Genomic DNA, 72,089 nt, shown 5'->3' with positions numbered 1-72,089 from the left:
ATTAGAAGGAGTGGATTGGGACAATTTGTTTTATGGGAAGGATTTAAGAGAGAAATTGCGAACATTTCAAAGTAAATCTTTGAGGGTACAGAATCTGTATGTTCCGATTAGGTTGAAAGGAAATGATATAATTCCGAGAGAGCCATAGTTTTCAAGGGATTCTGGAAACTTGCTTCGGAGAAAGAGAGAGATCTACAATAAATATAGCCAGCATGGAGTAAATGAGGTGCTCGATGTATATAAAAATGTAAAAATAACCTTAAGAAAGAAATTAGAAAAGCGACAAGAAGATACGAATTTGCTTTGTCAAGTAAGGTGAAAATAAATCCAAAGGGTTTCTTCGGTTATATTAAAAGCAAAAGGATAGTGTTGGATAAAATCGATCCCTTCGATAATCAAAGTGGACAGCTATGTGTGGAGCCAAAAGAGATAGTGGAGATTTTGAACAGTTTATTTTCTTTGGTATTCACTAAGGAGAAGGTTATTGAATTCTGGTAAGGTAATGGAAACATGTAGGGATGTTATGGAAACAATGGCGATTAAAGAGGACTGAGTACTGGGATGTACATCCAGAACCAGTACTGCATGGAATATAGAAGTGGATAAATTTCCAGTTCCCGACAGGATTTTCCCTAGGAACATGAGGGGATTTAGTGTGGAAATAGCAGGTGTTGTGACAGAAATATTTCAAGTGTCATTAGAAACGGGGATGATGCCGAAGGATTGTCGTATTGTCCATTTTGCTACATTGTTTACAAAGGGTTCTAAGAGTAAACTTAGCAATTATAGGCCTGTCAGTTTGACATCAGTGCTGGGGACATTAATGAAATTATTCTTAGAGAAGGTATATATAATTATCTGGACAGACTGGGTCTGATTAGGAACAGTCACCATGGATTTGTGCATGGTAAGTCATCTTTGAGAAATCTTATTGAATTTTTTAACGAGGATAAAACTGCGGATGTTCCACACGGAAGGTTACTTAGGAAGGTTCAACCGTTAGTTACAAATATTGAAGTAGTAAAATGGATTCAACAGTGGCTGGATGGAAGGTGCTCGGGAGTAGTGGTAGATTACTGTTTGTCAGGTTGGAAGCCAGTGACTAGTGGTGTGCCTCAGTGATCTGTGCAGGGTCCAATGTTGTTTGTCATATACATTAATGATCTGGAGTGGTAAATGGGATTAGTAAGTATGCAGATGATACCAAGATAGCTGGCGTTCTGGAAAATGAAGGTGGTTTTCACAGCTTGCATAGAGATTTAGGCCAGTTGGAAGAGTGGTCTGAAAGATGGCAGGTGGAGTTTAATGCTGATAAGTGTGAGGTGCTGCACTTTGGTAGGAATAATCCAAATAGCACACACGTGGTAAATGCTAGGGCATTGAAGAATGCAGTAGAACAGAGTCTCTAGGAATAATGGTGAATAGCTCCCTGAAGGTTGAATCTTATGGGGGTAGGATGGTGAAGACAGCATTTGATATGTTGGCCTTTATAAATCAGAGCATTGAGTATAAGAGTTGGGATGTAATGTTAAAAATGTACAAGGGATTAGTAAGGCCGAATTTGAATTATTGTTTACAGTTCTGATCACCGAATTATAGGAAGGATGTCGACAAAATAGAGACGGTACAGAGGAGTTTTGCGAGACAGTTACCTGGGTTTCAGCAGCTAAGTTACAGAGAAAGGTTGAGCAAGTTAGGTCTTTATTCTTTGGAGCGTAGAAGGTTGAAGGGAGCCTTGATAGAGGCCTTTAAAATTATGAGGGGACAGATCGAGTTGACGTAGATAGGCTTTTTCCATAGCGAGTTGGGGAGATTCAAACAAGAGGACATGAGTTGAGAGTTAGGGGGCAAAAGTTTAGTGGTAACATGGGGGGCAATTTCTTTACTCAGAGAGTGGTAGCTGTGTGGAACGAGCTTCCTGTAGAAGTAGTAAAGGCAGGTTCGGTATTGTCATTTAAAGTAAAATTGGATAGGTATATGGACAGAAAAGAATGGAAGTTTATGGGCTGAGTGCGAGTCAGTGGGACTATGTGAGAGTAAGTCTCGGCACGTACTAGAAGGGCCGATATGGCCTGTTTCTGTGCTGTAATTTTCTATTTGGTTAAATGTTTATGGTTAAATCTTTGCGCCAGTTCTCAAACTCATCCCGTTAACCCACTGTGTGCCCATGGCCTTGTATCCGTCTCCAAACAAATCCAGCTATCCTATTCCCGTTCCTCAGATCTATGTCACTCACCGAAATAGTCCCACAGTTGTTCCCTTTCCTTACAGCCCGGCATCTATCTCCAAAATAATCACACTCTACTGCGCTGTCCTCACCGGCATGCGTCAGTACCAAAATCGTCTCCATACTGATCTGTCCACTCTGGCAGTTTCCGAAATATTCCCACTGCCATGACTTCCCAGGCAGACACGTGTCGGCCCTAAAATGTTCCCATTGAACCACCCTAACCCCTACCCACGTTCAGTCTACAAACAAATCACAATACCTCTACCTTTTACGACAAAACTACTTCAGTCCGTAAACTAATCCCATTTTCTACCGTCAGGACTATGTCAATAACCAATCTTCACCCCACAGATTAGTGATAATCTCACCCGTTTTCGCATTTGCTATTCCAGTATGAATGGGTTTGGTAAACAAGTTCGCCGAATACGAAGAGCTGGGAAATTAAATGTACTTGATTAATGCCAAGTATCAAAAACTATGTACGGAGCATCTCTCAGTTGATTACAACAGGAATCCGTGATGGGACGGTGTGGAGGGAGCTTCACTCAGTGTCTGACCCCGGGAGTGTGTAATGGGACAGTGTGAAGGGGACTTACCTCTGTGTCTGAAGCCGGGTATGTGTGATAGGATGATGTGGAGGGAGATTCACTCTGCATCTGAACCCGTGAGTGTGTGATGGAACTGTATGCCGGGTGTTCTCTCTGTGTCTGACTTCGGAAGCGTGTGATGGATCTCTTTGTAGCAAGCTTCACTCTGTATCTGACTCGTGGAGTGTGCGATGTGTCGGTGTGGAGGGAGATTCACTCTGTGTCTGAACCTGGGAGTGTGTGATGATGCCTGTCTTACTGTGGGATCTTCCCGTGCTGTGACACATACCGCTTCATCCTTTGAATTGATTTCCAGCAGCCTTGAATGACGGTTTGAACAGTCTTGTATCGCTTCTTGGAAAGTTGTTCCAAACGTGGATACGTAATAACACCGGTCTTTCTTTCTGACCCAGTCCTCGGAACACTGTTGGTCTGGAAATCAGGAACAAGGGATAGTGAGACACAAGGTGTATCTCCCTTCACACTTCCCCATTTCACACACCCGGGGTGACACACAGAGTGAAAGTCCCTCCACGGGGTCCCATCACGCTCACCTGTATTCAGGCACAGTGGGAATATCCCTGCGCAACGTCCCATCGTAAATATCAAGGTTCAGACACAGTGAAGTTCCGTCTACACCATCCATCACACACTCCCGGGGTCAAGACACAGAGTGAATAGAACATAGAACATGGAATAATACAGCACTGTACAGGCCCTGTGGCCCACAATGTTCTGCCGACAGTTAAAAACTTCCACTCATACACCCTCGAACTTAATTTCCTCCATATAACTGTCTAGTAGTTTCTTAAAATTCACTAGTATATTTGTCTCCACATACAACTCAGGCAGTGCATTCCACGCACGGAACACTCTATCAGTAAAATAAAACTTCCTTTGATAGACCCCTTGAACTGCCCTCCCCTTACCTTAAAGCCCTGTCCTCTTCTGTTGAGCAGTGGTGCCCTGGGGAAGAGGTGCTGGCTATCCACTCCATCTATTCCACTTAATATCTTGTATACCTCCATCATGTCTCCTCACCAGGCATGCGTCACAGCTCCCAGGGTCAGACACACGCATGACTCCAACCCCAAAACCCCACACACATCCCCTTTTCCCGACATAGCTACTCATCACATGCGCACTGTGTCAAACACAGAGACCCATCATACATACACGGGGTGAGACACAGATTTAAGATCCCTGCACCGTCCGATCACACACTAACACGGTCAGAAGCAGATTGAATCTCTCTGTCCACGGACGCATCACACCCTCCAGGCGTCAAACGTGGAGTGAAGCTCCTTGCACACTGTATTTTATAAACGCCCGGGGTCAGACGTGGAGTGAAGCTCCGTGCACACTGACTTTTATAAACGCCCGGGGTCAGACCTGGAGTGCAGGTCCGTGCACACCGCCTTTTATAAACGCCCGGGGTCAGAAGTGGAGCGAAGCTCCATGCACACTGCCTTTTATAAACACACGGGGTAAGACGTGGAGTGAAGCTCCATGCACACTACCTTTTAGAAACACCCGGGGTATGACGTGGAGTGAAGCTCCATGCCCACTGCCTTTTATAAACGCCCGGGGTCAGACGTTGAGTGAAGCTCCATGCACACTGCCTTTTATAAATGCCCGGGGTCAGACGTGGAGTGAAGCTCCATGCACACAGTCGTTTATAAACGCCCGAGGTCAGACGTGGAGTGAAGCTCCGTGCACACTGCCTTTTATAAACGCCCGGGGTCAGACGTGGAGTGATGCTCCATGCCCACTGCCTTTTATAAACGCCCGGGGTCAGACGTTGAGTGAAGCTCCATGCACACAGTCGTTTATAAACGCCCGGGGTCAGACGTGGAGTGAAGCTCCATGCACACTGCCTTTTATAAACGCCCGTGGTCAGACGTGGAGTGAAGCTCCATGCACACTGCCTTTTATAAATGCCCGGGGTCAGACGTGGAGTGAAGCTCCCTTCACACTGCCTTTTATAAACGCCCGGGATCAGACGTGGAGTGAAGCTGCATGCACACTGCCTTTTATAAATGCCCCGGGTAAGACGTGGAGTGAAGCTCCATGCACACTGCCTTGTATAAACGCTCGGGGTCAGACGTGGACTGAAGCTCCATGCACACTGCCTTTTATAAACGCCCGGGGTCAGACGTGGAGTGAAGCACCGTGCACACTGCCTTTTATAAACGCCCGGGGTCAGATGTGGAGTGAAGCTCCGTGCACACTGCCTTTTATAAACGCCCGGGGTCAGACGTGGAGTGAAGCTCCATGCACTCTGCCTTTTATAAACACCCGGGGTCAGAAGTGGAGTGAAGCTCCATGCACACTGCCTTTTATAAACGCCCGGGATTAGACGTGGAGTGAAGCTCCGTGCACACTGTCTTTTATAAACGCCCAGGGTCAGACGTGGAGTGAAGCTCCGTGCACACTGTCTTTTATAAACGCTCGGGTTCAGAAGTGGAGTGAAGCTCCATGCACACTGCCTTTTATAAACGCCCGGGGTCAGACGTGGAGTGAAGCTCCGTGCACACTGCCTTTTCTAAACGTCCGGGGTCAGACGTGGAGTGAAGCTCCCTGCACACTGCCTTTTATAAACGCCCGGGGTCAGACGTGGAGTGAAGCTCCGTGCACACCGCCTATTATAAACACCCTGGGTCAGACGTGGAGAGACGCTCCTTGCACACCGCCTTTAATAAAGGTCCGTGGTCAGACGCGGAGAGAAGCTCCGTGCACACTGCCTTTTATAAAGGCCCGGGGTCAGATACTCCCGGGGTCAGATACAGAGGAAAGCTCCCTCAACACCGCCACTCACACGCTCCCGGGGTCAGACAACAGAATTTAGATCCTCTACAAAGTCCAATAACACACAGCCTGATCAGGCACGATGTGAATCTCTCTCTCCAAGGCCCCATTACACACTCCAGCGTTCAGACACAGGATGAAACTCCCTCTGCGCACACGACGAATATCGGAGTGAATCTCCATCCTTACGTCCCGTCACGCATCTCCTGGCGGGTCACAGTGTGAGGCTCTCTCTGGACCGTTCCATCACACCCACCTGTGTTTTCACACAATGCGAAGCTCCGCCCACACCCTCCAATGGCACACTCACGGGGTCAGACTCCCTCCAAAATATCCAAACACACAATCCGGTGTCACATAGAATAAACCCTCCATCTGCACCGTCCCATCACACACTCCTGGAATCAAACACAAACGCTCTCTCTCCGATCCCATTACACACTCCGAGAGTCAGACACAGAGCGAAGCTCCCTCTGCAACGTCCCATCACTCACTCACCGATTTAGACACATACTGAAGCTGTCTCTCCTCGATCACATAACACACTCCCGTATTCAGACTCAAAATGAATCCCCCTCTGAAACTTCCCATCATTCACTCCCGGATTCCGACACGGAGTGAATCCCCCGCTACACCGTCCCATCACACACTCCCACATTCAGAGTAAAACGTTCTCTCCACGGTGCCATAACACACTTCAGGGGTCCGACATGGGGTGAATCTCTCTGGGCAGTGTCCCATCGCAGAATCCCTCAGTCTGACACAGAGTGAAGTTGGATCCATATTGATTCAGTGATAGAGTGAAGTTTCCTCCACGCATCTCCATCACACACTCACCGGGTCAAGCACAAATTGAATCACTCTCCATACCTTCTCTTCACACACTCCCGATTTTGCACTGAGTGACGCTTCCTCTCCCCATGCCTGCCCTGTGATGAGGAGCGGGTAAAAGAGGGGGATGATGCCTCACCTCTGCTTCTGGTCAACAATTCACAGATCTGGTGACGGAGATCGGACAGATTAGATTTGAGCGCTGAAAGCTTGGATTGAAGGGATGAGTTTAACTGATGGTAGTTTCGGTGGCTGGTTTCCTTAGACTGACGAATCTGTGACACTGAGAGAAATGGTGAAGGATGTTTAGCGTTTGCAGTGACACGTGAGTCAGCGTCACACTACCGAACTGGTCACGGAGATTATAACCATGTAGCAATATCACAATTACAGCACGGAAGCAGGCTATCTGGGCCCTTCTAGTCCGTTCCCAACGCTTACGCTCACCTATTTTCAACGCACTGCACTCAGCCCATAACCCCCCATTCATTTACTGTCCATGTACCTATCCAATCTTACTTTATATGACAATACCGAACCTGCCTCTACCACTTCTGCTGGAAGCTCGTTCCACACAGCCACCACTCTCTGAGTAAAAAAAAATATTTCTCGTGTTGCCCCTAAACCTTTGCCCCGTAAGTCTCAACTCATGTCCTCTTGCTTGAATCTCCCCTACTCTCAATGGGAAAAGCCTATACACGTCAACTCTATCTATCCCCCTCATAATTTCAAATACCTCTATCAACTTCACCCTCAACCTTCTACGCTCCAAAGAATAAAGACCTAACTTGTTCAACCTTTCCCTGTAACTCAGGTGCTGAAAACCAGGAAACATTCTAGTAAATCTTTTCTATACTCTCTCTATTTTGTTGACATCTTTCCTATCATTCGGTGACCAGAACTGTACACAATACTCCAAATTTGGCCTTACCAATGCCTTGTACAATTTTAACATTACATCCCAACTCCTATACTCAATGCTCTTATTTATAAAGGCCAGCATACCAAAAGTTTTCTTTACCAACCTATGCAGATGAGATTCCACCTTCAGGGAGCTATGCACCATTATAATTTTGTTGTGTCAGTGTCACGGTGAAGTGTGTCACAGTGAAGGACATGCTGATTGCACAGAGCGAGGCGTCGGCGGCACATTGTGGGGCGCGTCTGTGTCACACTATGATGTACATCAATGTCCTGATGGAGATTTTGTTGATGTTACAATGGGCGTCTGCGTCAGTATCATGCTGGACATGTCCGATTTCCTGTGAGGGTCGTGTGAGGAAACTGTGAGGAGTTTCTGTGCCCCGGCGAGAGGTGTGCCGGATCACAATGAAGTGTATCTCGATGTCAAGTCGAGGAAAATGCCAGTGTGGGGTGCCTTGTGGTATCACCGTGGGTGGAGTATCTGTGTCTTGTGTGGGGTGTGCTGGTCTCACAGAGCAGGGTATGTCAGTGTCACGGTGAGAGACATGTCATGGCCACGCTGGATGTGAGACGGTCACGCTGAGGTGTGTCTCGGTGTCACAGAGAGTACTATGTTGGTGTCATTGTGAATTTAGGTGTCAGTATCACGTTAAGGGGTTTGCCTGTGTCAGGGTGAGGTGTGGGGCATAGCCTGAGCGAGCGGTGCATCGGTTTTTGTGTAGAGGAGCGATACTGTCTCGGTAAGGGGTGTTACTGCGACTTCTGAGTCTTTGTCACGGTGTGGTGCGGACTGGATCAAGTTGTGGAGCGTGGAAATGTCTCGGTATGCTGTACCTCAGTGCCACGGTGAAGACCGTGTCGGTGTCACTGTGAGGTGTGTTTCGGTGTCGCTTAAGGAATTTATCAGTGACACGTTCAGGGGCATGTCGATATTACAGTGAGGAGTAAGTTGCGGTCAGTGTGACTGTCACGGCGATGGGGTATATCAATGTCCTGGTGAAGGTTTTGTTGATGTTACAATTGGGGACTGGGTCATGTTTGTTTCACGGCGATGTAGTGTCAGCGTCGCGGTCAGGAGTGTATCTGTGTCTCGTTGAAGGTCGTGTCCGTGCTACGGTAACAGCATTGTTGATGTTATGGTGAATGGCGCGTCGGTGTCAGGACGAGTCTTGATTGTGTTACGGTAAAGGCCGTGTTTTTTCACGGTCAGGGGTGTGTCCGTGTTGTGGTGATGGGGTGTTTATCGGTGTTACGGCAAACGGCGCGTCTGTGTCATTGTGGTGTTTTACAATAACAATTTTTCCACTCTCTTTACGTATGGTCTGACTCCACCGGGAGAACGTTCCACTCACCATGGATCGAGAGACCGGCCACAATCACGATGAAGGCGGACGTAACTAGGCAGAGTAGGCAGATCAGACGGTGCGGTCTATTTCCGATCTTTCCTTTCGGCTGCTGTTCATGCGAACCTGTGGAGAGAACACAAGACCATGCGATGATTAGATAGAGCAGCAGAAGGAGGCCATTCGGTTATTCAAGTCTGTCCCGCCATTCAATCATGGGGTGAACCAATTCTTCCGTCATCCCCACTACCCTGCATACTGCAAATACCCTTCGATATCCCGGCTAATCAAGAAACTATAGATCTCTGCCTTAACTGCAGCAAGTGATTTGGCCTCCACAGTCGCTTGTGGCAACAAATTCCACAGCTTTCCCAGTCTCTGACTAACTCGTAATTTAGCTGTATCTCCGTTCTAAATGGACCATCTTCAATCCTGAAGTCGTGACCTCTTGTCCTAGACTCCCCTATCACAGGGAATAACTTACTGTATCTAATCTGTTCAGGCCTTTAAACAATCGGAAAGTTTCTGTGAGATCCCCCCCCCCCCCCCCAGTCTCCTGAACCGGAATACAGCCCAAAAGCTCCAGATGTTCCTCATACAATAACCCTCTCATTCCTGGAACCATTCTGGTGAATCTTCCCTGAACCCTCTCCAATGTCAGCACATCCATAAGGAGCCCCAGACGGCAGAGAATACTCCAAGTGTGGTCTCCGCGTGCCTCAACATCACATCCGTGTTCTTATGTTCTGTACCTGTAGAAATCAATGGTAACATTGCACTCACCTTCTCCACCCCCGACTCAAACTGGAGACTGAGCTTTAGGGTATCCAAGTCCCTTTGCACTTCTGCTTTTTGAGTTTTCTGTCCATCTAAATAATCATCCGCCCGTTCATTTCTCCCACCAATGTGTGTACGCATACATTTTCCCAAAGTTGTATCTCATTTAGGGTAAGATGCACTCGGGTCTTTTATAGAATCATGGATAGATACGCTGCACACAGAAATAGAGTCCTTTAAGAGACTCTGGATAGGTACATGCAACTTTGAAAAATAGAGGGTGAACGGGAAGTCTAGCCATTTCTATTGTAGGGACATGTTCGGCACAACTTTGTGGGCCGAAGGGACTTTGTTGTGCTGTAGGTTTTCCATGTTGGCTGACGGTGTCCTGTAGTGTTCCACAGGGTCTTGTTGTGACCGATTATTCTTCTATTATGTCAAAGACTTGGATGTTTGAATTAATACGCCGGTTTCAGTTTGCATACGACGTGAAGATTGCTGGAGGACAGGGAGCTTTTAAGGAATGACGGAGTCTGTAGGAGGACGGGAGTAACAGGCTGGTGAAGAAGGTGTTCGACATGTTTGCCTTCATCAGTCAGGACACTGAGTCCGGGAGTCGGAAGGTCACATCCCAGTTGTACAAGACGTCGGCGAGGAGGCACTCGGATTTCGGTTCAGTCTTGGTTCCCCCTGCTGTGGGAAAGATGTAACTGAGCTGGAAAGAGTGCAGAGGGAGATTTCCCAGGATGTTGCCCGAGCTCAAGGGACTGAGTTATGAAGTGATGTCGGGCAGTTCAGGACATGATTCCTTGGAGCCTGGGAGTGACCTCACAGAGAGGCTTTGTTCCTTGGAGTGTACGGGTGACCTCTCAGAGGGGCTTTGTTCTTTGGAGTGTACGGGTGACCTTACAGAGGGGCTTTGTTCCTTGGAGTGTACGGGTGACCTCTCAGAGGGGCTTTGTTCCTTGGAGTGTACGGGTGACATTACAGAGGGGCTTTGTTCCTTGGAGTGTACGGGTGACCTCACAGAGGGGCTTTGTTCCTTGGAGTGTACGGGTGACCTCTCAGAGGGGCTTTGTTCCTTGGAGTGTACGGGTGACCTCTCAGAGGGGCTTTGTTCCTTGGAGTGTACGGGTGACCTCACAGAGAGGCTTTGTTCCTTGGAGTGTACGGGTGACCTCTCAGAGGGGCTTTGTTCCTTGGAGTGTACGGGTGACCTCACAGAGGGGCTTTGTTCCATGGAGTGTACGGGTGACCTCTCAGAGGGGCTTTGTTCCTTGGAGTGTACGGGTGACCTTACAGAGGGGCTTTGTTCCTTGGAGTGTACGGGTGACCTCTCAGAGGGGCTTTGTTCCTTGGAGTGTACGGGTGACCTTACAGAGGGGCTTTGTTCCCAGGGGTGTACGGGTGACCTCACAGAGGGGCTTTGTTCCTTGGAGTGTACGGGTGACCTTACAGAGGGGCTTTGTTCCCTGGGGTGTACGGGTGACCTTACAGAGGGGCTTTGTTCCTTGGAGTGTACGGGTGACCTCACAGAGGGACTTTGTTCCTTGGAGTGTACGGGTGACCTCACAGAGGGGCTTTGTTCCTTGGAGTGTACGGGTGACCTCACAGAGGGGCTTTGTTCCTTGGCGTGTACAGGTGACCTCACAGAGGGGCTTTGTTCCTGTGAGTGTACGGGTGACCTCACAGAGGGGCATTGTTCCTTGGAGTGTACGGGTGACCTCACAGAGGGGCTTTGTTCCTTGGAGTGTACGGGTGACCTCACAGAGGGGCTTTGTTCCTGTGAGTGTACGGGTGACCTCACAGAGGGGCTTTGTTCCTTGGAGTGTACGGGTGACCTTACAGAGGGGCTTTGTTCCTTGGAGTGTACGGGTGACCTCACAGAGGGCCTTTGTTCCTTGGAGTGTACGGGTGACCTCACAGAGGGGCTTTGTTCGTTGGAGTGTACAGGTGACCTCACAGAGGGGCTTTGTTCCTTGGAGTGTACGGGTGACCTCACAGAGGGGCTTTGTTCCATGGAGTGTACGGGTGACCTTACAGAGGGGCTTTGTTCGTTGGAGTGTACGGGTGACCTTACAGAGGGGCTTTGTTCGTTGGAGTGCACGGGTGACCTCACAGAGGGGCTTTGTTCCTTGGAGTGTACGGGTGACCTCACAGAGGTGTACAAATCCATGTGGGTCACATCAGCTACACTCACGGACGAGAGCTTACACGGTGAAGGTGAGAGAGGACAGAAATTTAGTTGGGCACCCTAAAGACTAATTTTTGTTCCCAAATGCTTGTCGGTATGTGGGACGAGAAGCTAGGAATGTGGCTGAAGGAGGAAAAATTGCAGTATTTAGAAAAACACACACAGTTCTGCATATAACACGTGACGTGTCCACAGTGACGTCATAATTGAGAACTCTGACCTGTTTGTGCATTGGTTGGCAGCTTGCGGAGTCCTGCGGCAATGGGAGGAGCCTGATCCTCATCGATGACGGGCTCGTCGTTCGGTAAATTCACCTCTGCGTAGGTGCTCAGATCGCCTGGGACGCAGAGCGAGGTAAGATAAGAGAGAAGGTTGTAGAAAGAGGAGTGAGGGCAGCGAGAGGGAGCAGAAAAAGGCGAAAGGTGAGTAGAGAAAGCGTGGGTTAAGTAAAGGGGGGAAAGGATGTGAGGGAACGGGGAACACGGGGGGAGAGGTGATGATAGATGGATAGAGAGGAGGAGAAAGTGGTGAGCGATAGAGGCAATGAGCGGGAATATAGGAGAGGGAGAATTGGAATGAGAATGGTTAGGGGAGACGGAAAGAATGGCAGAGAAAGAGAGAGCGCTGGAAGAGGGTAAGAGTGAGGGGGGGACTGGGACGAGAGAGAGCAAAGAGAGCGGAGGGAGATAGGAGAGTAAGGTTAGTAGAAAAGTGGGATACCGAGAGGGTAAGAAACAGAGGAAGAGAAAGAAAGATTGCGAGAGAGGGGAAAAGAGGAAGGGACAGATAGAGAGAAGAGGTGGCGGAGCGGGAGATACACGGAAAATGGGGAGAAGGGGAGAGAACAGTTTGCGAGGGGAGCGGAGATAGCCGGAGGTGAGTGAATGAGCGTTGAATGAGGGAAAGAGTAAGAAGGAGAGTGCGAGGGTGCGGAAGGGAGAAAGGGGGAGTGTGATAGACGGGCGAGTATGGAGAGTTGGGCAAGTGAGGGAAGGGGAGGGAGGTTGAAATTTGGGAGAAGGGGAATTGGTTGGAAGACGAGAGGGGAAAGGGCATGGGGAGAGAGACGGATGGGGAGAGATATAAGGAATTTCGATAGATGTGCGAAATTAGAGAGAGTAGGCAGAGAGAGGGGCAAGGGTGGTAAAATATGGAGAGGCTGAGAGGGGAATGAAAGATGTGTGAGAGGGAAGGTGGTGGAAGGCAAACTGAGGAAAAAGGGAGTGGAAGAATGGAGGGAAAGCGCGGAATGGAGGAGAGACAGTTGGAGACAGAGATCAGAGGAGAGAGAAAAGTGGTTTGAAAGTTGAGAGAATCGTTCAAATTTTCTACAGGGCTGCCTCCTTTCCGCTTCTTCCACGACTCTCTCATCACCACCCCTCCAATGTTGTTTCCTTTTTATCGACCCTCCCACAGAAGTCCCTCCTCTCCGAGCACTCCCACGGCGTTACATCCGCTCCGTTCTCCCCACTGTGCTCCCTCCTCAATGTCCTATTCCCCTCAGCGACCACTCGCACTGCAACCCCTTTTCACCGAATTCCACGCCACACCCACCACTCCACGCCTCCCAGAGAATCCCCTCCTTAGCGCCCCCTCCCACAACACTGCCTCCTCACCCCATCCAACAGGGTTCTGTCCAGACATCTAGTCACGAAGGCACCATCCACACCAAGCACCGCCTCCCGCTTCCAAAGTGCTGAACGCTCACTGTCCGTCCCAGAGCGCACCGTCCACACCGACCCTCCCACAGAGCTCCCTCATCATGGTCTACATCACGAGTTCCCCCTGACGTATTCTGCAGCAGTGTATCATCGGGGTCAACGGTACTTTGCCCTGAGATCTCCCGAAAGGAATGGACACGTCACCTAAGCACAGTCAATCCAACAAAGATGAAACTGACCTTCATCTCTCCGGACCCGGGGCGCCAAGGTGGACGTGACATTCATTTGCACGTACGATACATCCGGTACAACTGGGGATAGAACATCTGAGGGTGAGAATCTGGAAGAGGCTTCCTCCTCAAAGTCGCACCACGCATTCCAGGGGTCAGACGCAGAGTGAATCTCCCTCCACACCGTCACAACACACATTCCCGTGGTCAGACACAGAGTGAATCTCCCTCCACACCATCACACAACACACTCACGGTTGAGACACAGAGAGAAAATCTCTCCACACAGTTCTATCACACATTTCTTGGACAGAAACACAGTGCAGCTCTCGCCACACTATCCATTCAGAGATATAGAAACCATACCGCCGTCTAGCATTTTGGCGGTGAATTGCAGAGCGACGCAGACATACCAACGCACAGATATAAATGCTCACAACAGCGCAGGCCACTTACAAAGGCTACGCCTTAGGCTACTGCGCAGAGTATAAACTCCCTTCACAGCGACTCGTCATGAGCTCCTGGGGTCAGACACCGAGTAAAACGCCCTCAGCACCGACCGACCACTCCACATCCCCGGGGTCAGCCATGGAGAGTAGCTCCGTCCATGCTATCGTATATCATACTCCCAGGGTCAGAGACAGCCGTAACCTCTCTCCCTCTCTGCGCACCACTCACCTCCCGAAGGAGCTTGTGGGTCCGTTCCTGTGAACCGCATTTTCTCGTAGGTCCCGCTCTCGTCCATCCTGTCGAGTCTCTGAGCTCCTGAAAGGGACGGGACCTTCGGGACAGGAAACCCGGAGTGGGACACCGTGGTCCACTAACAGCCGATGAACAGCCGATAAAGAGAGGGACCGAGATGAGAGAGGAAGTGCGGGGAGGGAGAGGTTGGTTGAGGGAGATGAGATTGGCGGGGGCGGGGTGATGAGAAATAGAGAGAGGAGAGAGATCTGGAGAGTGACTGACCAAACGACACACCCCAGCGCACACTCGACTTCCTTGTCATCTATCTTATCGCCCGGCATTCTCTCTCTCTCTCTCTCTCTCTCTCTCTCTCTCTCTCTCTCTCTTTCTCTCTCTCTCTCTCTCTCTCTCTCTCTCTCTCTCTCTCTCTCTCTTACTCCATCTCACTCTCACTCTCATTCTCCCTCTCCGACCTTTCTCGTCTTATCACTCTCTCCTTTCCTTCTTCTCTTCCTTTCTCTCTCCCATTCCCCTTTTCTCTCCCAATCGCACTTGCTCTCCTTCTACATGTCCCAGTACACTTTCCGCCTCCGACCTCGAGGGTGTGGAAGAGTTTTGCGTTTCTTAGCTCGGCACACGCAGCCGTCTCTCAGCTCTCCTATTGCCCCAATATCCGCCCTCCTCCCAAGTTCGCGCCTTCTGCCTTCTTCATTTCTCGTTCCCTTCCCTCCACAACCTCTTTCGCTTCCCCTTTTCCACCCCACACCTTTCCTCTTTCTCCCTCCCCTACTCGTCCCTCCCCCCCTCACCACCCACTCTCTGTATCCCTCACACCTCACCCGCTCCTTCTCTCCCCTTCACCATTCCTCCCTTCCCCACCACCTCCATACCTCTGGCCGTTCCAGAAGTCCTGACCGGTGAGTCTGCCTCAGAGACTGCGCGTCTGTGTGTGCCTGTGAGACTGAGAACCGTTGTGGTGTGGAGGGAAGAAGAAGGAAGGGGAGGCGAGGAGAGGGCGGGGACGGAGTGTTGACATTGCACATACGACAGGAATCACATGACAGGCCTATCCACACAGAACTGTTGAGAGGCTCGGAACCGCGGGACTGATATCCGGTTGATAAATTGAGTTAAACCAGGCGTCAAAACTTCCCATTCTCCTGAAAAATCCCGTGAAGAGAGAAAGGGAGATTTGTAGAGGAGGGGTCGGGTTGCCACCAGAGATATGGAGGGCTGTTGGTGATGGAACGGTACTCGCAAACAGAGACGCGTCGGGAAGGGTGGGAATGAGGGAGAAGGGTGCAGTGGAGCAAAGAGGTGACTGAGTTGGGTGTAGAGGGGTAGGTGGTTGGGACGGAGACGGCAGAGGAGTCAGGAACTCATGGAAATGGTCAGTGATGAACAGGAGGGCTGGGATGAGTAGACACCTCGTCTTCTGTCGACTCTGTTTCGGGCACAACGTCAGAACATCCTTCAGGTGGATGAACCCTCTCAGGGTGTCAGTCCACTATGATGTCCTCAATAGGGATCTACAGACCTGTGTCAACCATCAGACTGGATTTAAATGGAGAGAAAACTGAAATAACTGGGAGACCTCGGGCAGGGTTCCTTTCAGGTTAACTTTTCGGTTGAATTGGTGACGAGGAAGGCAAATGTGATGATAGCATGCATATGAGGTGAGCCAGATTATATAAATAAGGGTGAAACGTTGAGACTGAGTCAGACACTGGCGAGGCCTCATTCGAGGGACGGATGAGCTTCCATTGTGATGGTTCAAAGCCGGTTCACAGGAATGATGCCGGGTTTGAATGGGTTGACATATGGCGACAATTTCATGATTCTGGTCCTGTACTCACTGTAATTTACAGGAATAAGATGTAAATGAAGGCCGTCCCACTATTCTGAGGCTGTATCCCCTAGTCTTTGAGTCTCCCAGCACACGGCAAGTCCTCTCCACATCCACTCTAGCAAGACCTTTCACCATTCGAGAGGTTTCAATGAGGTCACCCCTCATCCTTCTGAATTTTATTGATCACCCGCCCAGAGCCAATCATACACTCTTAAAATGACAAGAACTTTAATCCCGGAATAATATTCCTGAACCCACTTTAGATCCTCTGCAGTTTCCACACACCTTTGTAAGATAATGTTAAGGATCCAGCCTGAACACTGGGTCGAAGGGGTTGTGCTGATAGACGACAGCCCTTAATTTCTGCCTCCTTTCACCTAGCCATGTGTGTGTTGACCCAGCCCACTTACTTATTGGACTTCCGCCAATTACCCGCTTGTTTCCTCACTGGCACCCACCTGTTCCTGTTTTCACTCATTACCCGGTCCATTTAAACCCTGCCATGACTCGCATTCTCTGCCAGTTCGTCCCGGCTCTGACCTGAGTCGTTCGAGCCTGCCATCGAGACTGCTGCCAACTGATTTTGCCGGACTCTGTGTTTCTGATTTTTGCCTGTGCGCTCTGGGTCATCCGCCGTCGCCGGACTGCCTTTCCCGGGTAAGACTTCCGCCTGCCATTCCAGATTCGTGCCTGGCTCCTGTTTTTGAAAGACTGTTGCCCCTGTGCTCCCTAATAGATCCTGGTATAAGAGCATTTATTGGTCTGCACTTGAGTCCTACCGTAACCCGACCCAAACTGACAGATAAGCGGCCGAAGGCTGGAGACAATACTCCGCACGAAGCCCCACCGGTGCTTTATGATTTCAGAACGTTATCTCTTTGCTTTAGAATTCCCTGGAAATAAATGCTCACGTGACGTTGGACGTCCTGATCACGGATTCAACATGCAAATTAAACTTCAGGGAATCCTGCACAAATTCTCCCAAATCCCTGTCAGTGTCAGCCTCCGTTTGTGTTTTCCATTTTCTCACCAGTTACAGAATTCCCTACGCTTTCATTTCTTCTGCCAACATGCATGGCCTTTTAATTCCCAACACTGTATTCATTTGCCATGTCTTTGAGCATTCTCCTAATTTGTCCAAGTCCTTCTTTAATTCTCTACTTTCTCAAATCCTCTTGTCCCTCCACCCATCCTCATCTAGTTTGCGCACATTGCAGCAAAGCCATCAATTCTATTATCTAAATGATTGACACAGAATGTGAACAGTATCGGTCCCAATACAGACCCCAGTGGAACAGGATGAGTTAATGGAAGTCAATCAAAAAACGTCTCCATTTATACCCGCTCTCTGCCTCTTGTCAATAAACCACTACTTTATCCATGCTGGAATGTTTCCAGTAATCCCATGCGCTCGTAGCTTGTTAATCAGCCTCATGTGCAGCACCTTGTCAAAGGTCTTCCGACAATTAAAATAACAGGACATCAACCGACTCTCCTTTGTCGATCTGCATGTTATTTCATCAAAAATTACAGCAGATTTGTCAGGGAGCATTTTCCCTGAAATAAACTCCGGCCTATTTTATCATGGGTCTCCAAGTACCCTGCGACCTCATCCTTAAAAATGGTCTCTAATACCTTCCCAACCGCTGAGCTCAGACTAACTCGCCTAGAGTTCCCTTAACAATGGTCTCTAATACCTTCCCAACCGCACAGCTCAGACTAACTGGCCTAGAATTTCCTTGCTTCTGCATTTCCCCGTTCTTGAAGAAAGGGGAGTCATTTACAATTTTCATTCTTCCAGAACCATTCCGGAATCTAATGATTATTGAATTATCATTACGAATGCCTCCTCGATCTCTTCTGCCTCCTCTATCAGAGCTCAGGCGTGTAGACCATCAAGTCCAGCTGGCTCATCTACCTTCAGACCTTTCAGTATCGCAAGAGCCTTCTGTCCAGTGATGGTAACCTCACACTTCCGACACCCTGACACCTGTAACTTCCATCCGACTGGTCGTGTCTGCTGCAGTGAACACCAGTGTAAATCCTGATCCAGTTCATCCACCACTTCATTGTCAACAAATACTAACTCTGCGGCATGATTTCCAGCTGTCCTATGTGCAGTTTCGCCTCTCTTTTTCACTTCTTCTATCTGTAGAAACTTTCGGCATCCTCTTTAATATTACTGCCGAGCTTACTTTCATATTCCATCTTTATCTCCTGAGTTACTTTTTAAATTGCCTTCTTTTACTTTTCAATTCTTCTCAATCGTCCAAATTCACACTTGTCTTTGCTCTATGATGAACCCTCAATGTCGCGTTTTGTTGTCTTTGACTTCGCCTGTTAAGCACGATTGTGTCAGCCTTCCTTTAGAACAGATCTTCCTGTTTGGGATGTACATGTCCTGCTCTTTCCGAATTGCTTACAGAAATTCCAGCCATTGCTGTTCTGCCGTCATCCCACCCTCTCCACTCAACTCTGGCCAACATTCCCTCATGCCTCTGGAATTTCCTCTATTTCCCCACTGATACAGCTGATTTGAGCTTCTTCCTCTCAGACTGAAGGATGAACCTTTTCATATTATGATCACTTAACCCTGAGGGTTCTGCTGCCCCCAGCTCTCTGATCAGATATGGTTGACAGACCAACATCCAATCCAGAATACCAGGTGGGTTCAACCACGAGCTGCTCTAAAAAGCCAAATCGCATGCAGTATAGAAATACCCCTCCTGGAATCCATCACCAACCTGGTTTTCCCAATCTACCTGCATATTGTAGTTCCCCCGTGACGATAGCAACATTGCACTTTTGGCGTGTATTGTCCGTGTTCTGTTGTACTTTGCAGGCCAGATCTTCACCACTATTTGTGTGTCCATATACAATTCTGATCAGATGTATTTACCTGAGCATTTCCGTATCCTTAACCCCAATGATTCAACGCCTAGCGACCCTAGGCCACTGCTGAAATGACTCGGCCCGAAACGGCGTCTGTATTAATTTCCGTAGATGCTGCCCGGCCTGCTGAACCCATGACTGTCAACTGTACAGTTTTCCTGGTTCTGGGCTCACCAGCACGCGGCACGAGCAGCAATCCTGAGATCAATACCCCGGACATAAAGGGCAGGATGTATCTTAGCACCTAACTCCCTGTACGTACTCCTCATACGTCCTACCAATGGCACAGATACCCATAAGGAACACGATTTCACTTGCTCTGTACTGGGCCTTGGACCATCTGGACAATAAGAATGCTGACCTCACGCTGCGGTGTATTGGCAACAGCTCAGCGTTCAGCACAGTCATTTCCTCAGTTCTCATCAACAAGCTCCAAATTATGAGCCGTTGCAGCTCCCTCTGCAAAATAATATTTGACTTCCTCATCGTGAAACCACAGTCCGTGCAGATCGGTCATAACATTGCCCATCTACAGGTAGTGTTGAATTAACAGAGAGGCTGCAGGTCTTACACAGATTAGCAAAAAATGGACAAAGTACTGGCAGATGAAATAAAGTGCCTGGAGAAGAAATGAATGTGTGGACTATGTTCTTAAAATAAACACAACAAAATTCGTCTCAAAGGGATTTGGGATTCCTTGTGCAGGATTCCCTCGAGGTTAATTTGCAGGTGGAGTCGGAGATGATGAAGAGAAATACAATATTCGCATTCATTTCCAGATGAACAGAGTATAAGAGTAAAAGTTCATTTTCTGGTCTTTACAAGGCACTGGAGAGGTCACAAATTTGCTGTATTATGAGCAATGTTGGTCCCCATAGAGAATAATGGATTTGATGACATTGGAAGTGTTACGACCAGAAGTCTTTGCGAAGCATAAGGCTGTTCAGCCCATCAGATTTGATTTTCCTTTCCATTCATGGCTCATCCCGGATCCCTTGTCGCAGTATTTTTGATGCCCTAACCAATCAGAAATCTGTCATATTCCGCCTAACTCTACTCACGGGCTTGGCCTCCAGCGTGGTTTGTGGCAGAGCGTTCCGCATAGTCGCTTCTGGAGATGTAGTGGACAGTGAGGAACGTTGTCAAAGCCTAGAGAGGGATTTGGATCAGCTGGAAAAGAGCGCTGAAAAATGGCTGTTGGGGTTTAATGCCGACACGTGTGAGGTATGGCTCTTCGGAAGGTCAGACCAAGGTAGAACTTACAGGGTAAATGGTCGGACACTGAGGAGTGCAGCTGAACCGAGGGATCTGGGAAAACAGATAAATAATTCCCTAAAAGTGGCATCACAGATAGATAGGTTCGTAAATGACATATACGACCCTCTTACATATGACATTAGTGAGGCAGGATTTGTAGAGCTGTGTGCAGTTTCGGTCACCTAATTACAGCAAGGATATTAATAATGTTGGAATTGTGTAGAGAAGGTTTACAAGGATATCGCTGGGACTTCGGAAACTGAGTTGCAGAGGAAGTTTGAATTGGATAAGAATTTATTCCCTGGAGCGTAGAAGAATGAGGGGAGATGGGAAGACGTATATAACATTATGATGGGTAGAGATAGAGTGAATGCAAGTAGGCGTTTTAAACCGAGGCTAGAGGAGAAAAAAAAGAGGGAGGGGGAAAAGTTTAAGGGGAACATGGGGTTGGTTTCTTCACACAGTGGATGCTGCGAGTGTGCAATGAACTTTCAGATGAAGTTGTATGTTTAGGCACACTTAAAACATTTAAGAAAATCTTGGACCGGTATATGGATGAGAGGACTATTGAGAGATATGGTTCAGGTGCTGGTCAGTCGGACTGGGCAGAAAACAATGTTTCGGCACAGACAAGTAGGGCCGGATTGCCTGTTTCTCTGCTGTAATGGTCCTTGGTTCTATCGTTCAATCAACACGTTTTCTTCTCATTTGCAATGCGTACAGGCCCAAAGTTGCCGAACGCTCCACACATATTAACCCCATTCATTTCCAGAATTATCCTCGTTCACCTAGTCTGGACTCTCTCCAATGACAACACATCCTTTATGCGATATGGAGCCCAGATCTGCTGCCAATGCTCCAAGTGCGGCCTTCCTGTTTCGTTAAAAAGCCTCAGCATTAAATCCTTTTTTTTGTTTTCAATTCCCCTTGAAACATATGCCCCCATTGCATTTGCCTTCTTACCCCAGACTCAACCTGTAAATTAATCTTCTGGGATACTTGCACAACGAATCCACTCCGATGCCGATGTAAATCGCATTATTCCATTGCGATACTGATACATGTGACTTATGCTTCTCCCTCACAAACTGCAGAATGAATTTAATCATACCTCCTCAGTAAACAGACTTCTGGCTTTTGACCCTTGTATTTACGAATGCTGAGGATTCGGTTTGAGATATTAGTTCGTATGTCCGACTGTATCTGAAGTGTTATACCTGCTACTGAAGAGGATGACCACTGGGGTGCTATGCGCTGACTCATTAACCGCTTTCCCCTGCCTTGCGGTCACCCAGTCTCCTGTGTCCTCCGCCTTGGGTGTAACTGCCTCTCTATAAGTCTTATCTGTCACCCGGTAAGCCTCAAGAATTATTTCAATATCCCGGATGTTAGCATCTCACAGGATCTATAGAGGGCCCAGAACGTGGACCAGCTGCACTTTGTCTCTCTCCACGATAGATCCACAAAGGGTGCAATCTCATTTGCTCTCCACTGGGCCTTGGACCATTGCACAACAGCAATAGTTACGTCAGTCTGCAGTTTGTTGGCCACAGCTCACCGTTCAGCACAATCATTTCCTCAGTTCTTATAAACAACCTCCAAATCCTGGGCCAGGTTACATAACATAGAACATAGAATATTATAGTCCAGTGCAGTCCCTTCGATCCACAATGTTCAGTCGACCCTTAAGCCATGCCTCCCTTATTACTACTGACCCCTTAAATTTCTCCATATACCTGACCAGTAGTTTCTTAAATTTCACCAGTGTATCTGCCTCCACCACTGACTCCGGCAGTGCATTCCCCGCACTAACCATACTCTGAGGAAAAAGAACATTCCTCTAATATCCCCCTTGAACTTCCCTCCACTTACCTTAAAGTCATGTCCTCTTGTAATGAGCAGTGGTGTCCTGAGGAAGAGGCGCTGGCTGTCCACTCTGTCTATTCCTCTTCATAACTTGTATCAATCTATCATGTATCATCTCATCCTCTTTCTATCCAAAGAGTAAAGTCCTAGCCCCCTTGATCTCTGATCATAATACATACTCTCTAAACCAGGTACCATCCTGGTGAATCTCCTCTCTACCCATTCCAATGCTTCCAAATCCTTCCTATAAGGCTTAATAAGATGGCTTAATCAGTGTTTTATAAGGCTGCATCATTACCTCGCTAACCTTAAACTATACCCTTCGTCTTATGAAAGCTAACAGCCTGTAAACTTTCTTAACTACCCTATCAACCTATGAGGCAACTTTCAGGGATCATGGACATGTACCCCAGATCTTTCCGCTCCGCCCCACTCCCATGTATCCTGCCATTTACTTTGTCTTGGAGTTTGTCTTTCTAAAGTATACCACCTCACACTTCTCCGAGTTTAACGCAATCTGCCACTTCTCAGCCCACGTCCGCATCCAATCAAGGTTTCTCTGCAATCGTAGACAATTCTCTACACTATCCACAACACCACCAACCTTTGAGTCATCTGCAACCTTGTCAATCCACCCTTCTACCCCCACGTTAATAAAAATCACGAGAAGTAGGGGTCCCAGAACCAGCAGGCTGCGGAACATCAACCTCCGACAGCGTGTGGTGTAAAGTTTGAGGCCAAAGATGGAAGATTGTTTTGTGTGATGTGCTGGGCTGTGTTCACGATCTTTTGCAGCTTTTTCCGGTCTTGGACAGGACAACATCCATACCAGGTTGGGATGCACCCTAGAAGAATTCTTTCTCCAGTGCACCTATAAAAAGTTAGTGATAGTTTTAGGGGGCTGGTCAAATTTCTTCAGCTTTCTCAGGAAGTAAAGGCGCTGGTGGGCCTTTTTGGCAGTCGATTCTGCTTGGTTAGAACAAGTCAGTCCATTTGTGATATTCACCCCGAAGAACTTAAAGCTTTTGACCGGTTCCACCCGCGCACTACCGATTTAGATGGCGTTGTGTGGTCCGCTACTCCTTCTGAAATCAACAACCAATTCTTTCGTCTTGCTGACATTGAGGGAGAGGTTATTTTGAACCTAGCTTCCTGTATTCCCTCGTTATACTTCCAACCCATGACAATGGTACCCACGAGGAACAGGGCATCACTTGCTCTGCCCTGGGCCTTGGACCTTCAGGACAATAGAAATGCTTACGTCACGCTGCGGTGTATTGGCAACAGCTCAGCGTTCAGCATAGTCATTTCCTCAGTTCTCATCAACAAGCTCCAAAACCTGGGCCTTTGCATCTCCCTCTGCAAAATAATGTTTGACTTCCGCATAGTGAAACCACAGTCCGTGCAGATCGGTCATAACATTTCCGATCTACAGGTAGTGTTGAAGTAGCAGAGAGGCTGCAGGCCTTATATAGATAGGGAAAATGCGAAATGTACTGGCAGATGGAATACAGTGCCTCGAAGTGTACGGTCATGCAATTTTCCAGAAGAAATAAAAGTGTGAACTATTTTCTTAAAAAAAAAACAAAACTACCACGCAAAAGAATTTGTGAGTCCTGGTGGAGGATTCCCTCGAAGTTAACTTTCTTGGAGTCGGTGGTGAGGAAGACAAATGAAGTGTTTGCATTTATTTCCAGATGACCAGAATATAAGAGAAAGGGTTTATTTTCTATGCTTTACAAGGCACTGGAGAGGTCACATTTGCTGTATTATGAGCAATGTTGGTCCCCTTAGAAAATAATGGATTTGCTGACGTTGGAGATGATACAACCAGATGACATTGCAAATCATAAGGCTATTCAGCCCATCAAATCTGATTTGTCATTCATGGCTAATCACGGATCACACTGAACCGACCTTGTCGCCGTATTTTTGATGCCCTAACCAATCAGAAAACCGTCATATTCCGCCTAACTCAATTCACGGGCTTGGACTCCAGCATGGTTTGTGGCAGAGCGTTCCGCATATTCGCTTTCCTCTGACAACAGGTTCTCCTCTTTGCTTCCATTCTGAAAGGACGCCCCCTAATTTTGAGTAGGTTGCCTCATGTTCTGGGTATCCCCACCACAGGAAACATCCCTTCCACATCCACCGTCCCCAGCCCTTTCAACATTCGGTAGGTTCAACAATATCACAAGATTGTTCAAACAATCTATTAGAGTTTTTCGCGGAGGTTGCCAGGAAAGTAGATGAAGAGAAGGCAGTGGATTCTGTCTACATGGACCTCAGTTAGGCCTTTGACAAGGTCCTGCATGGGGGTTTAGTTAGGAAGATACAAGGGCTAGGTATACATGGTAAGGTAGAAAATTAGATTAGGAATTGGCTTGTTGGAAGAAGCCAGAGTGTGGTAGTGGAGGATTGCTTCCCTGAGTGAAGGCCTGTGACAAGTGGTGGGCCACAGGGATCAGTGCTGTGCCATTATTATTTGTCATCTATATCAATGATATGGAGATAATGCGGTAAACTGGATCAGCAGATTTGCTGATGATACAAATTTTAGAGATGAAGTGGACAGTGAGGAAGGTTTTCTAAGCTTAGAGATGGATGTGGATCAGATGGAAAAAGGGGCTGAAAATGCAAGATGGATATTAATACAGACATGTGTGAGGTATTGCACTTTGGATGGAAAATCGAAGCTAGAACATACAAGGTAAATGGTAGGGTACTGAGGAGTGCAGTAGAACAGAGGGATATGGTAATACAGATACTGAATTTCCAAAAACTGGCGTCAAAGATAGATAGGGTAGTAAAGAGAGCTATTGGTACATTGGCCTTTATAAATCAAAGTATTGAGTATAAGAGTTGGAATGTTATAGGAAGGATATATTAGACAATGGTGAAGGCGAATTTGGAGTTTTGGACACCCAATTAAAGGAAGGATAGTAAAAAGAGTGTAGAGAAGGTTTACAAGGATGTTGCCGGGACTTGAGAAACTGAGTTACAGAGAAAGCTTGAATGGGTTAAGAATTTATTCTCTGGAGCGTAAAAGAATGAGGCGAGAATTGAAGAGCGATATAAAATTATGATGGGTATAGATAGAGTGAATACAAGCAGCCTTTTTTTCACTGAGACGAGGGGATAGAAAAAGCACAAAGGACATAGGTTAAGGATGAAGGAGGAACAGTTTAAAGGAAATTTGGGAAGAGGTGCGGTTTCTTCACACAGTGAATGGTGGGAGTGTGGAATGAGCTGTGGGATGACGTAAATTCAGGCTCACTTATAAAAGTTAAGAAAAACTTGGACAGATACATGGATGAGAGATGTATGGAAAGATAAGATTCAGGTGCAGGTCAGCGGGACTAGGCAGAAAAATGGTTCAGCACAGCCAAGAAAGGCCGGAGGTCCTGTTTAGTGCTGTAATGTTCAATGGTTCTATCGTTCTATCACCACGCATTCTTCTAACTTCCAATGCGTACAGGCCCAAAGTTACCGAACGCTTCTCATAGGTTAACCCATTCATTTCCAGTATTATCCTTGTGAACCTCGCCTGCACTCTCTCCAACGACAACATATCCTTTATGCGATATGGGGAACAGATCTGTTGCCAATACTCCAAGTGCGGCCTTTGTTGTTTCCTTATAAAGCATCAGCATTATATACTTGTTTTTTCATTATTACTATTATTATTATTATTATTATTATTATTATTATTATTTTTATTATTATTATTATTATTGTTGCTGTTATTATTATTATTTTCCCCTTAATATAAATGCCACCATCGCATTTGCCTTCTTAACCCAGACTCAGCCTGCAAATTAAACTTCTGGGACTCTTGCTCCAGGGATCTACTCATCATCCTCTAACTTTTGGGAGACTTGAACAAGTGGTCCAATCTTATGCCTCTACACATCCCATTATTCCATTGAGATACTGATACATGTGACTTATGCTTCTCCCTCACAAATTGCAGAATTAATTTAATTATACCTCTTCAGTATACAGACTTCAGGCTTTTGACCCTCGCACTACCAAATACGAAGGATTCGGTTTGAGATATCCCGGACCCTGGCACGCCGAAGGCATCATGCCATCCGGGAATCTCATTCTGTCACAACAAGCCTCCAGTCTGTTAGCCTATCTAACGAATCCCCTATCACCACAGCGTATTTCTTCTTCCTTCTTCCCTTCTGAGTCAAGTGGCAGACTCACTGCAAAACAGCCGACCAATGGGACCCCTCTATTAGTTTGTTTGCACGACTGTATCTAAAGTGTTCTACATTCTACTAATGATGATGACCACAGGGCTACTCTGCACTGGTTCATTAACTGCTTTCCCCTGTCTCGCTGTCACCCAGTTTCCTGTGTCCTCTTCCTTTGGTGTAACTGCCTGCCTTTGTCACATCTGTCACCCGACAAGGCTCTCGTATTATTTGAATATCTCGGATGTTAGCGTCTCACAGGATCTACACAGGGCCCAGAACGTGGACCAGCTGTACTTTGTCACTCTCCACGATACGTCCACAGCGGGTGCAACCTCATTTGCTCTCCACTGGGCCTTGGACCATTGCACAACAGTAATGGTTACGCCAGGCTGCGGTTTATTGTCCGTAGCTCAGCGTTCAGCACAATCATTTCCTCAGTTCTTAAAAACAAGCTCCAAATTCTGGGCCAGGTATATAACGTAGAACGTAGAATGCACAGTACAAGCCCGTAGGCCCACAATGTTGTGTCGACATTTAATCCCTGCATTCTATATCACCCCCCCCAACTAAAATTCCTCAATATACCTGTCTAGTACTCTATTAAATTCCACTAGTGCAACTGCCTCCACCACTGACTCAGGTAGTGCATTCCACGCACCAACAAGTCTCTGAGTAAAAATAAACGTCCTCTCATCCCCCTTAAACTTCCCTCCCCTTAGCTTAAAGACATGTCCTCTTGTACTGTGCCCTGAGGAAGAGGTGCTGCCTGTCCACTTTATCTATTCCTCTTAATATCTTGTACACCTCTATCATATCTCCTGTCATCCTCCTTCTCTCCAGTGAGTAAGGCCCGAGCTCCCTTAATCTCTGACCATAATCCATACTCTCTAAACCAGGCAGCATCCTGGTAAATCTCCTCTGTACCCTTCCCAATGCTTTCGCATCCTTCCAATAGTGGGGCGACCAGAACTGGACACGGTATTCCAAGTGTGGCTGAACCAGAGTTTGATATGGCCGCATCATTACAACTTGAACCTTAAATTCTATCCTTCGTATAATGAAGCTAACACCCCGTGAACTTTCGTAACTGCCCTATCTACCTGTGAGACAAATTTCTGGGATCTGTGGACATCTACCCCCAGATATATCAGCTTCTCCATGGTACCAAGTATCCTGCCATTTACTTAGTACTCCTCCTTGGAGTTTGTCCTGTCAAAGTGCACACCTGACCCCTCTCAGGTTTGAACTCCATCTGCCACTTCTGAGCCCACTTCTGCAATCTTCGATAATCCTCAACACTACCCAAAACAACACAAACTTTGTGTCTCATGCAAACTTTCCAATCCTTCTACCCACACATCCAAGCCGTTAATAAAAATCGCGAAAAGCAGGGAGCCCAGGACCAACATGCTCCAGAATATCAACCTCACTCATATTGTCCTCACTGTCATCAAGTTCCCTCTCATTGGTAAATGCCGAAGAGAAGTATTCATTAAGGATCTCACACACTTCCACAGCCTGCAGGTACACATTCCCACCTTTATCTGTAATCGGTCCTACCTTCACCCCTATCATCCTTTTGCTCTTCACATCATTGAAAGAGGCCTTGGGGTTTTCCTTTACCCTTCTCGCCAAGGCTTTCTCATGCCCCCTACTTGCTCTCCTCAGCCCCTTCTGAACCTTCTTGCTTGCTACCCTATATTCCTTAATAGCTCCATCTGATCCTTGCTTCCTAAACCCCATGTATGCTGCCCTCTACCACCTGACTAGATGTCCACCTCACTTGTCAACCCTGGTTCCATCACCCTACCAGTCTTTATCTTCCTCATTGGGTCGAATTATCCCCAACATCCTGATCCCTAAATTTCGACCACATGTCCATAGTATATTTCACCCCAATTAACACCTGCAAGTTCTAGTCTTATATCTTCATAATTTCAATTTCCCCAATTAAAAATTCTCCTATTCTCTCTGATTCTATTCTTTTCCATGATAATTCCAAAGGCCAACAGAGGAGGTCACTGTCTCTCAGATGCTCACCCACTGAGAGATCTGTGATCTGACACGGTTCCGTCTATTACTAGATTTAGTATGGCATTCCCCCTATTCGGCCTGTCAACATACTGTGACAGGAAACCGTCCTGGACACACTAAAGACACTTTGCCCCGTCTAACCCAACGGACGGTTAAAGTGTTATCACCCTCTGCAATAGGATGTTTAATTTCTCATCAGGGAACCACAGTGAGTGCAGTCCAATAATAACATTACCAATCAAGAGGCAATTTTGAGGTAGAAGAAAGGCTGCAGAAGGACTTAAACACATTAGGAAAATGGACAAATGTGCAGCAGATAGAGTACAGTATGGGAGAGTGTATGGCCAGACACTGATAGAAAAATATGATAGTTGACCATTTTCTAAATGCAGAAATATTTACGGTACAAAGGGATCTCGTGCAGGATTCCTTTAAGATTTATTTGCAGGTTCAGTCGGAACTGAGGAAGGAAAATATGATGTTACTTTTTTTATTGTGGAGGACTGAAATATATAAGCAAGGATGGAATTTTGTGACTTTATAAGGCACAGGTGCGGCTCAGTTTAAGTGTTGTGAGTATCTTGGGGCTCCTGATGGAGGAAAGGATGTCCATACTTTGGACAGGGTTCGCAACAGGTGCACAATACTTATTCTGTGATTGAAAGCCTTGGTATACGGGAAGCTTTCACGGCTCTGGGCCGGAATACACTGGAAATCAAAGGATAAGATGTGCACAGAGGGCGCCTCTCTATTCTTAGATGTATCCTCTGGTCTTTCACTGCGGGGAAATCATCTCCACATCCACTCGAGCAAAGCCTTTCTCCATTTGAGAGGTTTCGATGAGGTCACAACTTATTGACTTAATCCTGGTGTAGGCCCAGAGTCTTCAAACGATTTTTTATGGAATCAACCTCTTGACTCTCTTTAGAACCCTCTTCAGCTTCAGTACATCCTTTCCTAAATAAAAGGCCCACAACCGTTCACAGTACTCCACGAGAGGCCTCACCAATGCTTTGTAAATTCTCAGTATTACATCATTGCTTTTATGTTCCAGCCCTCTTGAAATGAATTCCGATTTTGCATTTACTTTCTTCAACCCGCAAAATAAAGTTTAAAGGATCCCATTCATCCTTCGATATTTTTCCGAATTTTCTCTCCATTTAAAGAAGAGTCTCTGCGCCCTCGGCTTCCTGAAAACAGCCTGCCCCTCCACCTATCTTCAAATCCTCTGCAAACGTCGCAACTACGCAATCAGCTCCATCATCCAAATGATTGTCATACAAGGTAGAAAGTATTGCTCCCAACACAGGCCCCTGTGGAAAGTGATGAGCCACCGGCAGCCAAACAAAAAGTCTCCGCTCATTCCCACCCTTTGCCTCCTGTCACTGAAACACCGCTTTGTCCATTATACTCTGGACATTAGAATTCATCACCTCTATTCATCCAGTTCGATGGCGTCTACATTTTACGCTGCAACTCAACCAATTTACTGCGATGTTGCCTCCTCAATAGCCTCTCCTCAGTACACATTCACTCTGTTTGTAAGCCAGTTGCGTCATCTTCAGCACTATTTTCAGCCAAAGCAGTTTATTCTGCATTGAAATGTATACAGCCCAGGAAAATATCTGCACTGATCTCTACCAGCTGATTACCAATTTTACGTGAGTTACTATCACCATCCGCCTCCACAACCTCAGCAATAACTGTTCTGGAACTCTGTCGCCTACTTCTCAGTGGCTATCAGAAACCTCTGTGTGGAGATTGTATAATCTGGTTCTATACTTGCTTGCACATGGCACTGGTAGCAATATTGGAGATCCTGCCCTTTAACCTAACACCCTGTGTCTTCTCCTCACTTATCCTACCCATGCCATTGGTAGCCAAATGGAACACGATCAGAGAAGCTCCCCTGCTGGGCCTCGGACCATCTGGACAATTACAATACCTACAGCAACCTGCGGTTTACTGACGACAGCTCAGAGTTCAGCACAGTCATTTCCTCATTTCTAATCAACAAGCTCCAAATCCCGGGCAGTGCATCTCCCTCTGCAACCGAATGTTTTACTTCCTCATCGGGAAACCACAGTCAGTGTAGATCGGCCAAAATATTTCCGATCAACAAACAGTGTTTAAGTAGCAAGCAGGCCACAGAGGGGTTCATACAGATTAGGAAAAACGGGCAAGCTAGTGTCTGATGGGATAACGTGTTTGCAGGTACATGATCATGCAATTTGGTATCAGAAACAAAGGTGTAGACTATTTTCTAAATGTAGAGAAGATTCAGCAGTCTACGGACAAAAGGGTTTGGGCATCCACGTGCAGGATTCCCTCAAAATTAAGTTACAGGAGCAGTAGTTGGTGAGGAAGGAAAATACAGGTCAGCATTCATTTCCAGATGAGGTGAAGAGAAATCAACGATCAAAAACCGACTTAAATACACACTGAAACCTGCTCTCCTTCGGTCTGTGGTAGAGCATTCCACAGATTCACGACTCGCTGGTTAAAGAAATAATTCCTCCCTACCCCTGTTCTGAGAGGGTGCTCCTCAATTCTGAGGCTGTGTAGTTTAGTTCTATACACCAACCCCAAAGGAAGAGACCTTCCCTATCCACCCTGTCTCTTCTTTCAGCATTGGTTAGGTTTCAATCAGACTTAGCCCACTCCCACTCCCGCTCTTCTGCATTCTTCTAAATTCCAGTGAGTGCAGTCCCCAAGCAGCTAAATGTTATTTAGAGTTTACCCCTTCATTTCCTTAATTACCCTTGATAACCTCCTCTGAACTCTCTTCAGTCAGAACCCATCCTTTATTTACAATATGCAATAGATAATAGACAATAGGTGCAGAAGTAGACCATTTGTCCCTTCGAGCCTGCACCGCCATTCTGAGATCATGGCTGATCATCTGCTATCAATACCAGGTTCCTGCCTTGTCCCTTCATCCTTTGATTCCCCTATCCATAAGATACCTATCTAGCTCCTACTTGAAAGCATACAGAGAATTGGCCTTCACGACCTTCCGAGGCAGTGCATTCCAGACCCCCACAACAGCCTGGGAGAAGAAGTTTTTCCTTAACTCTGTCCAAAATGACCTACCCCTTATTCTCAAACCATGCCCTCTGGTACTGGACTCTCCCAGCATCTGGAACATATTTCCTGCCTCGATCTTGTCCAATCCCATAATAATCATGTTTCAATCAGATCCCCTCTCAATCTCCTTAATTCCAGTGTGTACAAGCCCAGTCTCTCTAATCTCTCTGCGTAAGACAGTCCAGACATCCCAGGAATTAACCTCATGAATCTACGCTGCACTTCCTCTACAGCCAGGAGACCAAAAAACCTTAACCCTGGAGACCAAAACTGTACCCAATACTCCAGGTATGGTCTCACCAGGGCTCTGTACAAATGCAGAAGGATACCCTTGCTCTTGTACTCAATTCCCTTTGTAATCAAGGCCAACATTCCATTAGCCATATATTATCCGTAGATATATCTCATATCTGGGATATGGGGCCCAGAACCGTTGCGAATACTCGTTTCTGCCTGGTTAGAGCGTAAAGAAGGCTCAGCATTATTGCCCTGTTTTCCCGTTTCATTCCCTTTCACATAAATGGTAACATTCACTTGCCTTCTTTACAACAGACCCAAACTGCAAATAAACTGTTTGGGAACCTTACACGAGGACTCCTAACTCACTCTGCTCCTCTGATATTTGAAACTTCCTCCCAACTGATAATTGTCCGCCCTGTTGTGCCTTTTTCCAAAATTCATTTTCATACGTTTCGCAACATTACATTCGCTCTGCCATTTTGCCCATTCTTCCAATTTATCTCTAACCTGCTGTAATCGCATTGCTTCCTCAGCTCGACCTACCCCTTCACCGACCTTTTCATCATCCTCACACTTGGCCATGAATTTATCAATTCAATCTCCCAAATCGTTGACAAACATGGTAAAATTAACTGTCGCAATTCAGACCACGGAGGATCCCCAATAGACACCAACGGCCAATCAGAAAAGCAGCCTTTTATTACCACGCTCTTCCTTCTGCCTGTCAGCCATTCCGCGATCCATGCCAGAATCTCTCCTGTAACGCCATAGGATTTTCCCTTGTTCAGTTGCCTAAAGTGTGGCGCCTTGTCAAATGCCCTCTGAAAAACCACGAGAGTGACAACAACTGCCTGTCCTGCGTCCACTCGTTTTGTTACTCCCTCTGAGAACTCTAACAACTTGTCCGGCAAGATTCGCACTCACAGACACTCACAGTGACATCCACTGTCTCTCCTGTGTCCACTCGGTTTGTTACTCCCTCTGAGAACTCTAACAGGCTTGTCCGGCAGGATTCACACTCACAGACACTCACAGTGACATCCACTGTCTCTCCTGTGTCCACTCGGCTTGTTACTCCCTCTGAGAACTCTAACAGGCTTGTCCGGGAAGATCCGCACTCACAGTCGCCATGCTGACGTTCACTTATTTTCTGATTCCTCTTAAAGGACCACAACCTTCTCCTGAGGAACAGAGACTGATTCTTCCGCAGCCAGTTGAGGCTGTTTTTTTTTAAAACTACTTCATCATCCGACTTCACACTCACTATTGCTCACTATTGCTAACTTACATTAAAGTCCGTTGACTTTAATGTAGTCCTTATTATCTCTCGTCAGCCGCGGATGCCATATGAGAACTTCTCTATCTCTGGGGTATATCTATCCTGCGCCTTGTGAACTGTTCCTCGAAACTCTACCCAACTCTGCTATGCCGTGGTCGCCCCCAGTAACCTCCTCCAATCCCCCTGGGCAAGCTCCTCTCTCATGCGTCAGTCATTCCCTTCATTCCATTGTGCGAGAAAAATAAAAAGTTTAAAAGTAATAAGTAAGAGTGGAGTGAAGTGAAGCGAAGAAAATTCAAGTGTATCGAGAGAAAGATAACATGATTTTAAAAGCACAATGAGCGTTAAGTCACTTTGTCTGAATGCCCGTATTTTTCCAAATAAGGTCGGTGAACGTGTGGCACAAAGCAGTACAAAAGGGAATGATATAGTGGCCATTATAGAGACGTGGTTGCAGGGTGGAGAGGATTGGGAATTCAATATCCAAGGATATCAGGCAATATTGAAAGATAAGCAGGAATGTCAAGGAGTTGGATTGGCGTTCGTAATTAAGGACGAGATTAGACCGACACTGAGAGACAATATACGGTAAGACCCAAAGAGCAGAATGCCGAATCCATCTGGTTACACATAGCTCATTCATTCAAACACGGAGAAGGTGCCATGTTCCCGACTGAACATCCAGCTTTCCCCGGAGTGTGGTTCGCTGTCACTTTCCCTTGAAGGTTCAGACTGCTAATTATTGCCCGTCAGCGATCTTCCCCTCCACCGAGAACATGTTCAAGAAGAAATGCCTCGGGAAGACCACTTTCATCACCGAGGAAATGCCGGTGAAATTCCCCGGACTCCCGCCGGGAATTACCCTGTGTTCATCGAAACCATCGGGGAAGGGTACAGGCGTCTTAAAACTCAACCATTTACGAGCAGTTGCTTCCCCTCCGCCATCAGATTGCGAACGCTCCCTGAACACTTAAACACTCCATCGGTATTCAACTGTATGCAGTATTTATTAATTTTCCAAACTTATGTTAATTTTACAACTTTTCACCGTGCTGAGCTCACGTTGAAGTTGTACAAGGCGTCACTGAGGCCGCGTTTGGAGGGCGGTGTTCAGTTCCGGTCGCCCTCATGGAGGAAAGATGTCACTGAGCTGGAAAGAGTGTCTGAGGGAGAATTCCGAGGATCTTGCCGGGACTCGAGCGTCTGAGATATGGAGAGAAGACAAGAAGGATGTGTCTATATTCGTTGGAGCGTGGGTATGAAGCCAGGAGGGGCACAGATAGGGTGAATGTGCACAGTCTTTTTTCCCCTTGGTTGAGAGTGTGTATAGAGAACGGAGAGAGGAGAGGCAGAGACTGGGGTTCGATCGGGAGAGGAGGGGTGGAAAGGGAGTGAGTTAGAGAGATGAAGGGTAAAAAGAGAAAAAACAGTAGAAAGGGGGAGATGTAGAAATGGTTTGAGAGTGGGGCAGATTGAATGGCGAGAAGTGAGGTGCAGTCAGTTGATTGAACTCGGCCCCACGGGCTGTTGACAGAAACCTTGGATCTCTTCAGGAATATCCGTGTCTAAATGTGCCGACTTCTCGCAGATGAATCTGTGTTTCCATTTGCAATTATAACTCCCGTACGAGCCGCAGTTACTGCAGCTGGTCGACCCATAGGATATCTTGTACAGAAGATCAGAGGCCACATTTCTATCAAAGAGGGTTAGACAATTTCAATAGAGAAAAAACAGTCCCAGTAGACAACCGGAGACGTCGCCAAACTAATAGCTCTGATCTGCGCTCTCCCCACAGCCCCCTGTCAGCCTCGGAACTAATCCCATGATACCGCGCTCTCCCCACAGCCCCCGGTCAGCCTTGGAACTAATCCCATGATACCGCACTCTCCCCACAGCCCCCTGTCAGCCTCGGAACTAATCCCATGATACCGCGCTCTCCCCACTGCCCACAGTCAGCCTCGGAACTAATCCCATGATACCGCACTCTCCCCACAGCCCCCTGTCAGCCTCGGAACTAATTCCATGATACCGCGCTCTCCCCACAGCCCACAGTCAGCCTCGGAACTAATCCCATGATACCGCGCTCTCCTCACAGCTCCAGGTCCATGGCCGAACGAATCTCATTATACCGCGCTCTGCTAAAATCCCGAATAATCTCCCAAATTAATCCCACTTCCTCACCCTCTCGGGACAACACTCTGTCAGTCAACAAACTAATCCCGCGGCTCCACTCTCAAAACAACACCGAGCCTTTGTCCAAACTGATCTCACTGACTCCCTCTCTCCCCATAGATCTGAGTCAGAACTCAAACTAATCCCACTGCCCGACTCTATCCACACGACCTCGTTTCATTCTCCAAACTAACCCACTGTCCCAATCCAACACCACAGACCGGCAACAGTCCAAACCTCACCTGTTTGCGCATTTTCCGATCCAGTATGATACAGATTGATAGACAGCATTAGAAACAAAATTCTGTGAAATTAAATCATTTCAGATAATGTTTAGAAACAGACTCTGTCATTGCATATCCATGTGAAAGGACGGAGCAGAGAGGGAAACACCCATTGACTGAGCTCGGGAGTATGGAGGGAGATTCACTCTGTGTTTAACCCCGGGAGTGTGTGATGGGATGGTGTGGAGGGGATACACTCTGCGTCTGACCCCGGGAGTGTGTGATAGGACGGGGTGGAGTCAGCGTCACTCTGTGTCTGAACCCGGGAGTGTGTGATGGGACGGTGTGGAGGGAGATTAACTCTGTGTCTGATCCCGGGAGTGTGTGATGGGACGGTGTGGAGGGAGACTCAGTCTGTGTCTGACCCCGGGAGTGTGTGATGGGACGGTGTGGAGGGAGATTCACTCTCTGTCTGACCCCGGGAGTGTGTGATTGGACGTTGTGGAGGGAGATTCACTCTCTGTCTGACCCCGGGAGTGTGTGATGGGACGGTGTGGAGGTAGATTCACTCTGTGTCTGACCCCGGGAGTGTGTGATGGGACGGTCTGGAGGGACATTCACTCTGTGTCTGACCCCGGGAGTGTGTGATGGGACGGTCCGGAGGGAGATTCACTCTGTGTCCGACCCCGGGAGTGTGTGATGGGACGGTGAGGAGGGAGATTCACTCTGTGTCTGACCCCGGGAGTGTGTGATGGGACGGTGTGGAGGGAAATTCACTCTGTGTCTGACCCCGGGATTGTGTGATGGGACGGTGTGGAGGGAGATTCACTCTGTGTCTGCCACCGGGAGTATGTGATGGGACGGGGTGGACGGAGATTCACTCTGTGTCTGACCCCGGGAGTGTGCGACGGGACATTGTGGAATGATCTTCCCAGGAGTGTGGGCGGGGGGGGGGTGTCGGTGGCCGGAGTAGGATTGTGTGGGGGGAGAATCACTGTTTGTCTCATCCCGGGATCTCCTGATTACTGATATCTCTTCTCAGGGCAAGACATACCTTTTCCTTGTTTGAATTTATTTCGAGGAGCCCTGAATCAAGTTCTGAACAATGTTGCCTCGCTCCATCATAAGTATTTGCGATCTTGGATATGAAATAACACCGGTCTTCATTTTTGATCCAGATTTGCGGACACGTTTGCTCTGCAACTAAGAATAAAGAAACCAGATATCTCCCTCCATAATTCCCGTCGCATCAACTGGGATCAGTAAAAAGTTAGCCTCCCTCCACACCGTCCCATCACACACCCGTGTTCAGTCACAGGGTGAAGCTCCCACGACACCGTCCCATCACACACTCCCGTGTTCAGTCACAGAGTGAAGCTCCCACGACACCGTCCCATCACACACTCCCGTGTTCAGACACAGAGTGATTATTCCTCTACACGGTCCCATCAAACACTCCCGGGGTCAGACACAGAGTGATTATTCCTCTATACGGTACCATCAAACACTCCCGGAGTCAGACACAGAGTGATTATTCCTCTACACGGTCCCATCAAACACTCCCGGGGTCAGACACAGAGTGATTATTCCTCTATACGGTACCATCAAACACTCCCGGGGTCAGACACAGAATGATTATTCCTCTACACGGTCCCATCAAACAATCCCGGGGTCAGACACAGAGTGATTATTCCTCTACACGGTCCCATCAAACACTCCCGGGGTCAGACACAGAGTGATTATTCCTCTACACCTTCCCATCAAACTCTCCCGGGGTCAGACACAGAGTGAATCTCCCTCCTCACAGTCCCATCACACACTCCCGGGGTCAAACTCAGAGTGGATCTCCCTCCACACCGTCTCATCTCTCACTCCCTCCGCACCGTCCCATCTCTCACTCCCTCCGCACCGTCCCATCTCTCACTCCCTCCGCACCGTCCCATCACACACCAACGGGGTCAGACACAGAGTGAATCTCCCTCTACACCGTCCCATCAAAAACTGCCGAGCTCAGACACAATGCGACGCTCCCTCCACACCGTCCCATCACACAACCCCGTGGTCAGACACACAGTGAATCTCCCTCCACACCGTCCATCACACACTGACGGGACCAGGCATAAAGTGAACCTCCCTCCACACCGTCCTATCAGACATACCCTCGGTCAGACACAGAGTGAATCTCCCTCCACACGGACCCATCACACACTCCCGGGGTCAGACACAGAATGAATCTCCCTCCACATCGCCCCATCACACAAACCTTGGGTCAGACACAGAAACAGGCTCCCTTCACACTGTCCATCACACTCTTTACGGGATCAGGCATAGAGTGAACCTCCCTCCACACCGTCCTATCAGACATACCCTGGGTCAGACACAGAGTGAATATCCCGCCACACCGTTTCATCACACACCCCCGGGGTCGATGTGAATCTCCCTCCACATCGTTCTATCACATTCTTGTTTGGATCAGACGCGGAGCGAAGCTCACTCCGCCCAGTCACGCCACTCATTCTAGCAGTCAAACATAGAGCAAAACCCGCTTCTTCCGAGCTATCACAGAATGTCAATCGCAGAGAGAAGGTCCTGATGCATCATCTCTTCACACAGTCAGGGTCAGACTCAAAGTGATGTAATACAGTACCGACCAGCCGAATCTCACAATCCCGGCATCAGACACTAGGCGTCGCTGTTTGCACAACGTCCCCTCACACTTTACAGGGTCAGATACAGAACGATGCTCCCATGGATTCTCCACCTTCCAGTAATTCCCTCCCCTTCCGTACTAGCATCCCAGTTTCACTCTTCCTCCTCCTCCAGCACCCTGTCACCTCCACCATGCTTCCACCTCCTACAACTACCCATGGAGCGTTCCTCTTACCTTCGTTAGAACCACAGACCACAACAGCACCATGCAGGCCCTTCAGCCCTCCATGCTGTGCCGTCCCATATAATTCTTAAAAACATGTACTAAACCCACACTACCCAATAACACTCCATTATTCTTTCAAATATGTGCCTGTCCAAAAGACTTTTAAATGCCCCTAATGTTTTAGCCTCCACCACCATCGCTGGCAAGTCATTCCAGCCGCTCACAAACCCTCTGACTAAAAAGTCATAACCCTGTGGTTTCCAATAAACTTCCCTCCCTTATTGTTTACATATGCCCTCTGTTGTTTGCTATTGGTGCCCTGCAAAACAGGTACTGTCTATCCTTCCTATCTATGCCTCTCATAATTCTGAACACCTCTATCAAGTCCCGTCTCATTCTTCTACGCTCCAAACAGAAAATTCCCAGCTCTGTTAACCTTGCTTCATACGACTTGATCTCCACATCAGGCAACATCCATAGGGGAGGCTTCTTTACCTTTCCTGCCTATCCACTAGCTGCTACCCATAACCCACAGCTTCATTTTTCACTTCACTGGCTTTTCATCTAGCACCTACCATCCTTAACCTTCCCACCCTTCCCCCACGTTCTCTATAGTGCCCCTGCCCTACTCCTCAGTCCTGAGGAAGGGTCACGATCATAAAACATTGACTGTTCCTTTCCACGGAAGCTGCCCGACCAGCTAAGTTCATCAAGCATGCTGTTTGTGTTGCCTTGACCGCATCATGTGCAGAGTACTTTGTGTTTAAGTTCCCTCCATACCATTCTATAACACACTCCCGGGCTCAGACACTAGATGTCGATCATTCCACACGGCCGAATCACATATTCCAGGGTCAAACACAGAGTGAAAATCTCTCCGCACTGTCCCATCACACACTCCCGTGGTCAGACACAGAGTGAATCTCCCTCCACACTCTCCCATCACACACTATCGGGGTCAGACACAGAGTGAATCTCCCTCCACAAAGTCCTATCACTCACTCCCTGGTTCAGACACAGAGGAATTCTCCCTCCACACCGTGCCATCACACACTCCCGGGGTCAGTCACAGAGTGAAACACCCTCTACACCGTCCCATCTCACACACAGCCGGCGTCGCTGTGAAACTCCCTCCACATCGCTCTGTCACATTCTTTTGAGATCAGACAGTGAAGCTCACTCCGCACAGTCACGTCACTCATTCAGGTATTCAAACAGAGAGCAAGACCCGCTTCTTCCGAGCTATCACAGAGATGTCAAACGCAGAGAGAAGGTCCAGATGCATCATCTCTTCACACAGTCAGGGTCAGACGCAAAGTAATGTAATACAGTACCCGACCTGCCGCATTACACAGTCCCGGCATCAGACAGTAGGTGTCGCTGTTTTGCACACCGTCGCTTCTCACTTTCCAGTGTCAGACACAGGACGAAGCTCCCTTGAACTTTCCAGCTTCCAGTAATTCCCTCCCCCTACCTGCCCACATCCCAGTTTTAATCACTGGAATTTAGAAGATAAGGGGGGATCTTATTCAAACATATAAAATTCGAAAGGAATTGGACAGGCTAAATGCTGGAAGGTTGTGTCCGACGTAGGGGAAGTCCGGAACAAGGGGTCACAGTTCTAGTCTAAAGGGGAAGCCTTTTAGGAAAAGGAAACACTTATATGAGGAAAAACGATATGAGAAAAAACTTCTTCAGACAGAGAGTGGTGAATCAGGAAACAGTTGAGGCCGGTTCATTGGCTATATTTATGAGGAAGTTAGATATGACCCTTTTGGCTAAAGGGATCAGTGGGTATGGAGAGAAAGCATGTTCAGGGATCTGAGTTGGATGATCAGCCATGATCATACTGAATGGCGGTGCAGGCTCGAAGGGCCGAATAGCCTACTTCACCTATTTTCTGTGTTTCTTTGTTCCCTCCTCCTCCAGCTCCCTATCAGTTCCCTCATGGTACCGCTTCCATCGACTATCTATCGTGCTTTTCTATTACATTCCTTAGAACCATTGAACACCACAGCACAATGCAGGCACCTCAGCCCTCCATGTTGTGCCAACCAATGTAATCTTTGCAAAATGTACTAAACCCACACTACCCTATAACCTTCCATTCTTCTTTCATACATGTGCTTGTCAAAGAGGCTCTAAAATACCCTGAATTTTTTTAGCCTATTGGCGGTCTGGGAAACAGGTACAGACTCTCCAGCCTATCTATGCCTCTCTTAATCTTGTAGAGCTCTATCAAGTCCCCTCTCAGTCTTCTACGCTCCAAAGAAAAAATTCCCAGCTCTGCTAACCTTGCTTCATATGACTTGATCTCCAAACCCGGCAACATCCATAGGGGAGGTTTCGTTACCTTCCCTGCTACCCATAACTCTCATCTTGATCTTCCCTCTTACCGGTTTCTCATCCAGCACCTACCATACTTATCCTTCCCACCTTTCTCCCATGTTCTCTATAGTGTCCCTGCTCCCACCCCTCAGTCCTGACGAAGGGTCGCAGCCATAAAACGTTGACTGTTCCTTTCCACGGAATCCTCCCGACCTGCTGAGTGCATCAATCGTGATGTGCGTGTTGCTTTGCCCGCAGCATGTGCAGAATATTTTGTGTTTAAGCTCCCTCCACTTCGTCCTATAACACACTCCCGGGCTCGGAAACCAGATGTCGGTCATTGCACATGGTCCCATCACATTCTCCAGGATCAAACAGAGTGAAATTCCCTCCACACTGTCCCGTCGCACTCTCCTTGGTTCAGACACACAGTCAATCTCCCCCCACACCATCCCATCACACACTCCCGGGGTCAGACGCAGAGTGAATATCCCTCCACGCCGTCCCATCACAAACTCCCGGGGTCATACGCAGAGTGAATATCCCTCCGTACCGTCCCATCACACACTCCCGGGGTCAGACACAGAGTGAATCTCCCTCCGCACCGTCCCATCTCACCCACCAGACGTCAGACACACAGTGAATCTCCCTCCACGCCGTCCCATCACACACTCCCGGGGTCAGTCACAGAGTGAATCTCCCTCCGCACCGTCCCATCACACACACCAGGGGTCAGACACACAGTGAATCTCCCCCCACACCGACCCATCACACACTCCCGGGGTCAGACGCAGAGTGAATATCCCTCCGTACCGTCCCATCACAGACTCCCGGGGTCAGACACAGAGTGAATCTCCCTCCGCACCGTCCCATCACACACACCAGGGGTCAGACACAGAGTGAATCTCCCCACACACCGTCCCATCAAACACACCAGAGGTCAGACACAGAGTGAATCTCCCTGCACGCCGTCCCATCACAAACTCCCGGGGTCAGACGCAGAGTGAATCTCCCTCCGCACCGTCCCATCACACACACCAGGGGTCAGACACAGAGTGAATCTCCCTCCACACCGTCCCATCACACTCTCCCGGGGCCAGACACAGAGTGAATCTCCCTCCACACCATCCCATCACACACTCCCGGGGTCAGTGACAGAGTGAGCCTCCCTCCACACCGTCCCATCACACACTCCCGGGGTCAGACACACAGTGAATCTCCCTCCACACCATCCCATCACACACTCCCGGGGTCAGACGCAGAGTGAATATCCCTCCGTACCGTCCCATCACAGACTCCCGGGGTCAGACACAGAGTGAATCTCCCTCCGCACCGTCCCATCACACACACCAGGGGTTAGACACACAGTGAATCTCCCTCCACGCCGTCCCATCCCAAACTCCCGGGGTCAGACGCAGAGTGAATATCCCTCCGTACCGTCCCATCACACACTCCCGGGGTCAGACACAGAGTGAATCTCCCTCCGCACCGTCTCATCACACACACCAGGGGTCAGACACAGAGTGAATCTCCCTCCACACAGTCCCATCACAAACTCCCGCGGTCAGGCATAGAGTGAAACTCCCTGCACACCGTCCCATCACACACTCCCGGGGTCAGACATAGAGTGAAACTCCCTGCACACCGTCTCATCACACACTCCCGGGGTCAGGCATAAAGTGAAACTCCCTGCACACCGTCCCATCACACACTCCCGGGGTCAGACATAGAGTGAAACTCCCTGCACACCGTCCCATCACCCACACCCGGGGTCGATGTGAAACACCCTCCACAACGTCCTGTCACATTCCTTTGGGATCAGACGTGGAGCGAAGCTCACACCGTCAGTGACGTCACTCATTCTAGCAGTCAAACATAGAGCAAAACCCGCTTCTCCCGAGCTATCACAGAGACGTCAATCGCAGAGAGAAGGTCCTGATGCATCATCTCTTCACACAATCAGGGTCAGACTCAAAGTAATGTAATACAGTTCCCGTCCTGCCGAATCACGCATTCCCGGCATCAGACAGTAGGTGTCGCTGGTTGCACACCGTCCCTACACACTTTCCAGGGTCAGACACAGATGGAAGCTGCCTTGAATTCTCCAACTTCCAGTAATTCCCTCCAGCGCCCTTCCTCTTCGCACTTTCACACTTCCTCCTCCTCCAGCTCACTCTCACCTCCCTCATGGTTTTTCCTTCTTCTACTACACATAATGCTTCTCCCTTACATTCCTTCGAACAATAGAAAAGAAGTGCACAATGCAGGCACTTCAGCCCTCCGTGTTTTACCGACCCATATAATCCTTTAAAAAAATTACTAAACCCACACTACTCCATTACCCTCCATTTTTCTTTCAACCCCGTGCCTGTCCAAGAGGCTCGTAAATGTCCCTAAAGTTTTAGCCTCCACCACCATCCTTGGCAAGTCATTCCAGGCGCTCACAACCGTCTGTGTAAAAACCTTACCCCTGATATCTCCCCTAAACTTCCCTACCTGACGTTTTACATATGCCGCCTGCTGTTTGCTATTGGTGCCCTGCAAAACAGGTACTGACTATCCACCCTATCAATGCCTCTCATAATCTTGTAGACCATATCGTCCCCTCTCATTCTTCTACGTTCCAAATAGAAAAGTCCCAGCTCTGCTAACCTTGATTCATACGACTTGATCTTCACATCAGGCAACATCCATAGGGGACGCTTCTTTACCTTTCCTGCCTATCCCCTCGCTGCTTCCCATTACACTCATCTTGATCTCAACCCTCACTTGTTTTTCACCAAGCACCGACCATCGTTAACCTTCCCAAACTTCCCCCATGTTCTCTATAGAGTTCCTGGCCAACCCCTCAGTCCTGGCGAAGAGTCACGGCCATAACACGTTGACTGTTCCTTTCCACGGAAGCTGCCCGACCTGTTAAATTCATCAATCGTGCTGTGTGTGTTGCTTTGACAGCAACATCTGCAGAGTACTTTGTGTTTAAGCTTCTTACACACCGCCCCATCACACACTCCCGGGCTCAGATACTAGATGTATCTGCCTCCACACCGTCCCGTCACAAACTCCCGGGGTCAGACAGAGAGTGAATCTCCCTCCACACCATCCCATCACACACTCCCGGGCTCAGATACTAGATGTATCTGCCTCCACACCGTCCCGTCACAAACTCACGAGATCAGACACAGAGTGAATCTCACTCCACACTATCCCATCACACACTCCCGGGCTCAGATACTAGATGTATCTGCCTCCACACCGTCCCGTCACAAACTCACGAGATCAGACACAGAGTGAATCTCCCTCCACACCATCCCATCACACACTCCCGGGCTCAGATACTAGATGTATCTGCCTCCACACCGTCCCGTCACAAACTCACGAGATCAGACACAGAGTGAATCTCCCTCCACACTATCCCATCACACACTCCCGGGGTCAGGCGCAGAGTGATTGTTCCTCTACACGGTCCCATCAAACACTCCCGGGGTCAGACACACAGCGAAACTCCCTCCACACCGTTCCATAACGCACTCTCCGGGTCAGAGACAGAGTGAATCTTCCTCCACACCGTCCGATCACACACTCCCGGGGTCAGACACAGAGTGAAACTCCCTCCACACCGTTCCTTCACACACTCCCGGTGTCAGACACAGAGTGAATCTCCCTCCACACTGTCCCATCGCATACTCCCGGGGTAAGTGATGCAGTGAAACTCTCCACATCTTCCATTCTCACCCCCTGTTATATGGAGCAGTTGAAACGGAGGATGTCGTCTCACCTGTTCTCCTGATAAGGTATTGGCAAATCTCAGCTTTGTTTTCGGTGATGTTTCTGTACTTCATTTCGAGCTGATTGAACTGATAACGGAGATCGTTGTGCGTTCGATTCAGCTCCGAGAGATCCGAGTTGAGGACGGAAATGTTGTTTTCGAGGATAGTCAGGTTGTTGTTCATGGCGGAAAGACTATTCAGACAGGTTCTCTGAGAGAGATCCAGGAGGGAGTTCTCGGATGTCCTGGATTCAAGGGTTGAGTTCAACTCATGGACATGCTGTTGACATTGGCGCTTGGTCCTGTTCATCTCCTGATGTTGTTCCCAAAGTCTCCGGTAGTTTCGGTCGGCGGTGATCAGAGACTGTCGAGTCTGCGATACTGAGAGGGATAGTAAAGTGTGTGTCAGTGACACGGTATAAGGTGTGTCGGTGTCAGATGAGGGGAGTGTCTGTGTCACAGTGAGAGGTCTCGCTGTGACGAGGTCTGAGGAGTGTCGATCTCACTGTGTGGGGAGTGTCGGTGTCGCACTGAGGTGCGTGTCTATGTCACAGTGAGGGATGTGTGACTGTTATAGTGAGGGGGCTGTCGGTGTCACAATGAGAGATGTGTCGGTGTCACACTGAGCAATGTGTCTGTGTCACAGTGAGGTGTGTGACGACGTCACAGTGATATGTCTGTTTGTGTCACAGTGATTGACCTCTCTGTGACACAATATGGGGAATGATGGTGTCACAGAGAGGAGCCTGTCGATGTCACGATGTGGGGTGTGTTGCTTGCACGCAGAAGGTTGCATCATTGTAACGGAGAAGTTTGTGCCGGTGTCACAGTGAGGAGAGTGTTGGTGTCACGGTGGGCGGAGTGGTGGTGTCACTGTGAGGGGGGTGTCAATGTTGCGGTGTGGGGAGTGTAAGTGTCACGGTGAGAGGGAGTGTCGGTGTAAGGGAGTCACAGTTCGCAGTCTCGGTGTCACTGTTCTCCGTCTCGGTGTCACGTTCAGGGGAGTAGCGGTGTCACATTAAAGGGAGAGTCGGTGTCACGGTGTGGAGAGTGTCCGGATCACTGTGCTCGGAGTGTCATAGTGAGAGGGAGTGTCCATGTCACAGTGAGGGGGACTGTCCATGACATGGTAAGGGGCGTGACGATGTTCCGAAGTGGGGTCTGAAAGGTGTCACGGTGAGAGGGAGTGTCCGGATCACTATGCTGGGAGTGTCATAGTGAGAGGGAGTGCCCATGTAACAGTGAGGGGGACTGTCCATGACATGGTAAGGGGCGTGACGGTGTCCCGAAGTGGGGTCTGAAAGGTGTCACGGTGAGAGGGAGTGTCCGGATCACTGTGCTGGAAGTATCATAGTGAGAGGGAGTGTCCATGTAACAGTGAGGGGGACTGTCCATGACATGGTAAGGGGCGTGACGGTGTCCCGAAGTGGGGTCTGAAAGGTGTCACGGTTGAGGGACGTGACAGTGTCAGCGTTACAATGTGAGGTAAAAGTCACGGTTAGGGGTGTGTTGGTGTATTGGTGTGGACTGGACGGTGGCACGGTGTTGGGAGTGTCAGGAATGCTGGTGTCATGGATAGGGGAGTGTCGATGTCACAGAGAAGGGTGTGCAGATCTCACGGTGAAGGCTGTGGCAGTGTAGCGGTGAGAGATTTGTCGGTGTCACGGCAAGTGTACTGTCGGGCACGGTGTGAGGGTACTGTCATAATAATGGTAAGGGTCTTCTCTATGCTATGTTGAGGGTAACGTCTGTGTCACGGCGAGGGTCTTGCCGCTGTCACAGTGAGGAACGTGTCGGTGTCAGAGTGAGCTTTTTACGCTAACATTCCATTCGACTCTGCTTGTTTGCGGTATGACTACATCCGGAGCCCGTTCCACTCACCATAGATCGAAAACCCGGCCACTATCGCAACGAGGCCGATCGTAACGAGGCAGAGTACGGAGATCTTACGGCCGTATCCATTTCCGATGTTCTGCTTCGGCTCCTGTTTCTGCGCACCTGTAGAGAGCCCATTCAGCGTGTGTGTGAAATCAGCTTTATCCCCCTCTGGGACTCCCTTCCACTCACCATCCGCGGCCTATCCCTCCTCCACGATCACACATCCCTCTCACAATCCCATCTACTTTCAGCCGTCATCGTCGAGAGTCCAAATTCCTTGACTTGACAAAGGCTGACAGGTGGCTGACGGATTCCAGAGATCAGTCAGATCTCCCCTGAGCCTCCTCGGCTCCAGAGGAAGCGATCCAGGTGTCCGACCTCTCGTTGTAACACGTGCCACCGAATCCCGTCAGAGTCCTGTTAAACCTCTCCCGAAGCTCCCCAACGCCCTGACATCCTTCCGATAATGGGGTGACCAGAACTGTATACAATAAGCCTGATTCAGCCTAATCAGTGATTTTTGTTTTTATGAAGTTGCATTATAGCAGCCGAAATTTTAAACTCTGTGCCCCAACTGATATAACCGATAATGGCAAGAGTGATATAAGCCTTCTTCGCCACCCTATCAGAATGGATGAACCAATGCAAAGGACGAGAGGATCCCGCTGCTAAACAACACACTTGAAAGGTTTGGATTTAATAGTGTGTTATCTCTGAATATTTGACCTACCAAGGTGCGACATTTTAAGTTTGTCCGGGACAAACAGCATTTAACATTTCTCCATCACAAATCAGAAACTGATCCATGTCCTCCGGAATTCTTTACAGGTCCTCTAAGCGATCCACAAGACCCATCAGCCTATCATCTAGAAACAGAACAAACCACCCACCCACCTATACTTTCATTCAGATCGTTTATATACATCACAGACAGGGGAGATCCCACCCACGTCCATAGTTACAGGTCACCTCATTGGAGGAGAACAAGGTTACTCGATCTCAGAATGCAGAATAAAGTATCAACGTTACTGAGAAATTGCAGTGCAGGCAGTCTATAAGGTTGAAGAGCCACGAAGAGGAGGATTTGAGGTCAAGAGTACATCTTATCGCATTAGGTGTCCGTTCAGTAGTCTGATTACTGTCGTGTACAAACTGTCCTTGAGCCTCCGGATACATGATTTCCCATTTTCACTCCGATGGGAGGGTGCAGAGGAGAGACTGTTTGGGGTGGGTGGAACCATTTATTTGATGATGCTGACTGTATTCCCGAGGCAGCAGGAAGTGCAGTCAGAGTTCATGGAGGGTGGGCTGGTTTCGGAGCTGGGTTTAGCTCTTTCCACAACGCTCTGCAGTTTCTTGCGGTCATGGGCGGAGCAGTGATTATATTTTTAGTGAGGAACCAGGACGTTTCATGAGAACAGTGTAGTAGACATGGTGAACAGGGAAGACAATATTTTGTTTTTCACTTTGTAGACGACTCTGCAGAATTTTGTGGGTCTCAGTGTCATAAGGTTGGGTGGGCGTTGATGCAGGACACAGACACTAAAGTACTAAGAACAAGACGGGACAGAACTAACGGACGGGACAGGTCGCAGACTAGGCTAGGAAAGCAGGACCAGGACGAGGGACTGTGGGCAAGGAGCCTTGGCGTGGACTCCGAGCCCGTGACTGCACAAGGACCGAGTCTTGACTTGGGTTCGGACCCCAAACCAGGCGTAGACGTGACGAGGCCTGGGTTCTTGGAGCTTGAGATTGGGATTCGTGGAGTTCGGGGCTTGAGATTGGGATTCTTGTTTCTCGAGGCTTGAGGCTGGGGTTCTTGGAGCTCGAGGCTTGAGGCTGGGGTTCTTGGAGCTCGAGGCGTGAGGCTGGGATTCTTGTTTCTCGAGGCTTGAGGCTGGAGTTCTTGGAGCTCGAGGCTTGAGGCTGGGGTTCTTGGAGCTCGAGGCTTGAGGCTGGGGTTCTTGGAGCTCGAGGCTTGAGATTGGGATTCTTGTTTCTCGAGGCTTGAGGCTGGGGTTCTTGGAGATCGAGCATTGGGCTTGGGTTCTTGGGGAGCTTGGCCCTTGAATAACTCGGAGGCTGGAGCTTGGAGGCAGACTAGGAACTGTACCTCAACACAGAGCCGGGACTTATCCTTCGACAAGTCGGGACTCCTCTTTAACAAGACACTAACATGGACAGTACGTAGACATGGAGCCGGGACTTATCATTCGACAAGCCGGGACGCAACTGTCACTCCACACAAAGGTTGGGCAGGACCATCCATCTGGTAATGGCAGAACGGACTGAATTACCGGACGGAGGCAAAGACAATACAAGACAGATTTCCCCGCAAGGCAACAGCAGAACGGCCTGATTTGCCCCACGGAGGCGAGGACAAGACAAAACAGATCATCCCGCAGGGCAACGGCAGAACTGCCTAAATTACCCCACGGGCCGAGGACAGGAAGAGACCGAAGAACGACAGACAGTTCCACCTCTGCATCGGGGATGCTCCGAATCGTAGTTACGGCCAGCAACCTTGGCTGGCTCCGGAAGCAACCGGAACTGTACCGAGCTCGGAGTGGCTGACGGCCACCCAGCTGGCCCGGGAGGCGGCCGAATCCGTCCCACAATGACAGCCCCGACCACTGACAGCAAGGCTCCAAGAAGCGATGGTTCTCCACCCCAGCCTAAAGATGGTCGGTGTCGGTGCTAGCTTTCCGCCGGACATTTGATCCCAGGGAAGCTTGACAAGATGACCAACCCCCAACCACACTCAATCCCAGGGCCACTTATATTCCCAGCTACAGGATGAGGATCAGGTGCTATGATTAAGTTCAACCGAAACAAGGGACAGTCGGAGGACCCGAGTCCGGAGTCTGCAGACCGCACCTTGAACTGGAATGCGGACCTCGGACCGGACCGTGACCTGGAATGCGGACCTCGGACCGGACCGTGAACTGGAATGCGGACCTCGGACCGGACCGTGACCTGGAATGCGGACCTCGGACCGGACCTTGAACTGGAATGCGGACCTCGGACCGGACCGTGACCTGGAATGCGGACCTCGGACCGGACCGTGAACTGGAATGTGGACATCGGACCGAACCGTGAACTGGAATGTGGACCTATGACCGGACCGTGAACTGGAATGTGGACCTCGGGCCGGATCGTGAACTGGAATGCTGACATCGGACCGGACCGTGAACTGGAATGCGGACTTGGGAACGGACCGTGAACTGGAATGTGGACCTCGGACCGGACCTTGAACTGGAATGTGGACCTCGGACCGGACCGTGAAATGGAATGCGGTCATCGGACCGGACCGTGAACTGGAATGCGGACCTTGGACCGGTCCGTGAACTGGAATGTTGACATCGGACCGGACCGTGAACTGGAATGTGGACCTTGGACCGGACCGTGAACTGGAATGTTGACATCGGACCGGACCGTGAACTGGAATGTGGACCTCGGACCGGACCTTGAACTGGAATGTGGACCTCGGACCGGACCGTGAACTGGAATGCGGTCATCGGACCGGACCGTGAACTGGAATGCGGACCTTGGACCGGACCGTGAACTGGAATGTTGACATCGGACCGGACCGTGAACTGGAATGCGGACCTCGGACCGGACCGTGAACTGGAATGCGGATCTCGGACCGGACCGTGAACAGGAATGCGGACCTCGGACCGGACCGTGAACTGGAATGTGGACATCGGACCGGACCGTGAACTGGAATGTGGACCTATGACCGGACCGTGAACTGGAATGTGGACCTCGGGCCGGACCGTGAACTGGAATGCTGACATCGGACCGGACCGTGAACTGGAATGCGGACTTCGGAACGGACCGTGAACTGGAATGTGGACCTCGGACCGGACCTTGAACTGGAATGTGGACCTCGGACCGGACCGTGAACTGGAATGCGGTCATCGGACCGGACCGTGAACTGGAATGCGGACCTCGGGCCGGACCGTGAACTGGAATGCTGACATCGGACCGGACCGTGAACTGGAATGCGGACTTCGGACCGGACCGTGAACTGGAATGCGGACCTCGGACCGGACCGTGAACTGGAATGCGGATCTCGGACCGGACCGTGAACAGGAATGCGGACCTCGGACCGGACCGTGATCTGGAATGTGGACATCGGACCGGACCGTGAACTGGAATGTGGACCTATGACCGGACCGTGAACTGGAATGTGGATCTCGGGCCGGACCGTGAACTGGAATGCTGACATCGGACCGGACCGTGAACTGGAATGCGGACTTCGGAACGGACCGTGAACTGGAATGTGGACCTCGGACCGGACCTTGAACTGGAATGTGGACCTCGGACCGGACCGTGAACTGGAATGCGGTCATCGGACCGGACCGTGAACTGGAATGCGGACCTTGGACCGGACCGTGAACTGGAATGTTGACATCGGACCGGACCATGAACTGGAATGCGGACCTTGGACCGGACCATGAACTGGAATGCTGACCTCGGACCGGACCGTGAACTGGAATGCGGACCTCGGACCGGACCGTGAACTGGAATGTGGAGTTCGGACCGGACCGTGAACTGGAATGCGGACCTCGGACCGGACCGTGAACTGGAATGCCGACATCGGACCGGACCTTGAACTGGAATGTGGACCTCGGACCGGACCGTGAACTGGAATGCGGATTTCGGACCACGACACCCAGGGGAATTTGACTCGCTGATACGTACAAATTGGTCGCTGTAACGGACTCTTGACAAGTCCCTTATCAAGATCCCAGATGGTAGAACACTCTGGGTGATGGAAAACAGGAATGTACAGAGAGACCGAGAAGGAATGGAGTGGTGAGAATGGGCGAGAGAGGGAAAGATAGGGAGAGTAGAGGAGAGAAGGGGGAAGGAGATGGCAGGTGGCGAGAAACTCAGGGAGAATTGTTGGGCGGATTTGACGGTGGGGGACAGAACAGAAATTGATAGTAGATGTACCATACGGTGGCTTGAACAAGGTTATTAACAAGAGCTCCGATGGTAGACTGGTCTGGAGATGGGATGGAAACCAAGGAGATCTGTCTGGCCAATTTGATTGCGGAGGACTGATCAGGTCGAGGTGCTGGATGTAATGTACACAGATTTTAAAATGGCCCAAAACGGCATACCGCTCTGGGAGACAGTGTGCGACGCAGGGAGGAATGGCTGATTAGGTCTACAATTGGCTCGGCGATAGGGAACAAGCTTAAGCGTTGCAGTTCATTTCTCAGACCGGAAGCCCGTCAATAGCGATATCAACCGGATGGTTTGTCAATACAGCAGGTTACACAATACGCGGTAGGTGAGCTTGCAGATGACATTAACACTGACGGCGTTTTAGGCAGTGGAGACATTTATCTATTACAGTGGGATCACGATTAGCCGGAGAAGTCGGCCGAGCAGGAGCACATACATTTTATTTTGAGCTATTTCATTTCATGCAGACAAACAACAGGGTGGGACTTCCACGGTCAACGAGAGAAAACTTGGGAGATGTTAAAGAACGGAGGGCTACAAATACATGGTTACGTTAAACTGAAGTCGGCGGTAGGCAGGACCGTGTAGAGTGTTGTAGAACAGAGGGTCCCAGAGGCAAAGGGACATTGTTCCCTACAATTGGAGTCACGGCTAGTCAGGGACGCTGGGAAATGTTGTAGAACAGAGGGACCCAGGGGTACAGGGACATGAATCTCTGAAAGTCGAGTCACAGGTCGATAGGGACGCAGGAGAGTGTTGTAGAACAGAGGGACCCAAGGTTACAGGGACACGGTTCTCTGAAAGTGGAGTCACAGGTAAACAGGGACGCTGGAGAGTGTTGTAGAACAGAGGGATCCAAGGTTACAGGGACACTGTTCTCTGAAAGAGGATTCACAGGGAGACAGGGCGGTGAAGAAAGCTTCTGTCGCTCCGCCCTTCATCCGTCAGGACAAGGATACAGGGGATGGGAGGTCACTTTGGAAATGTGCAGACTTCAGGGAATCCACACTTGGGGTAGAGTGTTTCGTTTCCCTGTCCTCCTTTGGATAGATGCCACTGAACTGGAGACAGAATAGAGGAGATTTACGAACATTCATAGACTCCAGTGACTGAGTTATGGAAATAATTCAGGCAGTTTATGATTAAATGCCACGGAGCGCAGAGGTGACCTAACAGGGTTGTATAAAACCACTCGGGGCACGGACAAGATGAACGCAGAGTCATTTTTCTCTTAGCTTGGAGAATCGAGGACCAAAACGCTCCGGGATATGGTGATAGCTGTAGGTGATGTAACTGGGGAGAAGAGTGACAACATTTTTTTTTTATCCAGAGAGTGGTCCGTCTTTGGGAAGAGCTGCCAGAGGAAGTGGTCGATGCAAATGCATTAGAACTTGAACACTTTTGCTTAAAGCACGTGACCCCTTTAGAGTGATGTCATTATTGTGAACTCTGACCTGACTGTGCAGCCACTGACAATTCGGCGGGTCCCGAGGCAATGGGAGGATCTTCATGAGCATCGATGTGAAGTTCATCTTTGGGTGGTTTCAGCACTGAGTAGGTGGAGTTCAGACCGTCTGAGAGAGAATGAGAGAGAGAAAGAGAAATAGAAGGAGGACAGTCCGGTCGGGAACGTACGTTGTCTATCGGCGGCGGTTGTTTCCAAAAGGAGCTCTGAGAGTGTTAGTCCATTTTGCGTGGCCTGTCAGTGGCTCTAACCGGAGCACCAGTTGTGAGTTGGGTGGTAGGGAAGGTTCCGGCACAAAAAGGAGACACTGCCGAGCGGAGCGTTAATCAAAGGAGTGATCTGAGACAGAGTAGTCGGGCCTTGGCTGGAGCTACTTGGGGACCGGGTTAAGGAACTGGAGATGCAGCCCGATGACCTTCAGCTGGTCTTGGAAATTGAGGAGGTGATAGGCAGGAGCAATATGCAAGTAGTTACACCAGGGCTTGGGAGCCAGATAAGTAGGCAACAGTCCCGAGAGGGAAGAGCAGGAGGCAGACATTAGGAAGTACCCTAGTGGCTGTCCCTCTAAACAATAAGTACTCCTGTTTGAGTACTGTTAGGGAGGGAGTGGTTGGTGACGGCATTCCTATGGGATACAACTATGGCCGCTTCTCTGGCATAGGGTCTGGTCCTGTGGCTCAGAAGGGTAGGGAAGCGAAGAGGACGACAGCAGTAATAGGGGACTCTATAGTTAGAGGGTCAGGCAGGCGACTCTGTGGACGCTGAGTCCAGTGATATAGTGAGTTGGATGATAAATGCCTGGCTGAGGGACTGGAGCAGGGTTCAATGTGTCCCCGTTTTGGACAGGCGTGACCTGCACAAAAAGGGCGGGTTACACTTGAATGCGAGGGGTACCAGTAGTCGAGCGAGGAGGATTGCAAAGCCTATAGAAGCAATTTTAAACTAGAATTGCTGGGTGGTTGGAACCGAAGTGAAGAGACGGTCAAATGAACTCTCACCCACTGCAGACGCAGTACTGCTCTGCACATACTTCTGCACTCCAGGCAACGCGAAGCGCAGAATCAAATATGGCTGTGTTGATTGTACGCTCTGGTATCAATTGTTTGGCGACAATAAAGTAATATTATACAGAGACTGTTGGGAGACAGTGTGAGAGGGAGGATAGTCAGGTGACAGAGAACAGAAATCCTGATTTGAGTTTATTTGGAGAAGGAAGTCTGAGAATCGGAACCGGAGAGCTGCAGGAGTCATTCTGAATTTTCTTCCCATCGGGGTTAAGAGAGGCGAGACTGCGCAGGCGTGTGACGTCGTGCAGTGAAGCGTGGAAGATTTAAAAAGGAACACGGCCTTATCCAGCGGGCAGCGTCGCTTTGCGGGCAACGGAGTGATCGGGGAGCAGAGTGAAGGCTTAAGGGCTTTCGCTCAAGGGGCTTAGACGGAATCAGGCAAGGCAAGGCAGGTCTGGTTTTCAGTTTTTCCTGTTATAAGAGAAAAGGGGGAATTATGAGTGAGGGGGCAGCTTGTTGTTCACGGTTTCAGATGTTGAAGCTAATGGAGTCTCCTAGCCTCCAGGACGTCCATATCTGCGCCAGGAGCGCCGAGCTGCAGCTCCCAAGGGACCGGGTTAGGGAACTGGAGCTGCGGCTCGATGACCTTGGTCTGGTCAGGGAGAGTGAGGAGATGTTAGAGATTAGTTACAACCAGGTGGTCACACCAGGGCCACGGGAGGCAAACAAGTTGATCACGGTCAGGAGAGGGAAGGGGAAGAGTCAAGTACTGGAGTGTACCCCAGTGGCTGTACCCCTTGACAATAAGTACTCCTGTTTGAGTACTGTTGGTGGGGGGGGGGGGAAGACAGCCTGCCTGGGGGAGGCAACAGTGGCCGTGCCTCCGGCACAGAGTCCGGCCCCGTAACCCAGAAGGATAGGGGAAGGAAGGTGGTAGTAATAGGGGACTCGATAGTTAGGGCGTCTGATAGGCGATGGTGTGGACGCTGTCGGGAGACCCGGATGGTAGTTTGTCTCCCTGGTGCCAGGGTCCGGGATGTTTCTGATAGCGTCCAAATTTCCTGAAGTGGGATTGTGAAGAGCCAGTGATCGCGGTACGTATCGTCACCAATGGCATAGGTAGGAAAAGGGAAGAGGTTCTGAAAGCATAACATAGGGAGTTGGGAAGGCAGTTAAGAAGAAGGACCGCAAAGGTAGTAATCTCGGGATTGCTGCCAGTGCCATGCCACAGTGAGCGCAGGAATGGAACGAGATAGAGGATAAATACGTGGCTGAGGCTTTGGAGCAAGGGGCAGGGATACAAGTTTCTATATCACTGGGATCTCTTTTGGGGCAGGTGTAACCTGTACAATAAGGACGGGTTGCTCTTGAAACCGAAGGGGGCAAATATCCTGGCGGGGAGATTTACTAAGGGTACTGGAGAGTCTTTAAAATAGAACGGTTGAGGGTGGGAATCAAATTGAAGAGACCAGAGAGAGGATAGTAGTTCACAAATCGAGAAAGCTAGTAGACAGTGTGTGAGGGAGGATAGGGAGGTGTTAGATAAGGGGTGCGCTAGTCCGAAGATGTAGGGGAGAAGGAAGAAAAAGAAGATAGTAAAGTTGTTTGCACCATTACGGATACACAGAGAGTAAGAAGTGCAGAATTTCTTAAATGTATTTATTTTAATGCTAGGAGCATTTTAAGAAAAGTGAGTGAGCTTAGAGTATGGATTGATACATGGAAATATGATGTTGTAGTTATTACTGAAACATGGTTGCATGGCGGGTGTGATTGGCAACTAAATATACCTGGATTTCGTTGCTTCAGGTGTGATAGAATCGGAGGGGCAAGAGGGGGAGGTATTTAATTGCTTGTCAGAGAAAATATTTCCGCGGTGTTTAGACAGGATAGATTAGAAGGCTATGTGAGTGGAATTGAGGAACGGGAAAGGTATAGTAGCACTTCCCGAGGTATATTATTGACCACCTGATGGGGAGAATTAGAGGAGCAAATCTGTCAGGCGATAACAGATATTTGTAGTAAGAACAAGGTTGTGATTGTGGGAGAATATAATTCTCCACACTTAGGCAGGGAAGTCCATTTATGTAAAAGGGATGGATGGTTTGGAATTTATAAAATGTGTGCAGGATAGTTTTTGCAGCAATACATGGAAGTACCAACTCGAGAAGGAGCAATGTTGTATCTCTTTTTTTAGGTATTGGGAGAGGTCAGATGCCGGAGTTATGTGTTCGGGAGCACTTCCGGACCACTGATCCCGATGCCATTAGTTTCTATATAATTTTGCAAAAGAAAAGGTCTGGATCAAGAGTGATATTTTTGTTTGGAAAAAGGCCTGCTTTGAAGAGATGTGAAAGGATTTAGTAGGAGTGGGCTGGGACAATTTGATTTATGGGAAGGATGTAATAGAGAACAGGAGGCCATTAAAAGTTGAAATTTTGATGGTGCAGCATTTTTCTATTCCTGTTAGGTTGAAAGGAAAGGTTAATGGTTTGACACTGCCATGATATTCGAGGGATATTGGAGACATGGTTCGGAAAAGGAGAGAGAACGACAATAAATATTGGCAGCATGGAGTAACTCAGGTGCTCGAGAAATATAAAGAATGTAAAAAAGAAACTGAAGAGGGAAATTAGAAAAGCTAAAGAAAGATATGAAGTTGCTTGGGCAACTGAGTTGAAGATAAATCAAAAGGGTTTCTACAGTTATATTGATACCAAAATGATAGCGATGTATAAAATTGGTCACTTAGAGAATCAGTGTGCTCAGTTATGTGTGGAGCCGAAAGAGATGGGGGAGATTTGGACTAATTTATTTTCTTCGGTCTTCACTAAGGAGAAGGATATTGAATTGTCTAATATAAGAGAAACAAGCAGGGTAGTTATGGAAACTATGAAGATTAAAGAAGAGGAAGCACTGGCGATTTTATGGAACATAAAGGTGGATAAGTCTCCGGGTGCTGACAGGATATTCCCTATGACCTTGAGGGAAGTCCGTGTAGAAATAGCAGGGGTTCTGACAGAAATATTTGAAATATCATCCTAAACGGGGATGGTGACGGAGGATTAGCGTATTGCTCATGTGGTTGCATTATTTAAAAATAGATCTAGGAGTACAGCTATCAATTATCAGCCTGTACGTTTGACGTCAGAGGTTGGTAAATGAATGGAAAGTATTCTTAGAGGTGGTATATATAATTGTCTATATAGACAAGGGCTGATTCGAAACAGTCAGCATGGATTTGTGCGTAGAAGGCCGTGTTTGACAAATCCTATTGGATTTTTTGAAGAGGTTACTCCGAAAGTTGACCAGGGTAAAGCAGTGGATATTGTCGAAATGGACTTCAGTAAGGCCTTTTACAAATTTCCACACGGAAGGTTGGTTCGGAAGGTTCAATCGTTAGGTATTAATATTGAAGTAGTAAAATGGATTTAACAGTGGCTGGATGGGAGATGCCAGAGTGTAGTTGTGAATAACTATTTGCCGGGTTGGAGGCCGGTGACTAGTGGTGCGTCTCAGGGATCTGTACTGGGTCCAATGTTGTTTGTAATGTGCATTAATGATCTGGATGATGGGGTAGTAAATTGGATTAGTAAGTCTGCAGATGATACTAAGATAGGTGGCTAGATAATGAAGTTGTTTTTGAAAGCTTAGGGAGAGATTTAGGCCAGTTAGAAGAGTGGGCAGAAAGAATGCAGATGGACTTAAAATGCTGATAAGTATGAGGTGCTACACTTTGCCGGGACAAATCAAAATAAGACATACATGTACCAGGCTTTGGATGCTTCGGAAAGGACAGTGAGTGAGGCAAATGTTCCGGGTCCCTGGCTCTGCTGATCAGAGTCTGTGTCACCGCAACAGAAAAGGAGGAAGTCATCGCGGGATTGTCTACTGAGTCTGATGTTAGACGCGGGGAGGGGTTACTAAATCTACTTGGACTTTTTTTATCGAGCACAGAATAGTTACACGATATCGAGGAACAGATAGGGAGACCTATTCAGGAAAGCTGTAATAATAACAGAGTTGTCGTGGTGGAAGATTAGAATTTCCCGAATATTTATTGGCATCTCCCTGGATCAAAGGGTTTCGATAGGATAGAGATTGTAAGGTGCCTTCAGAAACGTTTCATGACACAAATTGTAGATACGCGTACAGGGGGACTGTCTGTACTTGATCTGATGTTGGTAAATGAACCTGGTCAGGTGTCATGTCTCTCAGTTGAAGAGCATTTTGGAGATAGATAAAACAGTTTTATCTCCTTCACCACTGCATTGGAGAGGGATAGGAAGAAGTAGGTTAAGAAAGAGTTTAAAAACACAAACACGATAAAATCCTCAGATGCTGGAACTTCCAGCAACACTCCAGCATACCAGGCAGCATCTATAAGCATCATCAATGGGGACAGGAAAGGTTCTGAAGAATCGGAGGTTTGCAGATGTTGTTTCCCAATTAAAGGAGAGTAGAGGTAGCCGAGGAAATTATAGACCAGATAGACTTACTTCAGTGGTTGGTAAGTTGCTGGAAAAGATCCTCAGAGGCAGGATTTATGAAAGTCGGGAGAGGCATAATAGGATTAGGAATAGTCAGCATGGCTTAGTCAAAGATACGTCGTACTTTACGAGCCTGTATCAATATTTTGAGGATACGACTGAACACATTGATGAAGGTTGATCAGTAGATGTAGTTTATATGGATTACAGCAAGCCATTGGATATGATGCCCCATGCAAGACTTGTTGAGAATGTTAGGTGTCATGGGATCCAAGAGGACCTTGCTTTGTTGATCCAGAATTGCCTTTCCCACAGAAAGCAATGTGCCGTTTTGGACGGGTCATATTCTGTATGGAAATCGGTGAGGATTGGTGTGACTCAAGGATCCTATTATGGGTCCAATTTCCTTCCTGGATTTTATAAATGACCTGGAATGGGAAATGAATTGATAGGTCAGCAAATTTGCTGATAACAAAAAGGTTGGGGTGTTAAGGATAGTCTGGAGGGCTGTCATTGCTGACAACGGGACATCGATAGGATGCCAAATTGGGCTGAGAATTAGCTGATGGAGTTCAACTCAGAGAAGTATGAGGTGCTTAATTGTTCTAGGTCAAATATGATGTTAGAATATAGACTTTATAGTATGTGGTTATAAAATGCATACGGTGCATTGGTCTTCATCAACCGTGGTACTGAATTGAAGAGCCAACAGGTAATGTTACAGCTATATAACACTCCGGCCAGACCCACTGGGTCTACTCTGCTCAGATCCGGTAAACTCACTCCAGGATGTATGTGGAAACTATAGAGAAAGTCCAAAGGAGATTACAAGGATGTTTCCTGGTTTGGGGAGCATGTGCGAACTGAACCTTTTCTCCTTGGAGCGAAGGAGGATGAGATGTGAGCTGATAGAGGTGTATTAGTTGATAAGAAACATTGATTGGGTCCAAATGGCTGACGCGAGAGAGCACAGATTTAATGCGGTTGGAAGTTGGTACAGAAGAAACGTCAGTGGAATGGGCTGCCGGAAACGGTGGTGAATGCAAAAACGATAGGGTCTTTTAAGAGACTCCTGGAAAGGTACATGGTGCTTAGAGAAATAGAGGGCTATGTGCAACACGATGTAATTTCTAAAGCAGGCACATGTTCCGAGTAGCTCCGATGGGTGTGTACAGAAGTGAGAAGGTTCGCGGTGGGTGGAGGAGGTTTTTTGATGCTGCTGGCTGCTTTACAGAATCAGCAGTGTGTGTAGAAAGTGTTCATGGAGGGGAAGCTGTTTTCAGAACTGTGCTCAGCTCTTTCCACAACGCTCAGCATTTTTCTGTGGTCATGGGCGGAGCAGTGTTTATATTTTTAGTGATGAACCAAGACTTTTCATGAGAACCGGGTAGTAGAAATGGTGAAAATGAAGACGATAAGACACTTTTCCCCCTGGTAGACTACTCGGCTGAATGGGGGGTTTAAAGACTGATATGTCCGGAATGATAGACATAATGGACGCTTGACATGTCCCGTATCAAGATCGCAGTTGGTAGATCTGTCTGGAAGATGCGAGAGAGGAATGTAGGGAGAGACCGAAAAGGAATGGAGCGGTGCAAATGGGCCGGCGATGGAAAGGTAGTGAGTGCAGAGGAGACAATGGGGAAGGAGATGACAGGTGGCGTGAAACCCAGGGAGATTTGTCGTGCCGATTTGACTGGGGAAGACAAACCAGGAACTGGTAGTAGATGTACCTCACAGAGGCTTGCCCAAGGCTGTTAACAAGGGCTCAGATGGTAGACTGGTCTAGAGATGTTGTGGAACCCAAGGTGATATGTATGGCTAATTTGATTGCGGAGGATTGATGGTGTGGGACACAAGCAGTGGTGGCTGATTTGATATAAGTATGGCTCTGCGACAAGGTCTAGGGTGACAGTTAATTTCGTAGACTGGAATCCCGTCACTGGAGGTGTTCACGGGCGGTCGGCGGTGGGACCAGTTATCTTTCTCAACAATATCGACCATTTATAGCAGATTATACAATACACGGTAGGTAAACTTGCAGACGACATTAACGTTGTCGGCGTTTCAAACAGAGAAGACAGTTATCTCTTACAGTGGGATCTCGATTCGCCGGGGAATGTGGCTGAACAGGGGCTAATGCAATTCATTTTGTGCTACCGTATATCAGGAGGACAAACAGCGGGGTTGGACTTACACGGTGCAAGGGAGGAAACTTGGGAAATGTTAAGGAACAGCCTGACGCAGGGCTACAGGTACACGGTCCTTGAAAGTACATTCACAGGTAGACAGGGTTCCTGGGGAGTGATGTGGGGCAGAGAGACCCAGGGCTCAAGGTGAACTGTTCCCAGAAAATGCAGTCACAGGTAGACAAGGACCCTGGGGTGTGATGTGGAACAGAGGGACCCAGGGCTCGAGGTGCACGGTTGCCAGGAAGTGAAGTCACAGCTAGACATGGTGGTGGGGAAGACGTCTGACACGCCGCCCTTCATCAGTGAGGGCAATGAGTGCAGGAGTAGGGAGGTCACATTGGAATTGTACAAGTCGTTAGTGAAGCTACAATTGGAGTAGTTTGTTCCGATGCCGTCGTCTTGCTCTGGATAAGATGCCACTGAGCTGGAGAGAGTGCAGAGGTGATTTCCGAGGACATTGCAGGAACTCGAGTAACAGAATTGTGGAGATAAGTTAGACGGGTTGTCAGTTTATACCTCGGAACGCGCAGGTGACCTTGTGCAGTTGTTTAAAAGCACACGGGGCACAGACAAGGTGAATGCACAGAGTCGTTTTTTGTTCTATCTAGGTTTTGAGAATTGAGAACCAGAACCCCACAGGGATCAGTTGACTGTAGAAGGTGGTGCATCTGGGGACACGAGTGAAGATATGTTTTCATATTGAGATTGTGTTCCGTCAATGGAACGAGCTGCCAGGGGAAATGGTCGATGCAGATGCATTAGAACTTAAACATCTGTGCGTATAGCATGTGACCCCTTCATGCTAATGTTAATACTGTGAACTCTGACCTGTTTGGGCAGTCACTGACACTGTGGCGGGTCCGGAGGCGATTGGAGTGTCTTCATCTTCATCGATGAGAAGTTCCTTTGTCCCAAGCTTCAGTACTGAGTAGGAGGATGTTAGACTGTCTGGGAAAGAAAGAGAGAGAATGTGAGGGAGGGTGAGAAAGTGAAGGTGGTCGAGAATGTTGGGTGTGAGGACAGGGAGACAAAGCAGAGAGAGGAGACACGGAGCGAATAGGCTGAGAGTTAAGGGGAGCATGTGAGGGAGAGGGGGAAGTGAGCGGTCAAGACGGGAATTCCAAGTGGGAGTGAGAACGTATAACGGATCGATGTGGGGGGGGGGGGATTGGAGGGTAACAGAGCGATGTAATGGGCGGGAATATTGAATAGATATGGGGGAACAGAACAAGGCGAGAATGGGAGAGAATATGGGGGAGAAAACAGAGGGAGAGAGGTTTTGAGTGGATGGGGAGACAAGAGTGAAAGCGGCAGTACAACTGAGGGAGAGAGGGGTAGAGTGAGGGGTGAATGGGACGGAGATGGAGAGGGACAGAGGGAGAGAGAGAGAAGTCATGCGAGAGGTTGTTTTTATTGTTTTTCATAGTTGTGTTATTTGCAAGCTTTCCACAATTTTCACACACTGGATATACCACGGTCTTCTGGGGACTAACATGTTGTAGTGATTTTTGCCCTCCATTGTGTTTCTTTGTGTTGTGGCTGCTTGCAAGAGGAAAAGCGGTACGGGAAGGTGGTGGTTTACAGTACCAGAGTTCCGGGTTCAATTCCCGCCACTGACCGCAACGAGCTGGTCCGAATTACCCTTGCCCATTTGACAAATCACTGCCGGCGCACAGATTGCTGGTGTTGTGGAAAGTGTAGAACATCGCTGATTGATTAAATGGGAAGGGGGTCAGCTGTAGATGGATGGGGAAATGGCAAACGGTGTTTCCTCCGGGTAAGAATGAGGTTCTGCGATCTGGAAAGTCAAATTTGGTGGGACAGGACCTTCCCTATCGACGTAGAAAGGGATCACGTTTACACGCTTACGTTAGGCACATGGTTTTAAACGGGCATTTGGCCACGTCCCTTTCATGGGAGATACATTCACAAGATTGCGATGACTGGGATTCATAATGAACTAGGAACCTGGGCTCAGAGTTATCTTGTGTGCAGACCTCAGAGAGCGGCGGTCGCTGGTTGGAACTCCATGACTACGGTGTAGTGCATAGATCCGTCCTCCGACTGCTGCTGTTCGTGGCAATGTTGCGGATGCAAATCTGGATATTCAAGTAGGCTTTGTGTCTTTATGATGTCCTGCCTTTGAGAGTTAGTGAATTGTTTTATTATTTCGAGGTAGAGAGCAGAGACCACCCAGCAGAGTACAGAAACTAGCCTACAATGTTGTCCCGAATGCATTCACTCTTGTACTAGACATTTCAACTTTGGTTAAAGGTCCTGTCTGTAGACTCAGTCTATGTCTCTCGTGATCGTATAAACCTTTGTCGGACCTCCCGTTCAACATCTCCGGAGACTACTCAAGACCTTCTAACCAAACCGCTCCTCTAAACTGTCATCGGGGTCATTCACGTACATCACAGACAGGAGAGGTGCCAGTTACATCCAGATATACCGATCACTTCATGGTAGTGCTGCAGTGGAAATCGATCACAGAATGCAGAATAAACGGTGACAGTCACAGAGAATGTGCATAGAATAAGATGCAGCGGCAAAGGGACAGCAAATTGCGAGGTCAAGTGTATACTTTGTATGGTAGAGGACGGTTCAATAGTCTGATAACTCTGGGGTAGAAGCTGTCCTTCAGCCGAGTGAGACATGCCTTCGCATCTACCCTCCGATGGGAAGGTGCAGAAGACAGAATGGCCGGCGTGGCTGGAGGTTGTTCTGTGATGCTGCTGGCTGCTTCATCGAGGCACCAGGATCTGGGGACGGAGTTCATGGAAGGGACGCGGGTTTCCGAGATAGGCTCAGCTCTTTCCAAAACGCTCAGTAGGTTTTTGCGGTCACGGGTGAAGCTGTTTCAACATTGTGAGTGAGGAACAAAGCTCAGCAGTTACTTGCGGTCACGGGTGAAGCGGATTCGACATTGTGAGTGAGGAACAAAGCTCAGCAGTTTCTTGCGGTCACGGGTGAAGCAGTTTCTATATTGTGAGTGAGGAACCAGGGCGTTTCATGAGAACAGGGAAGGAGAGAATAGGGAACTCTATAAGACATTTAACCGTTCCAGTCGGTGGGCTACTCTGTAAAATGGTGGGAGGCACAGCGAAATTTGTCTGACTGATTTGTGCGCATGGGCAGACATAAGGTACGCTGACTGACAAGTCTCCAGATTGTTTATCCCACTGGAAGATGGAAGGAAGGGACATCGGTAGGGACGGAGAAGAATGGAGTGGTTAGACAAGGAGGGCGAGGAGAAGATATGAAGTGTGGAAGATAGTGGGGGAAGGGAGATACTAGATTGCGTGAGACCTAGAGAGAGTTGTCGGATAATTTGACAGGGAGGACAGATCAAGCACGGGTAGTGGGTGTATCGTACGTGGTGTTGAAAAGGCCTATCGACAAGTGTTCAGATAGTAGACTGCTCTGGAAGATGATATGAAAGAGATCTGTCTGACTTGTTAGACTGCGGAGGACTGATCCGGTCAGGTTGGTAGATGTAAAATACACAGATTTAACACGCTCCCAGATGGTCTACCGCTCTGAAAGTTGGTGTACGACAAAAGGAGGGATGGCTGACTGGATCTAGACAATACGCAATAGATAGTAGGTGCAGGAGTATGCCATTCGGTCCTCTAGCCAGCACCGCTATTCACTGATATCATGGTTGATCATACAATATAAAATTGACTCGGCGGTGGGAGCAAAGTTTGATGGTTGAAGTTCGTTTCTCAGACTGGAGGCCGGACCCCAGCCATGTTTACCAGAATGTCGCTAGTGAGACCAAGGATCTTTGTCAACAATATCGGACATTTGTAACAGATTACACAATACGCGTTTGATAAGCTTGCAGTTTGTTCGCATGCTTCGGGAGGGATTAACTAAATTTCAAGCGGGATGGGACCCGGAGCGATCGTGCAGTGAAAGAAGTGCATGTCGTAAAACCAGATATAACATATCGATAGGCTTTGAGGAGAGAGAAGCAGAATAAAGGCTGTAAAGGTAGTAAAGTAGAAGGGCTAATGTGTGTACACATCAAAGCAAGAAGCATCAGGAACAAAGGTGATGATCTGAGAGCGTGGTGCATACATGGAATTATGATGTAGTGGCCATTAAGCAGACTTGGCTGGCACCAGGGCAGACATGGATTCTCATTATTCTTGGATTTCAGTGCTTTAAAAGTGATAGAGAGGGGGTAGGGGAGGAGGGTGGCATTACTGGCCAGGGATACTGTTACACCTACAGAAAGGGTGGGTAATGTAGCAGGATCCTCTTTTGAGTCTGTATGGGTGGAGGTCAGGAACAGGAAGGCAGCAGTTACACTACTGGGGGTATTTGTATGGACTCCCTGGTAGCAACAGAGATACCGAGGAACAGATTAGGAGACAGATTTTGAAAAGGTGCATTAATGACAGCGTTGTTATCATGGGTGTCCTTACTTCCCTAATATTGATTGGCACTTGACTAGTTCCAAGGGTGCAGATGGGGCAGAGTTTGACAAGTGTGTCCAGGACGGATTCCTGTCACAGTATGTCACTGGGGAAATGCCATACTAGAACTAGTATTAGGTAACGAGCAGAGTCAGGTCACAAATCTGTCAGTGTGTGAGCATCTGTAGGACAGTGATCATCGCTCCCTGTCCTTGAGCATTGTCATGGAAAAGGATAGAATCAGAGAGGGCAGCAAAATTTTTAATTGGGGAACGGCAAATTATGAGGCTATAAGGCTAGAACTTGCGGGTGTGAATTGAAATGATGTTTTTGCATGGACATCTACTATGGACATGTGGTCGATGATTCAGGATGTCTTGCAGGAAGTTCGGGATAAATCTGCCCCGGTGAGGAAGATAAAAAAATGATAGAGTGAAGGAACCATGGGTGACAAGTGAGATGGAAAATCTAGTCAGGTGGAAGAAGGCAGCAGACATGAGGTTTAGGAAGGAAGGATAAAATGGGTCTATTGAGGAATATAGGGTAGTAACAAAGGAGCTTATTGAGGGACTGAGAGGAGCATGAAGTAGGCACGAGAAGGCCTTGGCAAGAAGGGAAAAGGAAAACCCCAAGGCATTCTTCAATTATGTGAAGGCATTCTTTAATTATCAAAAGGATGACAGGCGTGAAAGTAGTGCTGATTTAAGATAAAAGTGGGATGGAGGCTGTGGAAGTGAGCGAGGTCCTTAATGAATACTTCTCTTCTGTATTCACCACTGAGAGGGAACCTGATGACGGTGAGGACAATATGAGTCAGGTTGATGTTCTGATGCATGTTGATATTAAAGGAGAGGAGGTGTTGGAGTTGGCAAAATACATTAGGACGGATAAGTCCCCGGGGCCTAACGAAACATTGCCCAGACTGCTCCACGAGGGAAGAGATTGCTGTGACTCTGGCTAGGATCGTTATGTCCTTGTTATCCACGGGAATGTTACTGGAGGATTGGAGGTAGGCGAGCGTTGTCCCCTTGTTCAAAACTGTATTAGGGATAGTCCGGGTAATTATAAACCAGTGAGCCTTACGTCTATGGTAGGAGAGCTGTGGGAAAAGATTCTTAGAGATAGATTCTGTAGGCATTTTGAGAATCATGGTCTGATAAAGGACAGGCAGCATGGCTTTGTGAAAGGCAGACCGTCTCTAACAAGTGTGATAGAGTTCTGTGAGGAGGTGACCGGGCATATATATGAGGTTAGTGCAGTAGTTGTGTTCTGCATGGATTTTAGTAAGGTGTTTCACAAGGTTCAACACGGTAGGCTTATTTAGAAAGTCGGATTGCATGGGATCCAGGGACGGCTGGTCAGGTGGATTCAGAATTGGCTTGCCTGCAAAAGGCAGAGGACCGCGTTGGAGGAATTACATTCAGATTGGAGGGTTGTGACCAGTGGTGACCCACAACGATCTGTTCTGGGACCTCTACTTCTCGTGATTTTTATTAGTGACCTGGATCTGGTGGTAGAAGTCCGGGTTGGAAAGTTTGCAGACGATACAGAGGTCGGTGGTGTTGTACATAGTGTAGGGGATTTTTGAAGATAGCAGACAGATATTGATGCAATGCAGAATTGGGCTAAGAAGTGGCAGATGGAGTTCAAACCGGAGAAGTGTGAGGTGGTACACATTGGAAGGACAAACTCCAAGGCAGAGATCAAAGTAAATGAGAGGACACTTGGTAGTGTGAAGGAGCATAGGGATATGGGGGTACATATCCACAGACCCCTGAAAGTTGTCTCACAGGTAGATAGTGTAGTTAAGAAAGCTTATGTGGTGTTAGCTTTCATAAGTCAAGGGATAGAGTTTAAGAGAAACGATGTAATAATATAGCACTATAAAACTCTAGTTAGGCCACACTTGGAGCACTGTGCCCAGTTCTGGTTACTTCACTATAGGAAGGAAGTGGAAGCACTGGAAATGGTACAGAGGAGATTTACCAGGATGCTGCCTGGTTAAGAGAGTATGAATTATGATCAGAGATTAAAGGAGCTAAGGCTTTACTCTTTGGAGAGAAGGAGGATGACAGGATGCATGATAGAAATTTACAAGATATTAAGAGGAATTGACAGTGGACAGCCAGCGCTTCTTCCCCAGGGCAACACTGCTTAGTACAAGAGAACATGGTCTTATGGTAAGGGGAGGGAAGTTCCAGGGGGATATTAGAGGAAGGATTTTCACCCAGAAATTGGTTGGTGCGTGGAATGCACTGCCCGAGTCAGTGGTAGAGGCAGATACACTAGTGAAATTGAAGAGTCTACTAAACAGGCAGATTGAGGAATTTAATGTGGGGGAGGGGGGTTAGGATTTTATACCTTGGCTTTCATGGGTGACTGACAGAGGCTTAAAAAACGTGGGGCAAGGCAAGGTGAATGTACAGAGTTATTTTATATACACTTGCAGAATCGAGGATCAGGACGCACAGTTCTGAGGTGATAGTAGAAAGAGATTTAACTGCGGACTAAAGTGATTTTTTTTTAATCAGGCGATGCTATATCTTTGAAAGGAACTGCCAGAGAAATGGTCGATTCAGATGTATTAGTACTTCTATACTTGTGCGTATAGCACGTAACCACCATCAGAATGGCGTCATCATTGTGAACTCTGACCTGCCTGAGCAGTCACTGGCATTTCTCCTAGTCCCGACGCAACAGGAGGATCTTCATCCTTAGCGACGTGAAGTTCATTTTGGCGAATGTTCAGCTGAGAATAGGTGGGGTCCAGACCATCTGGGAGAGAATGGAAGAGAATGTGAGAGAGAGACAAATAGAAGTGCAAGGGACAGGTAGAGAATGAAGGGGTGGAGTGAGAGACGGATGAATTATGATGGAAATGAGGAAGTGAGTAGGGAAAGACGTGGAGACAGAACATCAGAGAGAGGAATGGATGGAGAGAGGAAATAGGGCGAGAGATGAAGATATACAAGAGATATACAATTGGCTCTGTGTGAGAAGCAAAGGGTTAATGTTGCTGTTCCTTTCTCGGACTGGGAACCCGTCGCTAGCAGAAGCAAATGCATTTTAAATCTGTTAAGTGCGAACTATGGTATTTCTGTCAGGCAGCCCAGGGTTGGGCTTTCACGAGTATCGGAGGAACACTAAGGAGTGTTGGAGAACAGACGAACTCGCGGTCCAGGAACACGGTTCCCAGAAAGTGAAGCCACAAGTATACAGGGCGGTGCAGAATGTGCCTGAACGCAGACCTTCAACAGAATGTCACTGAGTACAGGAATTAGGCGAACATGTTGCATTTGTACATGACGTGGATACACGTGTAGTACGGTGCTCAGTGTTGGACGTTCTCTTCCCCGAAAGATACCATCGAACTGGAAATGAGTGCTCGGGGAAATGTACGACGACGTTGCCTGGACTCCAGGGACTGAGTTCGGTAAAGAGGTTGTGGTGATTGGAACTTTATTCCTCGAGGCGCAGGGGGTATCTTTGAGTGGTATTTAAAGTCACGAGGAGCATCAACAGAGTGAATGGGTGCAATTATTTCGCCTAGACCTGGACAATCGACGGCCTGATCGTACAGGTATAAGGAGAGAGGGGGAAATAGATCCAACCGTTTGTTACCCAGATGGTCGTCAGTTTGTGGAACAAGCTGCCAGGTAATTGATGGACACGAATGCCTCACACACTTGGGCATTTGGGTGTATGACATGTGAGGCCTCCAGAATGACATCGTTGTTGCATCACTGACCTGTTTGTATATTGATGAGGGTTTCGACTTCCCGAATATTCAGTTCGGTGTATGTGGATGTCAGCTGGTCTGCGAGAGAGAGATAGACAAGGAAAAGTGAGCGCGGTGGAGAATCGGGGACAGTGAGATACAGAGGGAAAGGAAGAGAGTACAGACAGAGAGGGAAGAGAAGGTTGGGGACAGCGAGAGGGATGACGGGAAATGGGCAAGCGGGGGAAGCGAGACGGAGTACAAAGACAGAGAGGCTGAAATGGATGGATGGAGTGGTTGGGAGAGGGGTGATCGAAGAGAGGCGATGGGCGGGAAAATGGAATAGAATGGGAACAGAGAACAAGGAGAGATGGGGAGAAAGAGGGAATAAAGTGAGGTGAAGGAATGAGGTAGTCAGCGCGGAGAGTAGGATTCAGAGGTGAAACAGAGGGGTGAGAGAATATAAACGAAAGGGTGAAGAAATGTGGAAAAGGGAGGTCGGAAGAGTTAAACGGAGTGAGATAGTGAGGGAAAGAGTGCAGAAGGGAGAACGAGAGTGAGAGACCGGGAGACGGTGACCGAGCGAAGAGGAATGATAAAGTGAGCAATGAGAGAGGGAAGATTTAATGGGGAAGAAGGAGTAGAGAGAGACTGGGAGATAGTTAGACAGCGGACTCTCTGCACCTCACTCCACACTGCTGCCTCGATACCGCCCTCCTATGCCGGCCGATCCAATCCACCCTTCCCTAAGCGCGCCACTGTCACTGACCCCCACCCCCCCACCCCCTTACGTTGCTCCTCATACTCGCCTCTCCTGCGCGCTCCCTCCGACATATTCTCAAACACTGAATCTAAATGGTCATCTGTCAGTTTGCCCTGAGGTCTTTCGACAGGAAAGGACACATTGTATGAACACAGTCAAGGCAAAATAATGAAGCTGACCTCCATCTCTACGGACCTGGTGCACAGAGAGGGTCTTGACCTTAGGCCAAGATACAGCATGTTCAGAAATTGGCTGAGGCTCTCTCATCATTGACCCAGCACTGACACCCGAGATCAGACACGGTGTGACCCTCGCTCCACACCGTCCCATCACACTCTCCCGGGATCAAACACAGAGTGAATCTCCTTCCACACCGTCCCATCACACACTCCCGGGGTCAGACACAGAGTGAATCTCCCTCCACACCGTCCCATCACATACTCCCGGGGTCAGACACAGAGTGAATCTCCATCCACACAGTCCCATCACACACTCCCGGGGTCAGACACAGAGTGAATCTCCCTCCACACCGTCCCATCACATACTCACGGGGTCAGACACAGAGTGAATCTCCATCCACACCGTCCCATCACACTCTCCTGGGGTCAGACACAGAGTGAATCTCCCTCCACACCGTTCCTTCACATACTCCCGGGGTCAAACACAGAGCGAATCTCCCACTGCTGCGTCTCACAGACCTGTGCTCAGACACATGGTGATGCTCCCTCCCCACTGTGCCGTCACAAACCCCCGAGGTCAAACGCAGAGTGGTTTCCATCCATTCTGTCCATCACACGCTCTCGGAATCAGTCTCAGATTGAGACTCCCTCCCTCCGACTTTCTGCCCCAATCACCTCGTGAAGGAGACCATGAGCCTGTATTTGTGGGTTTCTTATTCATGTAAGTCTCGCTGTCGTCCATCCTGTGGAGGATCCTCTGCGTCTCTGAGCTCAGGAAGGAGAAGCAACAGTTGTCAAAGGAAACCGGTTATGTCAAGGGAGTCAGTCCGACGCCAACAAACCCGAGCTGAACAGCTGATGCAGAGGAACCGAGAGCAGGGTGCGGGGGAGGTGTCGTGGAGAGGGATTGAGAGTGTGTGAGAGGGCGGCCCACAGTGATAAGAGTGGCGCTGTGAAGAGTAGTGAGAGTGGGGAGAAAGAGGGGGAAGGAGAGTGGGGGAGATAGTGTATTGGCCGTGAGAGAAGTGAGTGACAGTGGACTGAGTGGGTGGAGGGGAAGGTAGAAGCTGGGAGTGATGGGAGTGGAAGGAGGGAAGGGAAAATGAGAGCGAAGGAGATGGCAAAACGGGAAAGGATGAGGAAGATGAGTAGAGAAATATAGGGAGAGTAAATTGGGAGAGACAGGGAGAAATGTGGACGCGTTGAAAGTGAGGAAGAGAGGGAGAGAGATAGAATGGAGCGGAGCGGAGGATAGGAAGGAGAGAGTGGGTGTTACAGAGAAGAAAGCGGAGTGCAGCAAAGGGAGGGATGAGGGAGAAGGAATGTAGACGATAGCTGGCGGGAGTAGTCGAATGGGGAGAGAGACGAATGGAATTGAAAGGAGGAAGTGGAGAAGGAGGGCGGGTAGAAGGAATGTCGGAGTGATTTGTTTCACTCATACAGAGCTTCTGTTGTTCTGTAGATTTACATCTCCCGGTTTGTTCCTGGTTTGTATGACGGACACTCCCACTGCTCCTGCGCATCGCCGGCACTTCAGTCTGCGAGAAACCACGGGCCCAGGACAAACTCCCAAAACCCACCGATCTCAGTGAGCCCCCTCCCTCCGAGTAACGTGAACAGCTCCCCTCATAACTCGTGTTTCCTCGACTTCCCCTGCCATTGGCGCACTATACCTTCCCTTCTTTATCACATCTCTGTCTCTCTCTCTCTCTCTCTCTCGCTCGCTCTCTCTCTCTCTCGCTCGCTCTCTCTCTCTCTCTCTCTCTCTCTCTCCCTCTCTCTCTCTCTCTCTCTCTCTCGCTCGCTCGCTCTCTCTCGCTCTCTCTCCCTCTCTCTCTCTCTCTCTCTCTCTCTCTCTCTCTCTCTCTCTCTCTCTCTCTCTCTCTCTCTCTCTCTCTCTCTCTCTCTCTCTCTCTCTCTCTCTCTCTTTCTCTCTTTCTCCTTCTCTGCCCCTGCTCTCTCAGCCTTCTGCCTCCAACATTCCCATTGCCCCATTTGTCTGCCCCTCCCTCTGCTTCCTCTCCACCACCAACACCAGTGTCACCCCAATCTGGAGAGAACACCCTCTGCCCACCAACCTTACACCCCGACCACAACCCACTGAATTTTCCCCGTCCGTTCCGCCTTTCCGAGGAGGGGGGTTGAGGAAGAGTTTGGGAACTTGGTAATGTTCAGATCGGGACTTGCAGCTGTCTCAGAATTTCTCTCCCTTCTTCCAATTTCCCGAACTCCCCCTCCTTGGCCCTCTATCCCTTTCTCCCTTCGTTACTCCTCCACCCAATACTCCCCCTTCTCTTGCACCACATCGTTCCTCATTTCATTTTGCCCTCTCCGCCACCTTTCTCTGCCACACTCCCTCCCTCTCTCTCCTCTCCCAACATCGCCAGTATCTACAATTTATCCCTCCTAGCCTTCCCTCCCTCCCCAGTACCTCCCAACCTATCGTTCGCTCATCACAACTCCCACTACCACAGCTGCCTTCCCCTCCAAACTCCTGTTAGCACTCCTTTCACCTCTTCCCTCCCCTTTCCTCATTCTCCTCCGTCATAGTCCAGCTCCCTCCGTCATTCACTTACTACCTTCTGCCATTCCCCTCCATCCATCCCTCCCTACTCCGCTATCCACAGTTCCCGATATTGAGCTG

At 48.7% G+C, this 72,089-nt stretch overlaps 2 protein-coding genes across 2 annotated transcripts; both read right to left on the bottom strand.

Annotated features, from left to right (window-relative positions):
• Positions 1-33,972: 33,972 nt before the first annotated feature.
• LOC132389190 (C-type lectin domain family 7 member A-like) lies at positions 33,973-44,587 on the bottom strand. Its single transcript, XM_059961646.1, has 4 exons — positions 44,356-44,587; positions 36,429-36,577; positions 35,393-35,454; positions 33,973-34,671 (listed from the first exon to the last, which is right to left on the bottom strand). The coding sequence occupies exons 1-4, from the start codon at positions 44,528-44,530 to the stop codon at positions 34,476-34,478; spliced, it is 582 nt and encodes a 193-aa protein (XP_059817629.1). The 5' UTR covers positions 44,531-44,587; the 3' UTR covers positions 33,973-34,475.
• Positions 44,545-69,337, bottom strand: LOC132389192 (uncharacterized). The gene is made up of 8 exons (XM_059961648.1): positions 69,295-69,337; positions 68,534-68,602; positions 67,441-67,560; positions 61,187-61,306; positions 52,659-52,778; positions 46,228-46,344; positions 44,628-44,727; positions 44,545-44,557 (listed from the first exon to the last, which is right to left on the bottom strand). The coding sequence occupies exons 1-8, from the start codon at positions 69,335-69,337 to the stop codon at positions 44,545-44,547; spliced, it is 702 nt and encodes a 233-aa protein (XP_059817631.1).
• Positions 69,338-72,089: the final 2,752 nt, after the last annotated feature.

The sequence above is a fragment of the Hypanus sabinus genome, unplaced genomic scaffold (assembly GCF_030144855.1).
Source record: "Hypanus sabinus isolate sHypSab1 unplaced genomic scaffold, sHypSab1.hap1 scaffold_496, whole genome shotgun sequence".
Lineage (NCBI taxonomy): Eukaryota > Metazoa > Chordata > Chondrichthyes > Myliobatiformes > Dasyatidae > Hypanus > Hypanus sabinus.
Note: the sequence above shows the minus strand (reverse complement) of the source record. Positions and strands in the feature narration are given on the sequence as shown.

Coding starts and splice junctions, on each gene's coding strand:
- LOC132389190 (XM_059961646.1), bottom strand. CDS start 44,530: ATGAACAACAACCTGACTATCCTCGAAAACAACATTTCCGTCCTCAAC. Junction 36,578..44,355: donor ATACCTTATCAGGAGAACAG/GTGAGACGACAT, acceptor CTTTATTCTTAG/TTGCAGAGCAAACGTGTCCG. Junction 34,672..35,392: donor ATCGGAAAATGCGCAAACAG/GTGAGGTTTGGA, acceptor CCTCTTTGATAG/AAATGTGGCCTCTGATCTTC.
- LOC132389192 (XM_059961648.1), bottom strand. CDS start 69,337: ATGTCGGAGGGAGCGCGCAGGAGAGGCGAGTATGAGGAGCAAC. Junction 61,307..67,440: donor GCCAGTGACTGCTCAGGCAG/GTCAGAGTTCAC, acceptor TTTCTTTCCCAG/ACAGTCTAACATCCTCCTAC. Junction 46,345..52,658: donor GTCAGTGGCTGCACAGTCAG/GTCAGAGTTCAC, acceptor GGCTCTCTACAG/GTGCGCAGAAACAGGAGCCG.